We start from the raw sequence: 71,208 nt of genomic DNA, 5'->3' as shown, positions 1-71,208 counted from the left end.
TAAAAAGAAAAGCATAATTTACAGGCCAAAAAATAGAAAATTAATATTTATAATGAGTTGCAGACAGTTCATAGCTTATGATCGAGGCCCCATTTTGGCAGACAGTTCTCCCATATCTAATTTGTTGCAAAGTAAATTTCAGGTTTCAGTTTTTATTCAAGCCCATCTAATCACCAAGTTTCTTAATAATACTAATCAGTCATTTTGGAAGAGTAAATATGCTTATTGGAAAATGAACAACTGTTAAAATTTCAAGCACATTATTAGATGAAAGAAACCTCCATGGTACATAGTATTGAGAGTAAAAGTAGGATACGTAAACCAATATTGAAATATTTCTATAAGGAAAGGTGAAAAGGGGCTTACTGGGAAAGAGGAGCAGATCTCTGACATGGCAATTCCTACAAACCAGGTGAAAAACGATACTACCACCCATCCCCAAACAAGGCTTGCAGGACCTCCATATGAAAGGCTCGAACCATACAAGGGAGTGATTCCAGTGAAAAGTGTCATGGTTGAGAATGATATTGCAAGAGTTTTGAACAAAGTCTGAAACAAATTAAGCATCCAATATTCAGCCAAGCTCAAGCTAATTGATATAAACAATACATAACATAGAATTAACAACATACATGTAATCATGGAAGAACAATAAAACATATATACATATATATATATATATATGTCTAGGACATGAAATTAATTACCATCTCTCTTCTGAGTTCTTGCTTGTAACCAAGCTCATTGAGGCGTTTTTCCCCTGAATCCATCTCTTGGATTTGTGATGCATCTACTTGGTTGTGTACCATTATTGAATCAAGATTTCACTTGCTGAATAAAGCTCAAGAGAAAACAATTAGCAGCTTATATGCAACTGGGTTTTTCTTTTCTTCCTCTTTATGGGTATATATATATTTCTGGATCTTCTTTGAACTATTAATTAAAAATCTGGATAGAGAGAGAGAGAGAGAGAGAGAGAGAGAGAGAGACTCAATCAAGCAGGATAAATCTTGTATTGAAATTGAATATCCTTTGCTTAAAGGTTTTTCCAAGACTTTAGGCGGTGTTGCAGGTCAAAGTCAAACTCAAAATGTTGCCATGTTTGAATTGTCGTTAATCCCCTCCAAGTCAACATGGACAATAACGGCCAAATTTTATATTCTCTCTCTCTCTCTCTCTCTCTCTCTCTCTCTCTCTCTCTCTCTCTCTCTCTCTCTCTCTCCTTTACATATCTTGTACAACTTGAGCTAGTTAAGGTATGTTGAATTTCACATTTTGGGGAAATGTTTTCTGATGATGTTATTCTCTCTTCTTTAAGGTTTATAAAGAAATTACAAAGTAGAATTTCACCAACATCTACCTGCAATCCCACTAGCTAGATAGTGGCAAATTAAGTATAGGTAAGTGGTTGTAGACTCACTCTTCAACAAGGTACATCAGCATTCTGGATTTGTTTGTGGCATACTTTTTAAATAGAGTGGTACTAGAAGAAAAGAAATTAGTTGACTACATCTGAACAAGACATATACCTGCCCAAAAATTTTAAATTTCTCATGCTCCCCCTTTCCCACTTTGGCTTTCACATTTCTCTCTCTCTCTCTCTCTCTCTCTCCCCCCCCCCCCCCTCTCTCTCTCCTTTACATATCTTGTACCACTTAAGCTAGTTAAGGACCTAAGGTACATCAGCATTTGGCCGGGTTTGTTTGTGGCATACTGTTTAAATGGAGTGGTACTAGAAGAAATTAGTTGACTACATCTGAACAAGATCCCTGCCCAACATTTACTTTCCTAATTCTGAAGTTTTTCTTTATCCAAATAAAAACAAACAAGGAGAAAGGTTCAATGGAGTGTATGGAGAATATTAGATACTTTTCCAAGTAAGACTGAGAAATATTTAAGTAAAATGGGGATCCAACATCCATGTACTACTTTATAATATATTTCTTTACAGAGTAGACTTCGGAATTTTCTACGTAGAAAAAACTAAAAAGTTGTACACGCAATGGCTATTAAACATTTTTATTCAATTGCATTGCATGGTTTGCTACTTTGCTTCCATGTCACCGAATTCAACGCTTAGATAGAGGTGTATAATGGGCCGGGCCAGCCCGAATTTGGCACGGGCCTGGCCCATTTAAAGTAGGCCCGATCCGTTAATAAGTGGGCCAGGTTGAGCTCGGCACATACGTATGGACCGGGCTGGGCTAATGTTTTCTATCCAGTTGGGCCGGCTCCGCTAAGCCCGTTTTGTGTTGGGCCAGCCCAAGCCCGTTATGGGTTTAGGCTGGCCCGTTTATATTAGTATTTTTTATTTTTTTTTTAATTTACTATTAATCTTGTTTCAATTTTTAATTTTGATTTTGATGGCGAAATTAGATAGAAAATAGAATGAAAGCAGTAGAAAATTCAAAAATTTGATAGAAAATGAAATGACATCAAAGACTATTTGATTTATTAAAAAATAATAAAAACTTAAAAAGATTAAAATAATTAATCGGGCTGGCCCGGCCCAGCACTAGCCTGGTACGACTCATTATTGGGTGGGCCATGAGCTGGACTTAAGGTTTAAAATAATTTGGCCGGTCCGGCCCAACCTGATTATTAAATGAACCGCCCCAAGCACGGCACGAAGCACGAATTGACCGACTTTAAATAGGCCGGCCAAGCCAGCCCATTGTACACCCTACTATAACACGGTTGTTCTCCACCTCAAAAATTGGATAGATTAATAATCTATCCATCTATATAAAATTGCATTAATAATATAACTCTTTATTCAACTCCTTATGATGTGATTATGTTTTTCTTCTTTAAAAATGTTAAACATCCAGAGGCAGAGCCCCCATCATCTCCCCTTTCTCATTACTCATCTTTTGGTAGTCTAAGCAGGCTTAAAATTTGCTTTGGCTGTTGACTTCTTTCCCCGTTAACAAATCTGATGCTTGGTATTTTCGATTAAGCATTTGAAAAATATCCGTCAACAGTTACCTATAACACAGTTGGTTGTTCTCCACCTCAATGACGAAGTTAAGACTAAGGAAGATTACAAATAAAATGAATGCATATTACTTTCAATGTAGTTTCAAAATACCACTTTAATCTCTTTCAATGTAAGTTGATGACGAGATCATATTACTTGGATCTAGAAGGCTCAAGCAGAGGCAAAAAGAGAAGGTTGTCATGATATTATGTCAAAGGTGCTGCATCAAAGGAATGAAGAACTTGTTCCAGCATCATTCTTGTATGGGAGCTAAGAGGACTCTCTGATTTGTCCGAGTGAGTAATATTTAGGAGGTAGAGCTTCTTTGAGGCCACAAATGCAGCTGAAAAGATCCTCTTCAACCCTCCCCTTGTGCTATCAACCTTATACTCAAACTCATATACTTGCAGGCCACCCTGGCCTGATCTCTCTGCAACTCCAATAACCTCAGCATCTTTTGTACTTTCCTGTATGAACATTGATCGTACATGTAAGAAAACAGTTTTAATCTTTACTTCAGAAACACGAGAGATGATGCCAAAATAAAAAAAGTCACTGTAAGCTCAATCCAGGACCATTCAGCCAAACTCGTGATGACACAATGAAATCTATGAGCACTTTTATATTGAGGTTGCACATGCATAACTTATATTGTTCCTTCAACTATACAACTTCCATCAATATGTTCAAACCCTCAATTAGCCTTTCTGTCTCAAGAGATAGCAGCAGCAAGTAGCCAGCAACCAATACTCTAGGGTCATAGCAAAATGGTCATCCAAGTGACAAGTACATGTGCCTTACACCCATTTTTTTATTTTTATAAGAAACATACTTTTATTAATAGAAAATAGAAGGTACAACATAGTGGATAACATATCCACTTATTGCAAAAGCTAAAAAATACTTACAGTACAGAACATAAACCATCAAGAATCTCAAGAATCGAAAACACTACAGCCTTCAAATCCAGCATAATGAAAGAAAGAGAATATAGTCTATAAACTCCAAATAAACCAAAGCCCAAAGGGCAGCCCAGAATCAGACTATCTTTACAATTTGTTATGCAAGACAAATTACAAAGATAGTCGGTGATGCATTTCAGAATGGAAAAGTAAAACTTCAGCCATCAGTGACTTTATTGAACTTATTTACTTTGATATAAGTCCACAGATTTTTCTATTTTTGTTTTAAGAAAGTAGTATAAAGCAATACACTGTTCTTAGGCTAACAAAGATTCAAAGACACAAACAGGGCTTACTGAAAAACCTAACTTTATGAGTCGCACTGAACAAATTTCCATGTCAAATGTGCATCCCTTTATATAGTCAAACCATTTCTGCTCCATAGGCTATTTTACTAAGAAAAAGAAAGACATTCTGCGCATGAAGCAAGCATAAAATGCAAAAGGAATTCTTATCCTTAAAAGAAAGGCTGGTGTTTAATCCAATTAAGAGAAAAAAAAAAAAATACAAAACAAAACGCTAGTGTGCTCTTCTATCCTTCCACCTTCCAACATACTACAGCTGCCATGATTCATAAGAGTTTCCATTCACAGTTTTTTTAAGATATAATCAAATTAATACAGAAATTTTTTTTTTTTTTTTATGCAAATTTTCCTTGATGTAAAATCCCATACTGATAAAAGTTGAACTTAGAAGCTAACTTACTACAAACACCATCATCCATCAGCAACAAAGAGATAAAGATGAAATCCAGCACCCATTCCAAGGAAACAATTACCTTGCGCCTTTCGGCTTCTATAAGCTTATCAGCTACAGATTGAGGATTGCCAAACTCTCCAAGGCTTGTAAGGCGAACCGGGTTCACCACAACACCAACATTGTTGCTTCCATTATTTGCCTCTTCAAACAGAACAGTTGCCCCTGCTTTATCAACCTAGCCATCCATAACTAACCAAATTCATCCACACAAAATCCAATTATAGACTGAAAGCAATACAACAAAGAAAACATATATATATATATATATTCATACAGGGAGCAAACCACAGATAAGCTTGAACACCTTTATCCAAGAGGAGGGCCGGAGGAGAGTGAAACCCTCCTTGGAATCTGTGTACCTCTGAAGCTCCAATTCTACAGCGAAAAGAGGCTCAGGCAGGTTGGGCAAAACCCCATTTAAGAAAACGGCAACAAGTGAAAGGCTGAGGTTTCTCTTGGTCAAACAAGGTGATGTAAGTGTTTCACTGTTGGGCATTGAATTTGAGAAGAAGGGTTTTGGAGGAGAGAGTATTGGAGCGTGGTTTCGTTTGAAAAGATTGTGGTTTGAGAGGGCAAAGCAATTGCACATATGCAAAGCCATCGCTTCAAGTGGATGAGGAAGATGGGCTTAACTTAACAAACTGCATTTTCTCAACAGCCGGCATTTTTACCCAAAAAAACGACCAATGCAACTGACCCGACCCGGTAGGAGCAGTTTGGTCCGGCTTCTCTATTAATTTTGCAAATAAATATTTGTCCCTTAAATATCAGTTATTTATTTATTTATTTATTTACATATATATATATATATATACAGACTCTTCTATTGAGGTATACCTCAACTTATTTATGTTAAGGTATACCCTCTTAGGGCCACAAGAGTCGTTTTGTGTCGATCCGAACCGTTCATTTTTTACATCTTCATTGATAACTCATCTTTGCAAAAAATTTGCCTATCTAACTTTGGTCAAATAAATGGACGAACCAAATATTTTCAATAAAACCGTCCATTTGTTTTATCAAAGTTAGATAGGCAAATGATTTCCGATTTGATTAATTTTTTGCAAGAATGATCTATCAATGAAGATGATCCTTGCGAACGGTTTGGATTGACACAAAACGACTCGTGTGGACCCTAATAAGGTATGCCTCAACATAAATAAATTGAGGTATACCTCAATAGAAGGAGCGTATATATATATAATGTATTCACAGAACAATATTTATTAAAGTACATTATTTTAAAGTTCATTTTACAGTCCTTAATGATAAATAAACTCACATAAAAGGTTGTAATGACAAATAGGTCTACTTTTTGACAAATAAACCTACATTATAGCAAGTTTCGTGTTTTTCGGCAATTATAGCCACTGTCAAACAGTGTAAATTCGTAACAATCATTTTTATATTATAACGAGGGTGAATGTGACTCCCAAAGCTTGAATTTTGTATTTTATGTTTATTTCATTAGTTTTTGACATGTTGTAAAAAAAGACATAAGTATATATAAATATTATTTTTATGCAGTTTCAAATAGCCATTGTTGCACAGTGACAATTATTGGAATCACGTCCAGGGTGAAGTGGCAATTATTGTAATTTCAAACCTAATCAATATGATGAAGATGGTCCTCCTAGGTGATACTGAATACTAGTATGTCATCCAAGTATACAATGACGAAGTCATTAATGAAGGGGCAGAGTATCTCGTTCATCAATCGCATAAAGGTAGCTGGAGCATTACATAACCTGAATTACATAACTAGCTACTCAAAAAGTCTATGCTTTGTCTTGAAAAGAGTCTTCCAAGTGTCTTGTTCATGGATGTGAACTTAGTGATAGCCAGACTTGAGATCAAGATTTGTAAAGTAACGAGCACCATGTAGCTTATCCAAAAGGTGATTAATCCTCGGTAGTAGATACCAATTCTTGATGGTTATTTTTTGAGTGCCTTATAATCAACACACATACATCATCCTCCATCTTTCTTGGGCACAAGTAAGGCTGGTGAACCACATGGTGAACAACTAGGTCGGATGACTCATTTTTCAAGAAGTCCTTGTACCTATCTTTTGATCTCTTCAGATTTTGTTAGAGAAGTGTGATACAAACCTAGGTTTGGTAGTAGTGAATCTCCTACCAAAGGAATTTCATGTTCTATAGCTCTTCGCGATGGCAATCCTTGCACATCTTGAAATAGGTCCTTGAACTCCATTTTCTAATATCAGAACAATATTATGAAGGTGATAAAGACAATACATATATTGTCATAGCTCCTGAACTATGCTCATGTGGTTGAATCATCAATAAAACAAATCGTCCAAATGAATTGACCAACCTCTTAGCTTGGGTTGCTGTCAACAAATTATCTATAGTTGGATGCTTGCAAGCGTTGATGTAGAACTCTTTCCCATCATTCATAAAGCAATTCTTGCGAAGTCTCCCTTAATGAATGGCATCACGATCGCATAAATATGGACTACCAAATATGACTTGGCATATATCCAAAGGAACCACCTCACACATCACTTAATTTATCGATGTATCGATTAGTGGTAGTGAATTTGAAGGTACATTGCTTCATGATCTGTATGTCAATGTCCTTATGAATCCACCCAAGTGAGAAAGACCTAGGAGAAGGTGTAGTTAATAAATCCACCTTTCTTATTAGAGCCTTTGAAATAAGGTTCTTCTTACTTCCATGATCAATAATAGCTTGCATAACACTTTACTTTACCTGAATATTCACATGGAAAATATCTTCAAGGTTGAGTATATGTTGGCTTAGTCATAAAGGCTAGTGTACGTAGGATCAGGTTAATTGTTTCATCTCTAAAATTAAGTTCTTCTACCTGTTACGTAATCAAGGTGGCTTATCTGTCAACTTTCCCATAGTTTCTTCTATTGTGTTTTAGTGGCAACTCAAGGTAAAGTATCATCACTTTGCTTTCACATGCCCGCTCTGTTTCCCTTTACTCTTCCAATCATATTTGTTACTAGATTTATCATCCTTCTTGTTAGTTTTTTTTTCCCCGCCTCAATGGCGATGGTCTTCTCAGTAGCATCTTTTGCTGATGTCAAGTTCGAGAAGCATTTCTTTTCTCGAAGTGTTGTATGTGTCGTTTCACTGTCTACCAAACAAACATCTCCATCATTAGTCAAGCCATTAAATCTCTCCATGGCTATAGAAAGATCTTAAATATAAAAAAAATATATAATATAATATAATTTATTTATTATATTATAATTAAATTATTTGAAACCACTAATAACTAATGGTTTAAGAGAATTTGTTCTAGACTATTAAAATTTAAAGGTTTATATTAGTTAAAGAATTTAAACCATTCGTGCTTTATGCTTTAAATTCATTTTATATTTTTAGTTTAGTTATGCTATAAAATTATCTTTCAATAAAATGAACAAGTCATTCAAAGCATCCTCCTTTGTTTCTTATTCTTTCATAAGCTACCTCTCGATAAGGAAGTTTGCTTCCAATGAGAACTAACGACTCTTTATTCCTATTGATAGGAATTTATTGTTCTATCATCTCTTGATAAGTGGTATCAAAGCACTACATCTAAGAGGGTGATGGTGGGGTGATAGTGGTTTATGGTTCTAACTTGCAGCCGACGTAAAGCTAATGAAGATCTTGTAGGTCATTTGCTTGTCCATAAAAGGCCTAAGTCTAAGAGAGGGGCTATGACCGGAGAAAACCCAAAGGAAACACCAAGTGGTGATGGTGATCGAATCACCAAGCTTAAACAATAAGTTGAAAATCTATCAGTACCAACTTCTAAGCTTGTGGATAGTTTAGAGGAAATTGCACCATTGGTCCATTTATTTTTCCCTTAGTTTCATATTAATCCACGTTCTTTTTTTCGTTCCTTATTGGTCCACTAACTTTGTGACGTGCTTCATTGAGATCTAATTAGCACAAATGGCCGTCTATTTTAGTCACGTGCCACGCACTTGGGGCACTGTTGTTGACCAATATGGAATTAAGTGAAGAATTAGTGAACTACAATAGTGCCTCATGTTCGTAGAACATTACTAAAATATATGGTCAATCGTTTGTGCTAATTTGATGGTTTGGATCATAATGGGAAACATCACAAAGTGGACCAATATGAAATGAAAAAAAGATTGTAAACCAATATGAAACTTTCTAAAGAAAATGTAGACCAATAGTGCAATTTCCTCGGATAGCTTAAATGCCAAAAAATTGTGTGCATCCACTTTAAAGGATAAAAATTTCAAGAATATTGACGAAGAGAGCAAAGAAGATGATGAGGCAAATTATAAAATAGAGAACAACAAATATGAAATAGGTAAGAACAAAAATCATGTAAAGACCTTGAAAATTTATTTTAAGGTTGATGTCCTTATTTATAGAGGTGATGTTGATGCTGAAAAAGTTGGACAACTAGATTGATACATTGAAAACTTACTACACAACGTATAAGTACAGTAATTCTCAAAAAATGAAATTTGCAACCTTGAAACTTTCAAGTTATGCACTTGCCAGGTGGAAGTCCTACCAAAGACACCACAATGTATCAGACTTAAATTGGAAGAAATTCAAGACGCTTTAAGGTGAAAAAAAATATCTAGTTAATTATGAAGAAGAAAGATTGTATAATTGGGTAGCAATACTTCAAACAAAGATTCTGGAAAACATTACAATAGTATACCACTGAATTTCATAACCAAGCTATGATTTTGTTGGTGACTATGATGTGTTAATGAAGTATACTGGAGATCTTGTTGACTATATATGGAACGATATGAAATTGTTCATTGTAGAATCTATTGAAAATGCTAATGTGAAGATCATTGCCATTGAGGCGGAAAAGAAAAGAACAAGGAAGTATGAAAATCAGGAATCTAGTAGTAAATTAATCTAGTTGGAAGAATAAAGGGAAAAAAAAAAAAAACAAGGATGATTTGATGCAGAATAATTATTTTAATTACTATCAAACCAGCAAACATGTTAAAGAAAAGTATTGGATATTTCACTTCGAGTTGCAACCGAAGCACAAAAAAAAAAAGGGTAGATATGACAAAAAAGTCATCTTGACTACGCAACAGGTTGATGCTACACTTGCCCTTATGATTGAAGCAATAAATACTGCATATGCTTACAACTATGAAGAGTTTTTCCATGAGAACATTTAAGTAAAGCAAAGTGTTGTGCAGTCTATTATTTATCCTATAAGTTAGAAGAACCTAAATTTAGAGGCTCTAGCAAAAAAATGGGTTTAGAAATTACATTTCAGCCTAAGCCTTATCCACTTAGGTCGATTAAAAAAGATGTAAACATGTAGATCACAAAGTAATGTCGCTTCAAATTCGCCATCAGTAATTGATATATCGACGACGTGATGTGCGAGGTAGTTTTTTAATTTGGATGTACATCCATCATATTTGGTAGTTAATATTTATAGGAGCATGACGTTATTCACTGTAGCAAACTTTGCAGTATTGCTTGTGAATGATTTGTTTTGACTTATATATATATATATAATAATGCTCTAAAACTAACTAGTTAGTAAGTTAATACAAAGCTAACCACCATGTTGGGCCCACCACACAATGTAATCTCAAAACTCGAACCGTCTATTTTTTAAGCCATACTTCAAAGATCATCCCTGTAAAAAATCTTCAAATTCAGAAATCATTTAGTTATTTGATTATAACAACTATTTATATGTTTTTATCGAAAACACTAATCGTCTATTTATTTGATCTCAATTAGATGACTAAATGATTTCCAATTTAGTTGATTTTTTGTAATGATGATTTTTGAAGTATGACCTAGATAATTGACGGTTCGGATTATAAGATTATTATGTAGTGGTCTCAAAAGCATGGTTAGCTTCATATTAACTTGCTAACTAGTTAGTTTTAGAGCACTCCTCTATATATATATATATATATCTATATGTTGATCAGTAAACCTTAACCATAGATATCTTAATTTAATCTATATGTTGATCAGTAAACCTTAACCATAGATATCTTAATTTAGTGACGAAAACAAGTTTAATGTTTAGCTATATTATTTTCATTATATATAGAATGAGTTTTTTTCTTGTTTTTTGAAGAATGTTGAGTTATATTGTGTCTTGACTTAAAATTTAAACAAAATTGTTACTTTTCTGAGAAGGTATAGCTATGAAAACCAAAACTCAAATAAATAAATAAAACAAACATTATTACGGCATACCCGCTTCCCTACTATAAGCGTACATGTTTCACATAGTATTTCTTCGTCTTATTCATATTTCCTCTTTTTAACCCTTTCATCTTCTTCATAAGCAGAGCTAGCTATGTATTGCAACAACAATGGAAATGTATCTTGTAGCAAATGGAGTTAGGGTAAATGCTAGAATTATAAGTTTCTTCTTACCTCACCGTTGTTTTTGTTGTTTATTTGGGGTCAACTCATTAACTTACTAAGGAAATTATTTTAGCTAAACAGTTAGTTAAGGATCTAGAAACAGAAAACAAATTTTGGTTTAATAAAATTTTACAACTTCTTGATGAGCTTACAAGTACTATAGAATGGTGTTAGGTAGTTGTTGTGGTGGGTTCGTTGTATGAGACACGGATTATAAGAAATATAATCTTGGTATATTGGAGCTCAAAAACAGTTATAATCGGTAATATTATAGACACTACCCCATATTTAATATGATTGATAGGAAAAGCTATGGGAAATCAAAGACAAAAACAATCGTGAAGAGGGAAACGATCAAGATACCGCTTGTAGTTGTTGTGTTGGTCTTCATTGGTATCTTTATTTTTAGAGTTGTAACAATTTATCTTCATGATTATAATGAAAAAGAAAAAGCTCGAAATTAAAAGAACTTCAATTCGGTTACTTTTCTGTGCTATCTTTATGTTATTTTTTAAAGGAGCGACGACAGGATTCCACTATACACTGCATGTGAGTCCCTTCTAGTGAGTAAAGATAATATAACTTTACTCACTTTTCAGTTTGAAATTATTTTTATTTTACATTTTTAGTGCTGTTTGATTTTGAGTCTATGAGTCTGGGATGTTTCTTGGGCTTCATTTTCTTTAGATTTAGTGACTTTATTTTCTTATTCTATAAAAGTAAATAAAAGAGACAAGAATAGAATTTAAATAACTAAATACAATAACATTAAATAGAAATGTACTACATTAAATAAAAAGAAGGCTTTTTTACATTTTACCCACCTGAACTTTGGGCTCAAGCTCACTTCACCACCTAAAAAAAAAAAAAAATTGTGTCAATTTACTACCTGAATTAAAAATTTGTTGCAATGTACCACCTATGGTTAATTTTGTCTATACTTTTGTTAAAAATAAGAGTGTTTTTGTCTTTTTCAAGTTCTTATTATTAAAAAAAAAATTGTTTTTTATATTTTACCTGCTTTAACACAATAAAAAATCTTTAACAGTGTGTTTGGATAGAGAAATTTAACTCGGTATTTCATTAAAAGTCAGAATTTGAGAAATGAAAATCTCAAATTCCCTTGTTTGGCCTCATTAACACAAAAATCTTAGAATTCTACGTGAGAAAAATTATGGAATTTGAGAGTCATAAATTCTGACTTTAAATTCCATCTAAATAGATGTCATTTTCAAATTTCATGACATTTGAGATTTTAAGAAAAAAGACCCACCCACCACAACCACCATCCATACTTGGATCCTTTGCCAGTTTTCTTCCTACTAGGCTATACCTGACTTTTGATCTCAGCCCTTTAATAATCATTTGTGACTTAGATCTTGCCACATCTACAAACTTTTTTTCCCACAAATAATATTAAGAAATTAAAAGGTTAGAAAAACAAAAAATCATAAAGCCCACTGCCCACCCATCTCCACCCTTCCCTCCCTCCAACCACCCTCATAACCTTCTCCCCTTTCTTTTTCTCTCTTATTTCTCTCTCTAAACTCTCTCTCACTTCCCTCCATCGGTAGCCGTTGCAGCCTTGCCATTTTTTTTATTTTTATTTTTTGTAACAGTTACGATTGTGATTGGAATATGTTGGGCTAATCTTTGTTTGGTCTGCCATTTGGGATCCCATCAATCTAATCCCAACTTGATTTCCAAGTTTATTCTAAGAAGATGCAATTAATGGAGATGCTTTTTTTGTCTTTGGTTGCTGGGCTCTTGGAATTGGAGAAAAAAAAAAATCAATCTTGTGAATGAATTTTAATATGTAGAGAAGAGATGATGAGTATATAGAGAGAAGAGAGAATGAAAGAGAGAGACGAGTGTGGTTGGAGACTCAGAGAGAGGGGAAGGTGGTGGCGTGGGTGGGTAGTCGGTGGGACTAGATTAATTAAAATTTGTAATTCATGTCATTTACAAAATTCTATATACATATATCCAAACAATAAAAAATGAAATTTATAAAAATTTAAATAACGGAGCTTTAAATTCCATCATTTTTGAATTTCTGTGAAAATTAAAATTACTTCATCCAAACACATTGTAAAAGACCAAAACATTTTTATTTTTAACAAAAATTTAGGCAAAAAGAGTCAGAGGTGGTAAATTACAATAAATTTTTAATTCAGGTGACAAATTGACACAATTTTTTTTTTTTTTTAAGATGGTGAAGTGAGATTGAGCTCAAACTTCAGGTGAATAAAGCATAATAAAGCCTAAAAAAGAAAGAAACCAGAAATAAGAAAGAAACTATCCTAAAATCCTAATCTACTGTGCGGCTCACAAGGCCTCAAAGGAGGCGTGAAGAACAAAAGGAATGAAGACTTCCTTAAATAGGCTAAAGAAAGGGCACAGAATGCAGGCTAGAGCAAGGCTGGACACAGCTGCTTCGTGATACGCCATGTGTCGCGCGACAATTGGAGCATGGATTGGTTAATCAAATGAAGGGCTTGACTTGGCTTGGTGGCTGAAGTCGGCACGAAAGGCAGAAGGAAAGAAGAAGCTTGCGGCTGGCTTGGCTCACATGAGTGGGTGACATGCGGAAGGAAAGAAAGAGAGAAGGAAGCAGCAAGGAAGCTTCGTTCTCCTTGTGACAGTTCGCCTCCCCCTAGCTGGGTTGGGTTTCGTTTTGGGCTCTTCCTCATTTTTTCTTCTCTTCTTGTTTTTTTTTTTTTTTGGGCTTTAGCTTCATTTATTTCTTTGGGCCAACTCTTTTCTTCTCATATTTTGTTTTTGGGCTTTTTATTTTATTAACCTACAAAAATCAAAATAAAATAAAACTAATTAAAAGCAAAAATAAAATAAACTAGAAAAATAATTACAACCAACTAAGATTTAAGAAATAAGAAAAAAAAAATCCACTAAGTAGCTAAATAATTATAACAAGAAGTAAAGCATTAAAAATGCTAAAAAATTTGAACAAAAATGTATGATTTAAGAATATAAAATATATATATAAATTGAGCTCAATAAAAACCTGAGACTAAAATAACAAAACCATCAATACATGTTTTAAGAAATTAATTAATGTATATATGTTTTTACTATATTACAGACATCTTCGATCACTCGAATATCAATGATTACTTATTATTTAGAAAAGCTATGCTTATGGATCCAATTGAGGTTGACTTACTTTAAAAAGGTGTGACAAAATCTATATTGACTAGCACATACCTATGTACTTGGACCTATGTAACGTCATCTAGGAGTGTTTTAACTTCTTTACTTAATAGGACGACTAAAGTCACTACCACGATCATCATTTCGAGATGGTGATTAAATTTTATTTCCACTTCATTCAAGTATCTTGCGAGAAAATTCATGTATTCTTTCATTAAGTACTCCTTAGCAATTGAAGCATCAGGATGTGCACTATTACACGCATGAAGTTTAAGCATTAATAGATACCTACAAGTAATATAATTAAAATAATAAGAATATAAGTTTGTATTTGCACACCTCTAAATGGTATAAATCCATCGAAATTGTACAGCTCCAACAATTACTTCTTTCTCAGCTAGATGTATAGGCAAGTGTTCCATTACATCAAAGAAGAACATTGGAAAATTTTCTCGAGATATCAAAGTGTAAGCACAATTCGATCTTGAATATTTTAAGAATCAGATGACATGTTCACTTTGAGCACAGTTGTCTAAAGAAATGGTTAATTCAATCAATGGTTACTATTCTTATTCATAATAAAACATGTATGAGGTAAGTATGCCTAATTAGGACCCCCTTGTTGAGTGTTTAATGGTTCTCTAATGCCTAATTTTTTTAAGTCACGTTAAGCCTTAAAATTATCCTTAATTTTTTCAGAAACATTTAATGGTGTTTAAATTATCAAAATAATTCTTTTTAATGTGCATGACATCGAGATTATGCTTCCAATATGGTAACTAAAAAAAATACTTCGGTTTTTCTGCCAAAAGGATTTATTATTTGTCTAATTGGTTTCATTATTTTTCTTCAATGTTTCATCTATTTTCCTTTTGCAAATGTCTTCCTTATTTTACTTTGTAAGTATGCCCTCCAATTGTCTTTTCACATCAGTCATAGAAAATTAGTTAGAGCTCGTCCCCATTCTCATTTGCCATCATAAGAAAATCTGTCTTTACAAAATCTATGATTTCTAATTAAAAATTGATGGTAACCCCTGTAACAATACTTTCTCACCTCTAGTTCTCCAACCAACAAGTTCCCATATGTAGGAAAGTCATTAATAGTCATAATAATACAGCATATGATTTAAACATTTGATTACTCGAGGCATCATAAGTAAGTACACATTCATGCCATAATTTTTTTAACTCATCATTCTTATTAGGGATTACTACCATTTTGCTCCCCAGACTATTACACTTGTATCAGTTTGCTCCCCAGACTTCTAATTTGGAAAATTAAGGACTCTGACTTTTTCAATTTTGCCAATTGAGGTTCTTTTGTCAATTTACACATTTTTTATCCAAATCTTTGAGGGCAAAATGGTCCCTTCCAATTAGATCTTATCATTTTTTCCTCATGCATCATTTTTTCTCTTTTATTTCTTGCTAAATTTTGCTTGATCATCTCGAAATTTTAGATGAAAAATGTATAAATTGACGGAATAACCTTAATTGGCAAAATTGAAAAAGTCAGGGTCCTTAATTTTCCAAATTAAAAGTCTGGGGAGCAAACTGATACATGTGTAATAGTCTGGGGAGCAAAATGACATTAATCCCTTCTTATTATTATGTCCTTGGGGCCATCGATGAACACATACAAAATAAAAAATGGCTGCCTTATGCACATCCACAATGACAAGTTATATGACATTAGATCAACATGTTATGTACTGTACATAAGCTATGGGCATTGTTCTAAATGGATTAAAACCATCTACTGCTATCCCAAACCTTATATTACGAGTGGAACTGGATCCCCTGCCTTGCTTCCCTGCAAGGCAGGTACCATGCTCAAATATGTCTTTCAAAGGCTCAGATTGAACCTGGTACCTGCCTTGCAGGGAAGCAAGGCAGAGGATCCAGGTCCATTACGAGTATCATTAGCAAAATCTGTATTTTTTTTTTATCAAATTTTATCATAAGTGAAGAAGTTTTTGATGACGTAGACAATTTCTACAATCTTAGTTTTGAAATAAGTAAAATGCTATCTACATTTCCCTCCAACTTGCTCATACATTTTGTGACATCATATAATGGTGGATCTTAATTTCATGGTGGCTCCACCCAAGAGTGGAACATGGCGTGGTTGTTCTACCCAAAAAAAAAAAATTGAAAACATCATACAATTTGAATTTTTTTTGCTTACCTTTGCATTAGGAGAGTTCTCTCCAATGTTCAATTGATTGTTTAGTACCCAAAAACAATATAATCAAAAGATTAATAATATGAGAAAATGAGAGAAGAAGATTATAGGGTTTTTGAAGTTTAAGTTGTTATAATGAGGTGAGTGAATATAGGTTATTTTACAAAAGGATAAATTTATTATTTCATTTTCATTAAAATGTGGGTGTGAAAATTAGATAGTTGGGTTTTCCTCCAACTTTCCCATACATTCTATGGCACGTGGATTCTACGTTGACTTAAAATTATATATTTAAGGCTTATTCATACCATTGCCCCCTGTAAGATACACTTTTTTTCACTTTGTCTCTTGAAACTTAAATCCTCTCAATTTGCCACTTGAACTTCAAACAGTTGTTGCAAAAAACCCTATGCCGTCAACTCTGTCAATTTTTCCGTTAAAAAAGATGACGTGACACCTATATGGCATAGGTGGGACCCTTTTCTAGTTATGTAACATCCATACAGACACTAAAAATTATAAAAAATTGACATTAAGCTCGAAATTTGCAACGTCCCCTACTCATATAATCATATTTTTTATAATTTTTAGTGTCTGCATGGATGTTACATAACTAGAAAAGGGTTCCACCCATGTCATATAGGTGCCACATCAGCTTTTTTAACAGAAAAATTGACAGAGTTGACGGTATAGGGTTTTTTGCAACAATTGTTTGAAGTTCAGGTGGCAAACTGAGAGAATTTAAGTTTCAGGGGGCAAAGTGAAAAAAAGTGTATCTTACAGGGGGCAATGGTATGAATAAGCCTATATTTAATGTGTTAAAAAACTAATCATTCTCTTTCTATGTTTACCCTTATCAATTATAGCTAATTGTTTTTATCAACTTTATATCCTCATTCAAATAAAAAATTCATTATTTATTATTATTATTATTTTTTCATGCTAATTAAGCATTACAATTTGTTCTAAATGAATTTCTTTGTGTTTTTGTTTTCAAATTCCACACAGGAAAATTGACATAAACTGACTGGATCACGTGCCACGCATGTGGTGGGTTTTGACTAAAATTGGGCCTTTATTGATGAAATGGACCAAAGTGAGGACACATGAAACATGACCCTAAAATTTGAAAAATGAATTGGAGACACATATTGAGAATGGGGGAAAAGTTTAAGGACAGTTGCTATAACAAAACCAAAGAAAATTAGATTGAAGTGTCTATCACATTGCTATAGGGCATGAAGTTTGGGTGACAAGTAGTAATTATTTTGTTTATTTTGGTGGTAATTTTGCATATACCCAATAAATTGGGTGGTACTGCGGTATTGATGCAATTTTCTGAAAGTTTGGAGGGGCCTCACGTGGCTCTGCCACCCTTAGATCTTCTACAATGTAGCCTGAATTTAATCTTCAAACTCGTTTTTTGAGTATAAAATAGATATAGTCTAACCACAATGAGTTGGAATGTGATCTCCATAATTTTTTGAGACCCAAAAGCTATTCTCAGTTTTGGGTATAGATTATACCCAAAACTAAATTAAATGACTAACCCATTAACAAATAAAAGCTATTTAATGGCTAGTCCACCAACAAATAAATGAGTTAAATATTAATATTCTCATATTTAGGTTTCAATACCATTGTGTTGGTGATTTCTAAAATTTATATTTTTATACTTTTTAATACTAAAAATTGATTTGGGTATTAGATATTTGAGAATAACCGTTGTAGAAGGCCTTAGTCGAGGTTCATGCAGTAACATCTGAACTAGACAAAATTATATCCGATGTGAGATAGTTGGCCCGGGACAAAAACTGCTCCCTACACACCTGTTTGTACCCTCCCCTCACATGTAAAAAAAAAAAAAAAAAACTAAAAAATAAGAACTGTTATTTTGTGGTCAAGGCTTAATAATGGTGTACGAGTGAGCAACGTGGAGAAAACAGGCGAAGCTATGAAGAGAGACGATGACCGATGAGTCCAATGCCAGACAGAAAAAAAAAGAAAAAAGAAAAAAACCCATAAAACCTCTTTCCTCTTCGTTTATCGAAGAGCAGAAAGAGAGAAGGAACTAAAAATAAAAAAATAAAAAGAATAAAAGATGGCCATGCTTGTGCGCTTGCCTTCCCACCTTCCCTTCTTTTCCGTGAGTTTCTTTGCCTTCTTTTCATTTTCTCTCATTACTTGCATTTGATATATTTTGGATTTGCACATTTCTGGGTTTTCTCTAATTCACTCTGTTGTTTAGAATTATGATTAGAGGTGGCCATCAAAAGGAAAAGGAATGAATATCCCGGAAAAGTTGAAAATCATAGGGAATATAGTCATGTTGGGTATCCAAGAAAATTTGAAAACCATATAAAAATGAAGTTGAGACTCAATTTTTGTTCAAATGGCAGATATCTTGAATGAATATACATCTTGTGGTTGTCCTAGTAATGGGTGACAACCCCTATTCCTGTATTACTGTAAAATAATTTCCCTTAATATCCCAACTTGAAGAAGTTACCAGCACATGGATAAATTCTGAAAATTGAAACCAACAGAACACATATTTATTTTATATTTTCATTTTAGGAATTTTTTGATGGAATCGATACTCTTTACTACTTCTTAACGCAGACGTTTGGCTTTTTGCTTAGCATTTTGTTCAGCTTCTGCTGGATTTTTGAAACCAAATTGTTTACTTTAAATTTGCAGAGTTCCAGAACTGCTAGAGAACTTTTGGGGAGTTTCATGACAGGCAAGTCTGCTCGTGTTATTTACTGAATTTTGCATTTTCCATAACCTTGTTTTAGGTACTCTTCACGTATTGTATACATGACTGATATGTCCTTGAAATCTCTTTTTTATATGTACAGATATTATTCAATCAAGTAGCACAAATTGTAGACTACCAAGCAATAAAAGAAGAATAATTTCTTTCCCGGGGTACCTGAAGTATGTCCAAACTTTATGCCGAATCTCTCCTCCAGGTGTCTCATCAACGAGGGAAGAAAAAGTGCCTTCAAGCTTCTTGAGGGAAAAGAAGTTGGTTCCTGATTCAGATGCTCCTAGCATGCAAGATGTCAACCTTTTGTATCAGTTTATTGATCAAAGGTCAATATCACATACCGTAGTATATGTAGTTTGAATTTTATGTTCTTCTTTGCATATGAGGTTTTCTTCTGTGCTGGAAAATATTTAAATTTTTTACTACATAAGTTTCATAGTTATCTTTACTAGTTTTTCTTTTATCTGTTTTTTGCTATCATGCAGTACCAAACTCGTGGTATTAACTGGAGCCGGAATTAGCACAGAATGTGGAATTCCAGACTACAGAAGGTTCTGTCTCTTCTTTAACATTGTTGATTAAGCTTATGAGGTCCTTAGAACCTTTTTTTTGCAGCCTCTTTCCAAGCAAAAATGTGCAACTAAGCATAAAAATAACTTCGAAAATTGAATTTTATTGTGCTTCTTCAGGATGCTAATTTTCCATTATTAACCAACAAGGATTTCTAACCACTTTTGCATCTATCTTTGTGAGACCTATTATTTCCTGTTGAATTGACTATTACTGGTTTACCTGATGAAAATAGTCACTCTGCCAGTAATATGTTGATGATTTTCAGTAATGTTTGACTACTTACCAGTTGCAATTTTAAATTGTTCAGTCAACATTTTCTGATGGCTTTTAAAAGTCTGCCTAGCAGAAATGAAAAGTCAATTTTTGGTTCTTAGTCTTTTTCTGTCAGTTGGAACTATTTAATATACTAATAAGTGATGTATGTTTAATTACGCTATTTTTGCATATACAACACAAAATCTATCATCACTTTGTTTAAAGCTGATATTTTGTTCAAAGTATTTATGCTCTCAATGGGTGTCTCACTATATATAAAAAGCATAATTTGTTTCAGTTGATATTACTAGGGAGCCTTAGCATGTTCTGAAATCATGATATTTCTACTTTATGGTTGATGTTGCTACATTTATTTTGTGATCATACACTGTATGCCATATATGATTTTCTCTCATTTATCTTGTGTTGCAGCCCAAATGGAGCTTATAGTTCTGGTTTCAGACCAATTACCCATCAGGTAATCTGGAGGCATGGCTACTATAGTATATGATCTAATTTACGAGCTAAATTAGAGTATAATTAAAATAGAACAGTAAAGAGCAAAGGGGAAGGCTCCCGTGGGTCATATAGTAATGATATAATTGAGATATTGATGAGTGGTGGCGGTACATGTAATCTCCTGATCTTAGTTAATATACTAATTATATGAGTGGTGGCAATACATGTAATCTGTGTATTCCAGTGGTTTAAATAGTTCAGTATATTTTGATCATTGGAAAATGATTGGTGCTGATAATTGATTTCAAATCCTTGATCATCTATGGTTGCTCTGTATGCATCAGATCTGGAATAAAAGTTAACTCTTTCATTCATAAATGCATTTGTGACTTGGCATAATGGACTAGCATAACCCTCCTGTGGTATAGAAGCATGTACACATCTTTCGGTTATAAAAAATAATGAAAGAAAGGAAAGAGAGGCATCTTTTCCTGTGCTTTTTCTTCCAACCAAAGAGAATTGCTGAGTTTAGTATTATTTAGTAATTAATTTCAATAAGGAATGGAGTTTAGTATTATTTAGTTATTAATTTCAATGAGGAATGAAGTTTAGTATTACGAGGTTTTCAAGATATGATAATTGATGTCTTACATTTCTCATTCTGTCAAACAAGGAATCAGAGATTTCAGAAGCAAAGTATGTCTTCATACTGGCTGTAGATGTTTATAGTCACCATATGACTTAGGCCTTGACTCTATTCCTGCTTATACATGTCTTTAGGTGATTCAGTTTTAAAGGAACTACACAGATGGAAAGTGCATCTTTAACAAAATTTTACATTTGTTTGCTAATATTAACAAAAATGGCATCATGGTTAATTTTTTATATAAACTTTTTCCAAATAGACTTCATTAACTACTGCTGTTTATGTTTTATAATATTAATCTCAAAATACTACATTCAACTTCTATTTTTGTGGAATTTTATGAACAGGAGTTTCTCCGTTCTATCCGGGCCCGCAGGCGATATTGGGCAAGGAGTTATGCTGGGTGGAGACGGTTTACTGCTGCACAGCCTGGTGCAGCACATATGGCTTTAGCATCTCTAGAAAAAGCTGGCCGGATAAATTTGATGATTACACAAAATGTTGATAGGTCTGTAGCTATCTGTCTCTTAACTTCTGTTTATTATATAGAATAGTGAGAAAAAAAAAAACTAGATTATGGAATTATGTTTTCCACATGTTTGTTTGATCTTAACTCATTAAAACCTTGCAAAATAATCATCTACATTATAGAACATATAGTAAACTTAAATTGTAGATATTGATTTGGAAAGATAATTTTAACGATCATAAATAGAAACTCGCAAAAATTTCAAAATATCAGACTATAAATGATTTAATTGTCAATATTTCTTTCCCCTTCCAAACTATTCCAACAAAACCAAAAGTTACCAAACAAATTGCAAATTCGAAAAACAAACAATTTTCACTTCCAACTTTTTTCCTAACAGAATTTCAATTCTAAAAATATTTTCCATCGAAAAAAATATAGGTTTCTTTTGGAAAGTGCAGATGTTAATCAGAAATTCTAGTGCGACTAATTTCTCAATGTCGTGTTTCAGATTGCATCACTGTGCTGGTAGTAACCCAATCGAATTACATGGAACTGTATATTCTGTGGTTTGTATAGACTGCGGTTTTTCCTTATGCCGGAATCTATTTCAGGACCAAGTTAAGGCCCTTAATCCAAAGGTTAGTCTTGTGCTTATTCTCAAGGACTAATGGCTGTTTAAACCTCTCGTGTGATGCAATTAGTTGATTTTTAATAATGAGTTACACTTGATTTATAGTTAGTGAAATCATTTTAAGGTTGTTCTTTTGAGCTTCGGAGTTCAATATTATTCAATCACATGTCAGAGTTAACTTTGCGTGTCATGAGAGATTTGGATTTGGACCACTGAAAAATGAATTGTTTTAGTTAAAGCTGGGCAAACTAACAAAGTGTTACCAGCATAAGATGTCACATGTATAAACTTTGCCTACAAAACCCAGATATTTCACATGCATGCTTTACTCTTTAAATTAAGGCTGATACAAACCAAAAGCAAAAATAAAACGGCAGCATAGTAGACCCAAAAATACTAATATATAATAGAAGGTTAATAAAGGACGTCCTGCAAAGAAAAAGACTAATATATAATATTGTCTCTTTAGCAATTAAACTTTTTTTTTTTTCGTTATTCCATGAATGTTAGAAGTTAGAACTGAAGTTTGGTCTGGTTGGAAATTTGTGTTTTCATTCTGGTGTGTTAATCTGGATGGTGGCCTGATGAGCAAGTAAATTTATTTATTTATTTATTTATTTATTTTTTAAACTTCAGTGGGCAGAGGCAATTGAAAGTTTGGACTTTGGAAACCCTGGATCAGAAAAAAGCTTTGGCATGAAGCAAAGGCCTGATGGTGACATTGAGATTGATGAAAAATTTTGGGAGCAGGACTTTCACATCCCTATGTGCCAAAAGTGCAATGGAGTGGTGAAACCTGATGTAAGACATTTGCCTATTGAGTTTTAAATTTTAGTGACTGACAGGATGCTAGTTTCTATTTCTTCATATCAGGAATGATGATGCAAATCAGTTAGTTCATTTTTTTTGTTTTTTAAAGCTCACTGGATAGATGTGCAGGCATATCATATGCAATCTTGAATAACACTGTAGAAACACCAATATTACTCTCACACGCATATAATTCTAAGAGCCTGGAAAAGGTGCCATGAGTCCATGACACAAACAACTATCAGAGAATTCATTTGATATATTTTTGATAGTGGTACTGGTCTATTGAATGAACCTGGCCTAGAGGCACTTTAAAGATCTAGAAGCATCTCAGGAAAAAGGACAAAAGTTTTCATAATAGGAAACAGAAAATTTTTATTGTTTTGTTCCCCAACTTTTAATAGATATCTGAACACATTTCCTTTCCTCTTTACTTTTTAGTTTCAAAGGTTCTTGTAGATGCAAGAATACATGCATGGAATTACACACAGATTATAGTAAAAAAAGTTTTAAGGTTAATGAACTCTAAACCTAGAGGGGAGTGAATAGATTGTCTTTATATTTTTTTTCACTCAGCAATCTTAAATTCTCATGCAAATTATTAATTGCAAAAATGTTCATACATGCAGTATACTGTAGTATATGATTCCTTGAGTTAATTAACAAATCCAACAACATCAATATAAAGAAAACACAAAACCATAGGTAGCACATACACATAGAATAAATTTTAAATAGATAGAAAACACAACTGTTGTAGGCTATGAGTTTACTAATAACCAAGATCAACTTCATAATTAATCTAAGCTTTGAAACTCATTGAGCATGCACACCCCATCCACACATTAGGAAATTGGAAGTACAAATCAGCATGAAACAAGTTTATTTTAATTCCTGCAATAGGTTGTTCAAAAAAAGAAAAAAGAAAAAAAAAAGAGGTGGATTCAATGACTGAGCAGACTCCTCTATTTTTGGGTTCATTTAAATTTTAATAAAAGTCTATAGTCCCTTTATATACTGCTGTGCATAGAGATTGCCAAACAATAAATAATAAACTATGTGTAGGATTCAAACTCAGGTTTAGTGATAAAAGAAAACAATGTAGGATGGCTGTAAATTTCAGAATGACATGAACATAAGAAAATATGTTTATCAAGGAACGGTCGGTAAGCTAATGGCAGATTGAGAAAACAGAAAAATTTAACCTCTTAAAAAGATTATGATAGACACTGGATTACTCTAGGGGGGCTTCACAACTAAAATTGGCTTCACATCAAAGTTTTCCATCACAGGAAAGTTGGATACCAGAAAATTTTCTGATAACAATTTTTATTCTTAATGCCCAACAAGAAGCGCCCCTTTAGACTAGCATTATAGGTTTCCAATTCCAAAAGACTTTCTAATTTTCTAATAATACCTGATGCATATATAGCCTTATAAATGTGTGATGCATGTACTTCCTTAATAATGTCTGAATTAAACTTTGCAAGCTCCAAACTTTATTAGAAGTGAAATTGATGTGTGCACTAATACTTTGTTCCTTGAACTTTGAAAAGACGCTACTTGGACTGTTGGGAAAATGCCATAAAATCTGCTCCAAAGCTGTAGAAGTTTAATAATAGTGTGCACTTAATCCAACCACAAAGATAGAGCTGAATTACGTGATCGTTTCTTCCATCTCCTTCGCCCATAAACCCTAAATGGTTTGCAGCGTTGTTCTCATCAACAGCACCTTAATTCATCGAAAGGGGGCCCTTTGATATCATCCATAGTTTGTGATATCTGTTGGAAATTCATTTTAGCATGTGTTGTTTGATGTTATGATGAATTTTCTTTAATCTTTTATTAGGGTTTGATCTTTAGAGGTATTTTTGTCACATTTGTGTAAATATTCTACTATAGTTGGTTTTGGGTATTGTGTGTCTTTATTGTTTGATGGAGAGAGAGAGAGAGAGAGAGAGAGAGAGAGAGAGAGAGAGAGAGAGAGAGAGAGAGAGAGAGAGAGAGAGAGAGAGAGAGAGAGAGAGCTACACATCTTAATCTAAAGAAAAAAATCACCCAAACCACCCACGTCCCCTCTCTCTCTCCATCAACCACCACCATACCTACCCACCTCATTTCTCCCACCTTAATCTTTTTATTGTATGTATTGAATCAAATACGAACTTATATTGCCATTACTCGTTAGAGCTGTGATCTTTGAGATTATATGCTTACTTTAAATTAGTGATGTCATACAAGTTCATAACTCAAAATTTCATTGCTAAAAATGACACAATGATCCTACACCACTGCAGTCTGCCTACTTTGCATAGAATGGCGAGACCGTACAGCAGTACAAGCAGTGCCCTGAGAAAGGTGGAAATAGGGAGGTGGGTAGGTGTGGTGGAGGGAGACTGAGGGAGGAGATATAGGGGAGGGAAAGAGATCAAGGGAGGATAGAGAAAGAAAGAGTTTTGGCAAAAGAAAAAAAAAAAAAAAACTAAGTAGAAAGTTTGTAACTTATTAAATGATTTGCATGTCCGGGCACTCATTAGCTAAGTATCAGTTTTTGGGAGCGCCACATCATCATCAACTGACAGGCACATGACTTCTCGTGTAGTTTTGATGGTCCAAGCTGATGGAAGGGGCTATTAATAAAACAATCTCAAAGTTCAGGAGGGACATTAATTAATTTAAACTGAAGTGAGACATTAGAACTCGTGTGAAAGTTGAGGGATTATATTTGATATTTACCCTGTAGGCTTTATTTGTTTATAAAACTTAAACTTACATTATTACATTATCACCCCTCAGTTAACAATACTCTCTTAATAGGTCTAATTGGTGATGTGTGCTATGTGCACAAGTTTTCATCCCCCTCTTTATAATGTGTACTGATATAAGCTCTACAAATATTCTGTGGGACAAGACTAAATAAATTCCTTTGTATGTTAAAGATTTCCTGCATTTTAGAAAGAGAAGGCAGAAAAATGATGGTATAGACTTGATTATCATTTACTTTCCAATGTGAAGGTATCTCGATTTTCTAATAGTTTTATTATTCCAAGAAAGCACAAGTGTTTTAGAACATGGAACATTCCTATTAGTATCTATACAATGTGATAACATCACCAGAAATGAGTTGGTTATTTATTGCCTTGTCTTGCATGTATTATTCAGCTCTTTTTCAAGAATTTTCACCCTTGTCTTGTATGTCTTGCATCCATTTTCACTCAACAATTGTGAACACATCCTATATTTTTTACAAGTACATTGGAAAAAATAATATCTTAGGCACTTGTTGCATGATGATGTTGAAGGTCGTCTTCTTTGGTGATAATGTCCCCAAGGACAGATCTGATAAGGCAATCCAAGCTGCGAAGGATTGTGAAGCTTTTCTTGTACTAGGATCATCTGTAATGACCATGTCTGCTTATCGGCTTGTCAGGTGCATATCAATTTTCATTTTATTTATTTTAGTTTTTGATGTAGTCAGCTGCATATCTTGTTTTGTTCATTTCTTGTACATTAAAGGGACAAAAAAACTCCTGGCAAAAAAAAAAAAAGGACAAAAAACTTTACGAACTTGAAAAAGAAAAATTGAGAAAATGGGATTTTAATCAAGGGTTCTTTCTTAAATGAAACTGGACATCATTTGTAGTTGAGTGACAATTTTCTCAGGTTGACTACTGTCAATAATATTGACTACATTTTCTTTAGAATAAGTATAATTCTTTGCCAGTTACAATTGTATCATTGCAAGAACTGTGTCAGTTGAAAATTTATTAAGTGAAGTACACCAACCCCCAAGGATTTAGTGATAATTTAGTCTCGTCCTCCTATTTTTATACATGGCTCCCCTTTCATAGGGGATTTAGGAAAAACAATTTATGCTGGATATTGGGTTTCAAATTGCAAGAAATTTTAATAAAGGTTCTCTTATATATTAGATAGAGAAATTTCAGTTTTATGATAAGGTTTGAGTGTAGTGATGGTTACAATATTGACACAACCTGATTCAACCCGATGAAGTCAACTAGGAATCGGGTTTGTGTTTTCTGAACCAGAAAAACCTAAATCAAACTGACATAGAATATCAAAAGTTCAGGTTAACTATACTGTACTCCGCAGAAGTATGATTGAAAGTTCACTTTGCACTCCAAACTTTTTTTTTTTTTTATCTTTTTTTTTGTTTGAGCACTCTGAACTTCAAAACATTTCAATATTAAACCTTGAGTTTGGATAACATTGCAATATCAGTCCAATTGCAATCGTCCGTTAGTCGGACCATAGTTCATTCGTTTTATGCTTACGTTGCGTGCATGGGACCCATTTTTTGTTAAGATGGGCATCAAGTTTGTGCCATGCGGAAAATATAAAATTAAAAATTGAAAAAGAATCATGTGTCTTTTAGAAGTATTAAAATACAAAAGGAAAGCATATAACTGAAATAAATTAGAAAAAAAATTAAAATAAGAAAAGCTTCTCACTCCGTTCCCCCATCACCGTAGGGTCATTCCAGCGGCTTTGCTCCAACTGCTCCCTGAAGAACCACCCAGGCCTCTTCTGCTTAATCTGTCTCGACATCTTAGATCACTTTCCTCCCCCATGTGAATGTGTCATGTGCTTCAAATTTCCCTCCATCTTCCACATTGCTTGCAGCGCTGCCAATTCCTCTTTTCATGACTTTCAGTGCCCTCCTTGTTCCCTCCCCCCACCTTCACCTTCTTCAACCTCAATCACGACAATAACAACACCTCCACCAAGACACTCCCGTCAACAAGGACTTTGCCAAGGTGCTGGTTGCTATTGCTTCCATGACCAAAGCCGCATAACTAACGATAGCATTCCATGCCCTAGCCCCTTTTTTGTTGGTCAAATGCTCTATCCCCTTAAGTCCTGCAACTTGATCAAACTCACCGCCCACATTATCTTTCCCACACCCAAAACCCAATTCTAGGAATAAAAACCTTGTTGTTGCCAGAGTCGTTTGTTCCAAATGTGAAAGTTTTGGTTGCGAGTATGCCATCCGTTGAAGAATAATTACCATATGCATAGTAATACTATCATTTTTATTGCATGTTGGTGAGGGTAGTGCAGCACCTCCTCGTAAGGCTCACACTGAGTCCACATTAGATCACTCCACGTGTCCACGATTGCAGGGAGCCTCTCTGCAAGGAAGCCAAAGGGGAGAGGGGATTTGAACTTTGCCCTTGATTGTAGGGGTAAGGGTAAATGCTCTCAGCTATTAGTGTTGCAATCCCCCACAGCAAGTAAAGCTTTCTCATTGAACAATAAGTGTAAAAGAAAAGAAGTCCCAATGCTTATTCTTTATTTATTTATTTATTTATCTACCTGCTGAGGCCTTGATTTCTTTCTTTTTTCGATTCTGACACGTAGGTTTAATTTTCCACTTTACAGAGCTGCACATGAGGCAGGTGCTGCAACTGCAATTGTAAATGTAGGAGTGACTCGAGCTGATGATTTTGTACCTTTGAAAATCAATGCTCGATTGGGAGAGGTATGACTTTTTATTTTAGCAGCTGGCTCTACAAAATGGCTGTTGGCTTAGTACACTCCTAACATGCTTCATATTGTGACAGATTCTACCGAGAGTGCTTCACATAGGATCCCTCAGCGTCCCTGCCCTCGGTTGATGTTACTTGGTAAGGGGTATTTGATCTATAAAAGCCTGCTTCAAGTTTATATGAGCAGCTTTAAGAGCACAAGAAAATGAGATGATTTTAATGCCAAATTCTTTTTCTTTTTATCAATATATCAATAACTATATTATTTTCTCAATGGCTTCTTTGCAAACATGGAGATGCAATTCAATTTTTGAAGAGTCCAAACTAGTCGAAGGACGGAATTCTTTTTTGGTGGGACGAGAAAGAGAACAAAAAGAAATTGAATAAACCAAAAGAAACCACGATGTTTGTTGTATATATGTAATTGGAAACCCTTAACAAGCTTAATTGACTTTTTAGTTGATTAATTGCATTTGTAATAGATTATTCACATTGTATTATGCAGAATTGGATGTGTGTAATTGGTGTTTTCTTTTGGGCTTACCCCATCATACCCAAAAAAAAAAATTAATAATAATAATTGCACTGGGCATTTAAAACTAAAAAGCATATATAAAGTCAAACCAACCCATATCCAAACAAACAAGAAAGCTTCATATATAATAGATATATAAAATAAATAGAAAATTAAAATTAAATATCAAATCTCAATAATTTTTTGGTATAGCATGAAGATCATATAATATTTCAATTGAACTATTAAATTTAAATGTAGTTTTTTAGATTATGTCACAAATATGTTGGCTCCTTTGATTTGAGCCTTTTTCATTTGACATTTTTATCCTTTGGCCCACATATGATGGGTGTTAGTTAAAATTTATAAAGTTTTGACAAAATTACCCTTAAAGCTTTTATATTATCTTGAAAATTTGCTAATGTAGTCTTAACTTCATATTTAGTTGTGACTGAACGACAGTCACATTTAAGTTGTGAGACAATTACAGTTAAGTTGTGACTTAATTGAATTATTTTTAGAGAAATTATATTATAATATAGTAAAATATAGGTCAAAATAATACTTTTACTCAAAATAATACATAGTATAGTGGTGTGAGTTGTCTCTTTCAATTTACCAAGATAGTCACAGTTAAGTTGTGACTAGATTGATTTTTTTTTTTTAATACAATATAGTATAAATTAATGTAATATTTGTGATGTAATATTATTATTTTTTTATTGTAGTGGCATGTGATGTAATATTTGTAAATTTTAATACTTTTTACTTTATTATTTTGTTTGACTTTTCAACTATTACTTAATTTAAAGGGTTTTTTTTTTTAAAGTCCATTTTTTAAAATTCCTATTCATCCGGCCCAAGCGCTACAGTAAAATACTGTAGCGGCCCACTTTTTAAAAAACCGGTGCTACAGTAACAGCGCTACAGTGACGCCGTTACTGTAGCGCGCTACAGTGTTTTTAAAATGCCATTTTTCCCTTTTTTTTTTTTTTTTTTTTTTTTTTTTTTTTCCATTTTAGTACCAATTGGTACATAAACTACCAAAAAAAAATAAATAATAATTTATGTATTTTCATGTCATAAACCATGTTAAATAATAACCAATATAAAATACAAAAAATCAAGATGAGGCATCCATAATCTTTTACGTTTTAATAGTAAATATAATTGTTACTATCGAATAGTAACAATCATCTATTGCTACTGTCGGGCAGTGACAATCAAGTATTATCATTGTTTGATAATAACAATCACTTATTGCTACTGTCTGGCAGTAACAATCAGAAATTGATACTGTCTTACAGTAACAATCACCTGTTGAAGATAACTAATATATCTTGTTATCGTCATACAATAACAATCACCAAAATTCAAATCATAGAAAATTACAAAATTCAGAGAGTAACAATCACCTGATTGCTACTGTCACACAGTAACAATCACTTGATTGCTACTGTCACACAGTAATCTTTTATGTTTTAATAATAAATATAATTGTTATTATCGAATAGTAACAATCACCTATTGCTACTGTCTGACAGTAATAATCACATATTGCCACTGCCTGACAGTAATAATCACCTACTGCTAATAACAATCACATATTGCTACTGCCCGGCAGTAACAATCACATATTGCTAGCAATCACCTATTGCTACTGTCCGGCAGTAACAATCACCTATTGCTACTGCCCGGCAGTAACAATCACATATTGCTACTGTCCGGCAGTAACAATCACCTATTGCTATTGCCCGACAGTAGCAATCACCTATTGTTACTGCACAGCAGTGGCAATTAAGTATTGTTATTGTTTGATAACAACAATAACAATAAATTAGATAATATAATTTAAACTTAATACAATCACTGTGAAAGCATAAATAACTAAATGAATTATAAACTTATGACACAATTACAACAAACTAAAACATAATCACAATTCCGTTGAAAAAGAAAAATAACTTGAAACTTCCAGACTGCCAAACAATAGCAATAACAACCATAGAGGCTGACAGAAACTTCGCACGAGACAAATAACTAGCAAGATAAGCAACATCAATCATCCTGCACAAAACCCAAAAGAGAAATCAGTACTATATATGATGCCCCTAAACATCTAAAAGTTGAAACTAATAATCTGCAAAAATGTCCTCTTTTGTGACTATAATTACAGATGAACTCAAGAACAAAAGGAGAGGAAAATAGATGCATGAATTCAATTTCCCTTTTTTTAGGTAAGCCAATAAATTATTAATTCAATTTGAGATAAATGAGTTATAAAATGAACCTCACAAATGTATCATTCAGCTACCAACTACTTGAAGCCTAAGTGCAAGCCAATTTTTCAGATATCAACAACAATATAGCAGGCATTTGTTTAGGCCCCTATACCTACTAGCTTGAACCTTCACACTTCTTTGTTTCTTCTTCTATGTACAAAATAGACAATGGAAATCTAAACATCAAAATGCAATGCGTGATGATGATGATGATGATAAATTAGATGGAGGATAAAAGCATGGCGTCACAGGGAAAGCTATTAATATTGATGACCTATCTGAGATCAATGTCAACCCACTCTGGGTTTCCCCTTTCAGTCTGGTTGGCAACAAGCTCAATGCCCAGCTGCCCTTTGTCTCCAGCCCCAAATGCATATAGCTTCCCTGATTCAGTGAGTGCAAAAGTATGCGCGTTCCAGTATATGGAATTGGTGAGACTGATCTATACAACCCGCTCATTCACTTGCTTTAGCGATGACACAAGCTCTGGCGTTAACACATTTGTATGCCTGTTTCCCTGTAAAATACACCACACATAAAGTATGATTGAGCAACTTGGTGAGATCAGAAGGCCATTTATCCCATGAAAACCCCAACGCCCTCCAAATCGGTGCGCACAAATAACTGTCAGAAAACTACAATTGTTCAACAATGAGCTCCGACAATGAGGTGCATAGCCACCAAGTATCGCATCACATTGCCACAGCAGTGTCACTAGACCTATAACTGTAATGTACAGTGAGAATTCAAAATTGTAATGCAATATACAGATATTTAAAATTGCAATAAGAGCCCAAGAGGTTTAGTGACTTCAAGCAACCAGTACCAGGCACTTGAAGAGGCGTTTTCAATGTGGCCAAGTTGAATCCTCCGCCGAGAAGACTCGAAGCCAACTTTCCAGAGCGGCTGCATCAAATACAACGAACCTCCTCCATCGTCGATTCGCCGCCATGGCTGGGTGGATGGGCGATCGGATGGTATCGTCTTGTTCAGAAAGACGAGAAGAACAAAACCCGACTGGTTCAGTGCCTCGTGGTGGCCGGAAGAAGCAGATTTCCACCGAAGTTGACTCTCAGGTTTCGCGTCGTTTTGTCACCGTCGGTGACTAGATGGACGATCGAAGGCCATGGGAAGGAAGAGGAGGAAGAGGCGAGCACGGGGAGGTCGGTCTCGCTGCAATCCATGGCCGAATGACGATACATCGAGGAGAGAGAGAGAGAGAGAGAGAGAGAGAGAGAGAGAATAATGCTGACTTTGAAATAAAAGAAATGACAGAAGGAGTGGGAGATAGACGGAGAAAGAAACGGAGAAGGAAAAAAGGACCGGTTTGGTATAAACTGGACCTCTTTTAAAAATAAAAAAAGGACCTGGGTCTTAAAAGTAGTGAGAGCTCAAAATTGGACTTTATAATCATTTACTTTAATTTAAAATGCTATTTAATTTTGGTACTTAAATTAAAAGGTTATTAAAATTTAGTAATTAAAATCAATGGACCTTTTAATAAAGGGAGCTTCCCTTCTAATAAAATTATTTGAAAGATCCTTTATAGGGTAACTATATATTGTATTTTAATGATCAGAATTGTCTAACTTTTTAAAAGTCTTTATTGAAGGATCATCTTTGTAAAAAATAAATCAATTGAAAATTATTTAATCATTTGATTAAATGGTTATTATTTCAAATGGTTAATGAAAATAATTTTTTAAATTTGAGGATGGACAAAATTTTATATCTTAGGGATTTTCAATTTGTCTAAATAGATAATCTTTGAATAAAACCTAAAGGGTAATTCACAGTTTAGTCCATTTTATAGGTTATTTTTAAACAAAAACTATAATGGTGTATAAAAATTGACTGAGGTCCAAAAATATTGTCTAGACATTTATATTTCAAAAATTCCCTACTATTATCTTAAAATTAAATCCTAATATTATCGTAATATTATTATATATTATTATAACATCATCTTAATATTATATATTATCCTAAAACCCTAAACCTTAAACCATATACCCTAAACTTAAAACCCTAACCCTAATACCCTAAAAGAAAAATTAGAGTTTAATCCTTCTAACATTTCTTATTTAGAAAAAAACCTTATGATTTTTTTTTTCTCAAATAAAGTCCTTATTTTTTCTAAATAAAGCCATTTGACCATTGTCTTGTCAAATAAATATGTCATTATTTTTTTATTTTTTGAAGGTATAGGGTACGAGTTCACCTCATACCTCCCTAGGGTATAGAATGAAGTTTGTGGATGCTGCATGTTAGGTTCGCTCAAAATCTCAGAGTTAAAACCTAATATAAAGCCGACAAATCAGGGCTTGAGAAAAAATAAAAATGCACTGCCGAACACTCGAAAATGACCGCCAAGGGCTTGGCACCTGATATGTGTGAAAAAATTGAAACTAATAGACCAATATTATGTAATATAAAATGGTTACAATATTATTGGACTTTAGTTAGATTTTCAAAAGTCATAAGGCTTTATTCAGTAAATTGTTAAATTAAAGGACAAATGAAAGTTTCCCTACCCTAAATCTCATACGTGCACATGTTTTTGTTGCCTTTGTGTTAGGATTTAACTCTGAGAGCCTCCACAAGCCACATTCAAATGTACCAATTGTACCATATCATTTTTTTGAGTGTTGGTTTGTAACATTGTTATAATGTACCAAATATATCTTAGGGTTTGATCATACAAATATTTAAGTGAATCACATAATAAAGGCACAAAATATTTAAATTAATTCATATTAATTACCTAAACGAATATTATTTTTAATAATTTTAAATTAAAAGATATATAAAAAATATATATATTGAATAATTTTTTAATTAAAAAATCTAAAATTAAAGATGTCCTAACTAATATTATCTTCCATAATTTTTAAAATTAATTCATGTTAATTATTTTAATTTTAAAAGATAATATGAGCCAAAATTCAAAAACTACGTGAGGGTCCATTTTTTGGACATTATCCTAAAAAGCTGAATTTGAGTACAAATTTAAAAATCTATATGGTTTTAGTTCAAATGACACTCCATAATTGAACCTACGTCTAATATTTTTCAACATAAAAAATAAACGGTTCGAATCGTTGAAATACAATATGGAACGGATCCTACAATAAATCCCTTAAATAATTTTATTTAAAATATCCCTTAAAAATGACCAAATAATTTCATAAAAAACAAATTGAATCATTATAATTGAAGTGGTAGTGAACTATTTAAATGCTTTGCATACTACTCCACTTTTCGAGTGCACATTTAAAAATAATCTCCAATGTCTCAGTGGTAGCTACCACTTATGCATTGCATTGTACCACTCCTTGGTTGGATGTGTCGTTGGAAATGTATGAGTTAAGGTAGCATATACCACTCACGCGATCGCATCTACATTTCATACAACCACATGATACACCATGCGATTACCTAAAACACTTTAGTGGTATTTCCCACAAATCCCAACAATGCATGGGAGGTACCCTATGTAAGTATTTTGAAGCCTTTGGATGGTACTTTGTGTCTAAGTAGTAAATTATTTGTGAATCACCACTAGATCAGTTCCAAAGAATGCAATCACTTGTGAATGACCATTGAATCGGTTGCGAATCACCATTGTAGTGGCATATTAGTGGTAAGTGAAAGAAAAGAGAAAGATCCCACATTAAAAATGTGAGGCCTTGTATAATATTTTATAAGGGTTTGAACTATTCCTCCTATTGCCAATTGGTAGGTCTAAGTGTTGGAATATGCACTTATGAAAATTGTTTTAATAAACGTATTGTGTATATTTCTAAACATGACCAACATAACGAATACTTGTTATGGAGTATTACACACACGTTAACAGGAATTTGTTAAGTCTTGATAATACAATTGATCTCTAGACTTGAGACGTCACAGTTGTCCTGTGTGTTCCGTTGTTATGCTTTAACTGTATCATAAGGCTAAATTTCTAGAATAGGATTATGCTAGGGTTGACGGAATTGCATAACCTACCATAATTCAGGAACATAGGATGAGGCTGTATTGTATTATAATCGAAGACGAAATAGATTCTTCTCTCTTCTGGTTAATCCGAGTAGTCATGACACTCTGCTAGGCGTCGTTAATCTTGACTTGTGGAGACCTAAGGATTTTACCCAAATTATGTTATTTTGGGAACGTGTCTCAATCCATTTTATAATTCAATTGGAACCTAAGAGGTCACACGTCAATATGTGTCATCGTATTAGAAAGAGTTAATTAGAAATAAGTCTAATTTTGGAGGGTCATTCAGACTAAAACCATATAGGAATTTAGATTATACTTAAATCCAATTTTTAAGACTAAGGTCCAAAAAATGGACTTTTTAAAAATTTTGACTCATATTATCTTTTAAAATTAAGATAATTAATATGAATTAGTTTTAAAAATTATGAAAGTAATATCCGTTAGGACATTTTTAATTTTACATTTTTTAATTAAAACATTCAAGATTATCTAGTTTTTATGTTTTATAATTTAAAATAATAAAAGATAATATCCATTTCAATTATACAAATATATAAAAAAAATGCATTAACCCACAAAATCGAAAATAATCAAACAAGTAAGAAAAAAAGTATATATAAGTACATTTCTATTGTACTAATACCTAAGTTTATATATATATTTGATTAGGTGCACACCAACGAACATACGCACCTGATTCGATCTCTCGGCCATGTTGGTTCATTTCCCGAGTTTTGAGGGTAAATTTCAATCTTTTCACCTCATCCCCTCCTAAGGTATAGAATAGGCTTAGTGGAGGCGTTATATTAGGGTTTAGCTCCGAAATTTTGGGTTTCGCCGACAAACCATCAATCAATTGGTACAATTGAAATGTCCTTATAAAGAATTTTTTTCCTTGTTTGATTATTTTCTATTTAATTTGTGAGCTTGTAACGCCCCGATCCTATGGCCCAAAAATACACTGAAACTTTGTCCTTTAAACCTCTTTTCAAAGAATGAGCCATGCACTTAACATAATAATTAAATACATTTGGTAAATAAGAGTGTGAGCCCAAAACATTTATGTAAAATTTACTGTATAAAATCAATTAAATCAAATTAAAATGGGTCCCACTGCCTCGTCTTCTCCTCACTGCCTCCTCAGCCTGCTTAACCTGCAAAACACCAATAACCACACTGTACCATATCCATGGTACACCGGGTCATTCAAATAAACAACCCGGTAAGCTCACTAGAGCTCGTATGAGTGAAATGACTTAAACTATAATCCTCAAATAATCCTTCAATATCCATGCTCAAAAATAATCCACAAGAGTATCCATAATTACTCAATCACATCACAAATTCATCAACAAATCATCCAAGCATCAAAATAAACATAATTTCTCAAATTCACATCTTAAATCCCATCAATAAATAATAATCATCATTCTGGCAAATCAATTACCTAAATGTCAACTATTAACCTCAATCTCGAATCATTCACATCCTAACTCATAATCTCAATGCATAATCCATTCATCAATTCCATCCTCAAGGTTCAAGCCTAGACTTACCCAGTCCTAGTCAAATCAAGTCCTAGCAAACAAATGCACACAAGAAATCCAGCAAACAGTTAAACTAACTAATTTCACTCACTGTTTAACCACGTAAAATGACGAAAATGCCCTTCTTGGCTCCTTTGCTCGGATCTCAAATCCGGCAGCATAACAGCATCGAGAATGAGATTTCCCGAGCCCGTGTACCTGTTAAGACCAGACAACCAAATAAATACACACAGAAACACAATTGGGCCACTGAACGACCGAAACGGGCGGCCGCCACCACACACGGTGGCTGCCCCGCCCTAAACAACACACAAAAATCACCGAAAACTCACCACAAGCTCCGGGTGACTGGCCAGAGGCCAAAAATCAACAATTCCAGCCATCGGTGTGGCCAAACGCGACGGGACCCGCGGTGGTCCGTGGTGGTCAACCTGCACGATTTTCAAAACTCAAAATCAACGTAAACGAATCATACAGCCACGACGGAGACGTCGAGAGGATCAACCTTTATACCTGGGTCGACGGCCAATTCTCGCCGGAAATGCTCAAAACTGGCCGGAGAAGTCGCCGGCCATCTCAGCCTTGATCCGCCGTCGGGGAGCGTTGGGTGGACGATCAGAGCACACCACCGTGCTCGGCTCGACGAGTAGAAGAAGATGAGGGTGGTCGCCGGCCTCGAACTCGCCGGAAAAGTCACGTTGACGCCGGAGCTCCACGGATCGGCCTTGAACTGGGTCTCGGGCATTTCTGGGCTGCGCCGCCATCAGGGGAAGGAAGAGGGGAGGGAGACGACCTCGTCTGGGCTTCGACCTCCGGCAGCCGTCGCCGGACGCGCCCTCACGCGCCGGTGATGGTGGCGGCTGCACTGTGCAGCGAGGGAGAGAGAATCGCGCGAAGAGAGAGAGAGAGAGAGAGAGAGAGAGAGAGAGAGAGAGAGAGAGAGAGAGAGAGAGATCTGACTTTTTGGGTATTTAAAACCCACCTTTATAAAAATTACAAGTTTGCCACTCGCTTCAAAAGCCCGTATGTTTCAAACCGTAGCTCCGATTGACGCGTGCCACGTGTCTACGAACTCGTGGGTTCGAGACCTACCTAACGAGTCCAAAGTCAAAATCAAAAGCCCATTTATTTTGAAAGTCAACTTTTGGGTCAAGCCCAATTTAAAACAAAAATTAAAAATTAAACCAAAACCCTTTTTATTTTCCAAATAAATCCCAAAATTGTTAAAATAAATTTGCAAAATATTTAAAATAACTCCTTGAAAAATACGGGGTCTTACAGAGCTAATGCATTTTTATGAGATATATAATTTAAATCCCACAATTAATTTTAGGATAATATGATAATATTAGGATATTATAATATTAAGATAATATTAAACTAGGATAATATTATGATAACACTAGGATAATATTAATATTTAAATACCATTAATTTTAGGATAATATTAGAAATTTTTTAAATTAAAAACATCTGGACAATATTTTTGGACCTCAGTACAAAATAAAAAAACATTAAGTTATTAGTCTAAGAGATAAGAGAAAATTGGACTGGCATGTGAATCACTCTGTTAGAAATGAGCTTGGACAAAATTAATCAATGGGTTAATTAATTGAGCCTAAAAATAATCAAAAGGAAATTAAAGTGATGGGCTTTTGGGCTTATTAATTAAGAGTTAATTAATTAATTGAACTCAAATAGTTAATTACCTAGTTAAGTGGACCAACAAACTTGGTCCACAAGACTAGATGGCCAGCCCCCTTTAGTGGAATAATGGTTTCCACTCAAGTCTATATATATGGGCTTTTAGTTAAGTTGTCTGACTAAGTGAAACTTCTGAGAAATCACTTTACGTTCCTTCTATCAAAAGGCCACTCTTGAGAAAGAGAGCTAGCACTCCCATTCTCTAGAGAGTTCAATCCCTTCATCTCCTCCTAGCGTGGACTAATTAGAGGTCATACATCTTTGTGTGACTGAAAGGACCAACTAATGGAGAGCTTATGGATTCGCACTTTGGTAGGCTTCCAATCAAAAGAACAATGTATGAATCATATTTTGTAAATCATAGAAATTATTGTATCATATCTCAATCCGAAACATGATCGTACAAAATTTATTTTCCACAGCGTTTATATAATCATTTCTAACACTAAGCATGACATGTTATTTAATCTAATCATGGAAACAGAAGCAATAACATAAAAAAACCTAGCTTATATAAGATCATATGAGTTGTAAACATGTAAATTATGGCATTTAAAACATAACTCAAGAATGATAAAGGTATAACTCCTTGTCTTGCAAGTAGTCCTACCCAAGAGTTCCACCAAATTAATCCTATCTTGCTCCACTTTGTAAGCTCTCATACAATAACCTAAAGAGATGGGCACTCTATGTTTATCCACAAAACATAGAGAGGCTAAAAGAAAATGGTTTAGAGGAATGTTAGCTAAAACACCTTGAGTTCTCTAAGTGTTTGAGAAATGGTAGCTAGAACACAAGAGAGAAAAGATAGCGAGATGAGAGAGACCTAGAGGGTGCGGCAATTCTTGTATCCCTAGGGTATTGGAACTTTTCCTTTTATGTCTTTTCTCATCTCAATCCTAGACCATTAAATAATGAAATTGTGGAGAGCCATTTAAGCAACAACGATTAAGCAGGAAACCAATGATCATTCCCTAGCTTGTTTCTCATTGTATTTCAATCAAATACTTTCCTTGTTCAATTTGATTTTGAACTCATGCTCTTGTTTCCCACACAATCATAGAAACCCCCATATTTTGGTTAGGCTAAGTCATAATCAGTCAAGGCACAATAATGAGCAAAAACCAAGAGCATTTTTTTTTCTTTGTTATATTGGAGGAATTGAACCCTGTGCCTCTCCTAGCTAAGCCTATCTTAATTCTAACTCATTAGCCCACCCATCCTATCCAAATCCTAACTCATTATCCCACTCAATCTTATCTTGAACCCCGAGCGCACTGAAATCAATTCTTTGCTTGAACTTATAGTAACTAAGTTGTGTAGTGAAACCTATTTTCAACCATAAGAACATGATCCTCAACAAGCGTTACTATTGTTGAACAAGTTTTAGTGTGAACATCTTTGTGGCACATTTGGTGGAATCGTTTTTAATAATATTCATGGAACCGTTTTTAATCCGTTAATCTTCTGTCCTAATCAGGTGAGAGTGAAAAGCGTTAGTTATTTGACCAACAATTGTTTTGTTGCATTCTTGTTGGCTGGAGGCGAGTAAGAATGGCTGGAGTGCAGAGTTTTGTTTTTGTTTTTTCTCTTAGTTGGAAGAATAGAGAAGAGGAAGAAAAAGAGACACTTGATTGCGTAAAAGATATTCACATTGTTTGAGTTTTCGGTTTAATTAACTTTTTTTATATATATAACACCATTAAATCTAATAGTTAACTCAATTAAGAAACTGCTAAATTAGTGTTAAGTGGTGGACATGTGTCAATATATAAGCCAAGGGACAAAGGAGGACAGACAAAATGGGGACAAGGGATCTCGACTCAACTATGACTTCAATATAATATTGGGATAGGAAATACAAAATATATTTTTTGATTCGATTATAAGAATAGCATTTGCCACCACATAATTACATGTTTATCAATCACCTATAGGATTTTTAACAAAATAAAATAAAAAATAAAATAAAGGATGATGTTAGGCCTTCCACAATGGTGAGTTTGAGCTTGAAAGTGAGAGTGTGTGAAAGTGAGAGGTAACTCTCATTTTGTTTACAATAGGCCGGAGGTATGAGAGTGAGGGTGAGTGAGAGTGAGAGTGAGAGTTGAGAGCTAGGGGAGGGTCCGGCTGAGAGCGAGAGTGTGTGAGTTTTTAATTTAAGTGGGCCCCACCAAATTTGAAAAGACCATGAAGGACTTATTTGAAATCTAAAAAGGTGAAGCATTGTCCGGAAATGTGAAAGAAGTCAGGGGCAAATCAGTCTGTGCGGAGGGAAGGAATAAATGGCTGACAAGCCACTATTCACCACAGCAGCTATCGGCCACTTGCTGGGACGCGCGCTTGACACACACGGATGGCCATGATCTTGTGACCATTGCAGATCAATGGTCACCAATTAAAAAAAAAAAAATTGTTCCCCTAGCAACACGTGGCAGCATTTGGAGGCTCAGTTTAATGTATCCGTTGCAAATCAACTGCTACAATTAATTGACCGTTATAATGCAATTAAAAATACAAAAGAAAAACAAACAAAAAATACGAAAAAATATTTAAAACTTTTAAAAAATTTATAACGGCTATTTCATCACTTTTCCTATAAATTGAGCATTCACACTTCATTTTTTCACACATCTATCTATCCAATTCATTTATTTTATCAATCTAGCCAAATCACCTCACTTTTCCTAGAAAATTTTTTCTTTCCAATCATGAAAAATGCAAAGAGAAATAATTGGTCCAATGAAAAAAAGGTAGCGATTGTTGAAGCTTGGATGAAAAATTCGGAAGATTGTGAAATAGGATCCAATCAGAGAAACATGGAATTTTGGAATAAAGTGTATGATCAATTTATTCGGAGATATCCTCTCGCCGTGAGGAATGGACGACAAATTGGGGCGGTCATGGCTCACTTCAAGAAAATAGGGCAAGCCACCTTAAAATATCATAAATGTATCTTGGCGGCCGAACAGTCACGCATTAGCGGGTAAAATCAAATTGATATGGTGAGTTTTGTTGATTAAACTCAACATATATGCCTCATTTACTTAATTGTTGCTAGTTAAACTCAAATATTTTTGTTAATTAAATTAACATATTTTTGTTTAATCAATATGTGTGTACTCTATTTCAAATTGTGTGTACTTTATTTTTGCTAGTTAAACTCAAATATTTTTGTTAATTAAATTTACATATTTTTGTTTGATCAATATGTGTGTACTCTATTTCAAATTGTCTGTACTTTATTTTTGTTAATTGAACTCAAATATTTTTGTTAATTAAATTCAAATATTTGAGTATCATTTATAATTCATTAATTTGTTTTTATATTACTAGGTGAGCTTTGCCAATGCACGATACCAAGCAACAAACTCGCGAAATCGTTCGTTTGCTTGACACCATTATTTTGCTAAGATGCAATACTTTGTGAAGTGGCAACATGCACAAACCGACACCCCCACCGAGGCCGACACCCCTATTGATGCCGATACTAAAGTTTAAGCGGTTCAACTGAGCGCGGATGAGGATGCTCCGGCCTTTCAACCACTTAGCGGTAGTCGCTCGAGGCCACCTGGCATAAACAACTCCAAAAGGACCAAACAAGTTGATACTAACGGAGATGACATTGCCGATAGTATCAGGTTTCTTTGCCAAGGGCAGAAGGACATAGCTGCTTCACACGACCGATTGATCAAAGAGCACACCGATTTCAAACAAAAGCAGCAAGATTACGAGGTCATGGGCAAAGACCCCACCACCATGCACGAAGAACAACGAGCGTTTTGGGAGGTATGACAGCGTGAAATTTTGGCGAGGTGGAATGCAAGTGCTGCTAACGAGGCCAATCAGGGCACGTCAAGCTCAGAAGGGTACTTCTCCAATGCTGACTTTTCACAATATGATAGATGTGTCATTGTTTTTCAAACTATGTCTGTCGTCTACTTTATGTTTCCAACTATGTGTGTGGTCTACTTTATTTTTCCAACTATGTGTGTCGTCTACTTTATGTTTGTGTGCACTTTATTATAATCAGAATCATCAATATGTATGCACTGTATTATAAATTGAAATAAAATACCCTATTATATAATATGTATCGGATTCCTTTACTTTTTCAATATGATAAGATTCTGATTCGTTTAACTTTTCAAGATAATAATATTCTGATTCGTTTAACTTTCCAAGATGATAAGATTCTGATCCATTTAACTTTCTAAGATGATAAGATTCTGATTTGTTTACATTACATCATACCTAGTCTATAAATTTCAGGATGTCTAACTTTACCAATTCACCATGTTTAATAATCTCAGAAAATTTGTTTACACTCTGCTTCAGGATGTCTACCACCAACGATTATGATTCAGATGAATAGATGTTTCAAGCGCAACTAGACATATACGATGACCAGCTCGCAAATATGACGGCGTGTGCCATGATTGCTTACCGACGACATATATAGCTCAGTCAAAGAAGGCCAATACATAGAGGCACATCCCGACCACGACGATATATCCCTCGAGATCGACAACTAGGCCATGGTTTTATCATGAGCAACTATTTCAACCCTGAAGCAAGATATACTGAAGAGATGTTTCGACGGTGCTATCGGATGAAGAAATCATTGTTCCTAAAGATGATGCAAGATGTGTGCAACAAAGATATCTACTTCCAACAAAGACAAGACGTTGCTGGAAGATGGGGCAGCACGCCGGAGCAAAAGCTTACTTCAGTCATGAGAATGCTCTTCGCTGGATACTCGGCTGATGTCCCAGATGAGGGCTTTCAAATTGCCCAAACCACAGTGCTGGAGTCATTCAAGAAGTTCATAAGAGTTATTCTGGAGGTGTATGGAGTGAAATACCTTCATACACCAACAATGACTGATCTCCAACGGCTGGTGCGTAAGGCCAAAAAAAGAGAATTCCCAGGTTTGCTAGGGAGTCTAGATTGCATGCATTGGGAATAGAAAAATTGCCTAGTATGACAACAAGGGGCATATCAAGGCCATTATCACACCCCAACTGTGATATTATAAGCAGTTGTCAGGTACGACACGTGGATTTGGCATGCCAACTTTGGTTTTCCAAGGAGCAACAATGACATCAACGTATTGGATGGCTCACACCTTTTTGATGATGAGGAGCAGATGTGAAACTATCAGATCAAGTATAAGATTAATGGCAATGACTACACAATGAAGTATTATCTAGTAGACCGGATCTACCCCAAATGGGCCATGCTTATACAAACAATAACTAATCGCCAATGATCTGAGGGCCAGATGAGAGATTCTAAAAAAGCTCGCCAGATGATGAAAAGCCAATGATCTGGGCTATATTATGAAGACATGCATAATTTTGCACAACATGATCATTGAGGACGAGCATCCAGAGAACGAGGACGATGAATTGAACAATGACATTGACCACGTTCAGGAAAAGATCTCCCAGACTATGGCACGGTATGACACTGAACTATATGATGGAGGCCAAAGTTATCAGCCAATTCTTTTAGAGCAACGGCTCTCCCAAGTTAGGTTGATACGATCAACAGCACTCAACCAGCAACTGAAAAAGGATTTGGTCAAGCACCTTTGGCCGCAAGAAAGAAGTCGCGACGAAGCATGACGCCGACACCGGCTATGAACGCCGACATGTTGAAGATGTCTCCAATACCATTGTGTGTTTGTTTGTGGCTGTCGTTTTGTATTTGTATTTTTTATTTGTTTTTGTTTATTTGTGTTTGTTTGTGTTTGTCTTAAATTTTCTTGTTTTATATTGGTGAAATGAAATAAAGGTATTGGATTCGAATATCAGAATTGACATGATACAACCATGACAATGACAAGACCATACACTGACTCCACACTTCATCCCATTGAAATATCACTATTCATTCACATGCGAGATTCGAGTATCTATGAAACCATCAAGGTATCCAATGGACGAACCATGCTTTTTTCCCCTATAAATACTAAGGTTTAATTTGTAGGCCAGCACCCCGACATCACTATCGTTAGAAATGGCTTCCTCCTCTAGGCAAACCCTCTATCAGAGCTCCAGGTGACCCACTGATGACCTAATGAGTGACTCGATGTGTAAGTGCAATAGTCCCGACGATTATAATTCAGATTGTGAGGTTTGTATAGCATGATTTCAAAACTAACCAATAATGCAATATTGTATGTACGATACTGAAGGAAAAAGATCATTGTATCACTATTGTATCAAGCAGGACCTTAAACTCCCAATATCCAAAGACCTTGGTCAAGTTACATGCATTTGCGGGAAGGGCATTCAACTATGTCCCGATTATGAGGCCAAATCAGATATCTCATTTTGGGGAGGATATAAGAATGTTTACGTGAACCCTCCGTGATTCGCTCGAGGCCACTCCAAGGAACCAATGAAGCTTGTGTTTGTCGTTTCATCATCATTTATTTGTTGTTGGGTGTTGTTGTTGTATTTTTATGTACTCGTTATAGTCTTTAGTTCTTTTAGTGTGATTTCCTTTATATGTTTATCGTCGTTAATTTTATGTACTCGTTCTAGTCTTTACAATGAATTGTATTGTGTTTACCATTTTAATGCATTTCAAATGGTAAAAAAATAGCAAACTTGAAAGACCATTGGTGGAGACAAAATATAGAATTTATAATTTAGGTAATAAAATTATAAATCCAAATATAGTCAATATTAACCTTATATTAAAGATCTCTTTAAAATAAAACCAATGGTATAATTTTTATAAATATTTAAGCTATAAATTATAACTTAACTATAACCAAGGAATGAAATTTCAAAAATTTCAGCGAAATTTTCATTTTTTTGAGGTCCCGAAATTTTATCACGTATCTATTATTTTTTGGTATTATTTCGGCGAAATTTTGCCCGAAATTTGTGTTTTTGTAAAATTTCTCCAAATTTCGTTGAAATTTTCCCAAAATTTCGCCCAAATCTGCTGTGACTAACACTAGTAGTCACAAACTCAGATCTCTCCCCCAAACTCAGATCTTTTTCTCACTTGGGAGTTGAGGCCGTGGAGGGAGGAAGAAAAGAAGGGAGGAAGAGGGTTTTCGGTGGGTTTCGGCAGTGGGGAGCGGCGACAGGGGCGAGATGAGGGTGATGGTGGGTTGGTGATGGAGATGCCTATATATATATATATATATATATATAGAGAGAGAGAGAGAGAGAGAGAGAGAAGCACGGGGTGGAGTCTGTGGAGAGAAAGGAAAAGAAGAAAGGGGTGGAGTTTGTGGAGAGAAAGGAAAAGAAAAAAAAAAAGAAAAAAAAAGGGAAATGGGAAATGGGGAATGGGGGAGCTGAAGTAGTTTTACACTTTTACAAGTCATACAACTTTTTTATTTTTTTTCGATACACATAAAGTTTTTTGTTTTATATATTAAGGGGAGGGAAGGAATTTGTCTAGGGCCTTGTCCAATGTTTAGATACCCATCAAACGCTTATTTGAAGGTTCACTCATTTTCCCTGGCCCAAAAAAAGAGAAGGCTCACTCATTTTTTGTTAAAAAAAAAAAAAAAACAATTGTACATGACAATTACACAATTGTGACTATATGCCAATTACAACTTACTTTTGATAATACTTGAGTTCTATTTACAACATAGTCTTTAGACTTTAAGCATAAATGTTAAGCTCTAAATTAACCATTATAAATATTTATAAACTTTATAAAAAAATATATAATTATTGAATGGTCACATAGTTGCCACAATCATAGATGTGGTCAACCCTTATCTACGGCTGCCATATTCCGACTTTTTGGGAAAAAGATGAGAAATAGAAACTTAGTAAGAGAAGTAAGAAATTCAGAACCACGTGTCCTTCTTTATATTAATTAATGTGACTTATTACACAGATGGGTTGGGCATGTTTATTGTTGGAGCGTTGGAGTTTTTTTTTAGGGGGATTGAATCCTCTGTTTATATTTATTGTTTTTTTTTTTCTATAATGGTTCCCAATAAACTTCCTCCTGACTATTAAGTATTAACATAGCAATGTGAGTGATATTGTCCTTCTTCTTTTTTTTGGTAAAAGATATTGCCATTCTTTAATTTTAAGTATAAAATAAAAACAAATAATTTGGAAAACAAATAAAAAGGAAAGAAAAAAAAAAAGGTTTAGGGTTGATTGAGATTTGAGGACTTTGGGCAATTGGAAAGAAAAAAAAAAAGTTTTCGATTTCGTTTGGCCGTTTTAGTGTTTCGTTTAGCTGTTTTTAAACCCTAATATATTTATATATAAAAAATAATTAACAATATTCTAAAGAGCCTAAACACTAATATCCTATATCATATCCTAAACAATATAGATTATAGATTATAGAGTATATAGGGTTTAGTCTATAAATTATAGAGTATAAGAGTATTAAGGTATATAGAGTATATAGGGTTAGTATTAGGATTTAGTCTATAGATTATAGAGTATAAAGAATATACTAATTTCATTTATTCATTATACTAATTTTATTTAATAGTATTTGCCTAGCGCGCATTATATTTATCTTATATCATATGAAACCTATTATATAATTTGGTTTCTTCAATATTTTTTATAAATGCAGTACATAATATGTTAAATAAACATATGATCAAGTTTCATTTAAAATTTCTGTATTTTGATAGCAATTTCTGTCGTTTTTGTCTAATTTTATTGAAATCGAAATTTTAATCGAAATTTCCACGAAAATTTCCTCGAAACCGAAATTTTACTCCTTGACTATAACTTAATCTAACTTATGCTTAATTTAATTAGATACAACTGCATTACTCTCAGCACCACTGCAGCTTCAGTACATCTCACTCTCATTTTCAGGACAAAATCACTTTTCAGGCAAAAAAATCACTTTTCAAGACATGTCTTACTCTCACAACTGTGGATGACCTTATTGGCACTCCAAAAAAGTCATTTTGTACTCAAATTTTTATAAAATGTAAGAGAAATTTTGTACACGAGTGTAGGATGACCTTTTTGGAGTACCATTAATAGCACCCAAAACAAAAGTTATATAAGAAATTTGGCCCAACAAACAAAAAAAGGCCCATATATATCACCATAACAAGTCCGAAAGAAAGTGTGATAAGGAAGTTGGGTTTAGCCCAAAAACACACCAATTCTCTCATTTCCAAATCCACCTACCAACCCACTTGCACACCCAGAACGACACCGTATCCACCTTTTCCATGGCGCTCATCTGAATGAACCTCACCTCAAAAACTGAGAGAGAGAGAGAGAGAGAGAGAGAGAGAGAGAGAGAGAGAGAATTGAGTGACAGCCATGGAGAGCAGACTCTCAGCTTCTCTAGGCCTCCCCTCACCCAATCCAAACCACCACCACCACCCCAATGAAATCTCCAATGACTTCCACAACCTCTTCACTCTCTTGACCACCACCCAAAATCCCCAAACTACTCTCACCGCAACCCAAAACTACATCCCACCACTGTTTGCCTCCACCACCACCTCCACAAATTGGGTCTCCAAAACCCGACCCAAGACCCAAACCTTAATGAAGCAACTGACGGTCCTCGAGCGGGCCCTCATCGGTGCCGGTGGCGGCGGCATAGCCGGAGCCTTCACCTACTTCTGCCTCCACCCTCTCGACACCATCAAAACCAAACTCCAAACCAAAGGCGCCTCCGACATTTACGCAAACACCCTCGACGCGGTCCTCAAGACCTTCCAGAGCAAGGGCATTTTGGGGTTTTACAGCGGCATCTCCGCCGTCATCGTGGGCTCCACCGCCTCCTCCGCCGTCTACTTCGGCACATGCGAGATGGGCAAATCGGTTTTATCAAAATTAGACCAGTTTCCTGCGGTTCTGGTCCCGCCGACTGCCGGGGCCATGGGCAACATCGTGTCGTCGGCGATTATGGTGCCCAAGGAGCTCATCACGCAGCGAATGCAGGCCGGGGCCAAAGGGCGGTCATGGCAGGTGTTGGCGAGCATCGTCGAAAAAGATGGCCTCCTGGGTCTTTACGCAGGTTACTCCGCAACATTACTAAGGAATTTGCCTGCTGGGGTGTTGAGCTATTCTTCATTCGAGTACTTGAAATCGGCGGTTTTGAACAAGACGAAGCAAACCCACTTGGAGCCGATTCAGAGCGTGATTTGTGGCGCATTGGCCGGGGCCATATCGGCTTCCATTACGACGCCGCTTGATGTGGTGAAGACGAGGCTGATGACTCAGGGCGTGGTGAATAAGGCGGTGGTGGGTGTTATGCAGAGTGGGGTTTCGGATACGGTGAAGCAGATTCTCAAGGAAGAAGGGTGGGTGGGATTCACGAGAGGAATGGGGCCGAGGGTGCTTCACAGTGCTTGCTTTTCGGCATTGGGGTACTTTGCTTTCGAGACGGCCAGGCTTGCCATTCTGAATCAGTACATTAAGAGGAAGGAGTTGCAAGAAATGGGTGTGGCTAATGCTCCCACACCCACTTGATGATGATGATGATGATGTATCTTCCTTCCTTCCATCCCTTTTCCTTTTCAAATTTCATGCTCATCAAATTCATTCTGCTGCTCACATTTCATTCGTAGTAATAGTAAATTCTTGTTGCAATTTTTGCATCCTATAAATTAATTACTTGTCTAAGAGTAACGGGTACTATGTACATGTTCCTTCTTTCTCAAAATAATAATGTTTATACCTATCAAGATGATTACATAAAGTACTCTGTATATTCATCTTATGCAAGTTTCTGGCACATAACTAACAAGTGTTGGTTTCCTCATTTCAATTAGTAAGATGTTCATGATGATATTAGTTGGTAATCTGTTATTTGGTTTTTTCATTGATTTTTGCAAATTTGTGATTTACTTAAATGGATGGTAGCATAAAACGCTTTAAATACTATTTTTGCCGGTTAAGACTTGAGACATTGCCGGTGTATGACTATTTCTGTCCTGCCAATTAAATTTGATGTCTCATTTTTCAAGTGACAAAAAAAAATCTTCAATAGTTTGAATTGTTTGGATTGAAACAAGTATTTCTCTTTTGCTTGAAATATACAGACATCTGAGATTCGTGTGATCTACATGTCAAAATTATGTAGTATTATTACACTTTTATAATTGTACAGACCTTCAGATTGCACTTTATTAAACAACCTTGTGAATATTAGGGACTGATTATACCATGTGTACAGACTTTCTCCGTACTGCATTGATTATTCATCATCCTTCCTGAGAGGTTCAAGCAGAACAGGAGCGCACTTATATGCAGCTTTCATTTTACTTTCTTTTGATCATTGGTAATCTTTCTCTTAATAGAGTTTGTATTTTTAACTTCTATGTGACTGTAGCAAGAAAATAGTAGGAAGTAAGTGTTCTCTCATATCTGTCTGATAGTTTTTAGCTCTTAATGTTTGTGTTAATTATGTTGTTGGTTGATTTCATTTTGAGATGTTTGTGGAAATATAATGCAGAAATAAAAAGAAAATGGTTATAGGAAGCTAAGTTGCTTTCTTGCTTCTGTAGCATATATAATACAAATACAAATTTACATTTGAAGCAATTTATTCTTGATATAACAGTTTTATTATGCAATTGATTAATTGATTCAGAGTCGATTAACTGTGATTTTTCAGAACTTGATTCCCCATCTCTTATATGAACAGATGCTTACACTGGTTGATGGACTCAACCAGCTTGCTTAATTGCTTTTGGATGTGACATTGATCTGTTATGGACAGTTGGGAACTCAAGTTGGTTAAGCTATATTTGTTATGATGATGCTTGATGTTATATTCTGGATCCCGAAAACAGAATTCCATGCAGGCTGTTTGAATCTAGGGTTATCATTTGAATTTGTTCTAGTTCTATCATGTCAATGAGAGCTTTAATTGTTTGGTGAAAGGGATTTGAATCATGTGTGTATGGGTGTGCTTTACATGTTTGTTATGGCATTACAGATATCAGAATATGTTGCATCATCTGAAGGCAATATTGCAGAAGAAGTCAAATCTTACTTAGCTTAGTTGCAAGTTGTAACAGTTTAGTCTTGAAGAATGTAAATTTGTTGCATACCAATTGACTCGTATTGTTTTGCGTGAATATGCTTTTTTCTATTGGTTAGAGGATGATCATCCGTGGTTAACAGATTGTGCCAGAATATGTTGCATCATCTGCTGACTACACCAAATGGTGATTTATAGCTTTCAGATGATAGTTCTTGGTATAGTGATGATGCTTGTGATATGTTTGCTGCCTGTATTGTTCAGAAATGTTTGAGTATGCTTCAACTTATATTTGAACTTTTACTCAAAACCTTGCATGTGTGATTACATTATGATAGTTTATTTATTTAATTTTTGTACATACCCCGGCCAAAAAAAAAAATTTGTACATAAGAATAGATGGACCATTGATCCATCTTAATTCTAATTCTTATTTTGTTCTCTTTATTTTTAAAGGCTGTTCATTGATGCTCTTTATTGAAAGGAAATTGCAGTGGAAGTTTGTCAATTATAGAATGTTGCAGATTCCTGACAATGTGTTACAATGCTATAGGCCATTTTGTTCTAAGAAATATCGAGTATGCAGAGTTTTCTGGGAAAAAAATTCATATATGGTACGAACAAAATATATGTTCCATTTGTTCCGTATGCATACGATTTGATATATTTAAATATTAGTTGAAAATAATTTTGGTATATTTATTTGAAAATACGATAAAAACTTAGCCACACAATACGGAGTTCCTTTCCATACTTCCTTGATATTTTGTTCAGTCCTTGCCTTGCATCTCATATTCCCTATAATCTTAGGACGGCATGTTTGAGTCCAAGGGGAGTTCAAGGACGGCTAGCTTCCTCATCCTCCCAATAATCCTATGTCTTTTTATTTTGTGTTAATTAAGTAAATTCACAAATTAAGTGGAGGGTGTGTAGTGAGAGGAAATGGGGTGTGCAAATGGCAGTTCTGAAAAAAAAAAAAAAAATGGCTGCTATTTGCACATCCTTTTGTAAAAATAAAAATAAAAAATCAAAGGAAAAGACACATCTCTCCTTCTCACACCCAAAAACTAACTCCATTTTTTCTCTTTTGCACATCCCATCAACAGACAAAAAAAAAAACACACACCTAGTCACACACACCCCCCCTTCATCTCCCTCACCCGACCACACCCACTCACGCAGCCCTTTCGTCACCTGACCCACCTACCCACCCAGCCCCCTCCCTCCCTCACCCGACCACCACAAGCAGCACCCGACCTCACCCCCAACCTCCTCCTCTTCTCTCCTCCCTCCCTCCCTTTCTCTTTCTGCTTTCTCCTTCGTTCGGCACTCGTTTGCCGAAAATTTGAGTTTCCTTTGGCAGCCACCCACCGAACACCCACAAACCATTCGACAGCCACCCACCGAACACCCACAAACCATTCAACAGCCACCCGTCGAACACCCACAAACCATTTGGCATATATTCGCCGAACCTAGAGGGAGGTGGGTCGGGTGGGTCAAGGCTAAAGGGAGGGTGTGACGGGGTTGGGTGGGAGGGGGTGCGATGGGGCCGGGTCTGGGTAGAGGAGAGGGAGGAGGTCGGGCTGGGTGGAGGGGAAAGAGGTGGGCTGGGTCGGGGCTGGAGGGAGGGTGCGACAGGGCTGGGGCTTGGTGGAGGGGAGGGAGGAGGTCAGGCTGGGTGGAGGGGAAGGAGGTGGGCTGGGTCGGGGCTGGAGGGAGGGTGCGACGGGGCTGGGGCTTGGTGGAGGGGATGGAGGAGGTCAGGTGTGTTTTCTTTTTTGAGGGGTGTTTTTTTTTTTTTTTTTGTCTGAGAGTAAGGGGTGTGTTGGGTGAGGGGTAAGTGTGTCTTTTTCTTTGATCTTTAATTTTTTTTTTTTTTTTTACAAAAGGGTGTACAAAAAAGAAAAAAAAAGATGTGTAAATAACAGCCCTAAAAAAAATTGAGTTCATTTCATAATGGGATATAATGGTCCATTTATGATCAAAAATTTTGTTGGGTTTAAATAAAATTTCCCATTTAGTAACTACCTAGTATTTTTGTTTTTAGCCATTAGTAACACTTGTAAGAATCATCCATGTTCACCCTGATAATTAATGGATTTTCTAATGATCCATCAGCTATTCCTTGCATTGCGAAACAGAACCAAGAAAAAAAGGTGAATTTTGGCCAGAAAATAATAATGATTATCTGATGCCAATTTAATATTGGAACTAATTTAATGCAACATCATGTGGGATAGCTGTATTGAATGCTATTCTTATACATAATGTATTTACATAAATATAACGCCTTCTCCATAACTAGAGTTCAGCTCTGAATTCAGCTCCCAATGTGATAAGCGCAAATGATTCTAAGAATCTATTGTACATAATCTAAAGTTCCCTAAAGGCAGAGACAAATTGAGGCTTCCACTTATGCCAATTCAGTGCTATCAAAAGCATGAGCCGACTCAGAATTTACTTTTTGGTTAAAACCATCAAAGAGGATTCAGTGGATCTGCATCGACGGTCACTGCTAACTGCCAACCACATGAAAGATAGGAAATACAACTCCTATTTTGATTGCTCCTAACATCATGGCTTCGTGTTACATCTCAGACCAGCTGTTCGCAATTTAATTTATGCAATCTGCATTCCCACTCAACTCAGAGTTGATTTGCTTACTCTGTTCTGGAACTACAGATCTGATGCCTTTAACTTTCTAGGCCTTTTAGACTGCGCAGGTGATGAAGGAGCTTCTGATACCCTACCAGGTGCCTTGAGAAACACAATAGTAAAGAACCTATATCACATTCCACAGATAATGCAAAAGAGAAAAAAAATAATAATTACAGGAATTAGCATGTACCTTGCGCTTCTGGTCTCGTTTACCTGCTCTTTCCCCTAAAAAGCAATGGATATACATGAGTTCAATACTACTAGAATTGACTCATCTCAGAACAAACAAGAAAAATAAGACAGGCAAACAATTGGATACACAATGCAGGACTAGATAAAATTGCCCATAGTAACCTAATACATTACCTCCAAAACTCATTGAGTCAGGAATAAATGTGCGATCCTGATCGCCACAGCGTGAAGACCGTTAGTAGTGTCAGAAAAATCTCATTACTTTGAAAAACAAACAGGCTTACCAACTGAAAAGCCTACCACAAGGAGGAAAACTGACCTTGGGTGTGCCTGGCGCTTCATATGGACTATCACGATATGATGAGCCTTCTGCCTCCTTATATTGCAACTGATAAAAATAAAACATTAGTTATAATACATTACTTAAGCAAGATACTCTTCATTTTTCAAACTGAAGTTTAACAACCAAGTGACAAGTGAACAGAAATGAATTGCAACGGATGAAACAATGGCACAGTTGCTCAAATTTGTTCAAAAAACAGCACATAAGTAGCCATATAAGCAGTTTAATAATGGAAATTAGATTTATAGAACACACCTTAAATAAACATTTGGAGATACAAATATATGCTGGTTCTATTTATACCCTAAAAAAATGCTCATTTGACCCCTCTCAGTTGTTTTTGTTGATAAAGGTACGATTTTACCCTTGGTTATTTTTTTTTATTCCATAAATAGAAAAGGAAAAACCATGGCATGGCCATGGCAGCGCCACAGCCCAGCCACTTTGAGGTGACACCTCTCTTGGTTTAGGGAGTGCCGGTTGAAGCCCTGGCTTGTCCCTGAAGAGGAGGTGCGGTTGGAGTTGGGGTGGGTAGATGTTCAAGGAAAAAGAGAGGGAGAGGGTCCCTCAGACAGGCAATGATCCGAGAGGAAGGAGAGCAGCTAAGAATCCAATGCCAGGAAAGCCGCACCAGTTTTTTGAGATCAGAAGCTACACCAAGACGCCAGTTGTCAGATGGGCTTGAAAACTTCCTGTCGCCAACTCTGCAAAAGGGGGTGGGGTTGGGGGTTGGGAGGGGAGGGAGATGAAAGGGCTTTTTTATTTTTCCCTTTCACCTTTTCCTTGAGAGTAAAAGTGGATTTAAATTTTTACAAAAAAAAAAAAAAAGGGGGTTGAGTGAGCAGTTTTGGGGATTCAAATAGGACCATCCAAATATATATCATTGATACATCATACATGTGAATGGAATATTTGACACTATAAATGACATATGAATATGAACAGTCCTTACAACAGAAAAAAAAATATTAGCTAAGGATTACCTGTTTCTGAAGATTCAGTAGAGTCAGTATTTCTTTTCTTAATTCAAGATGCTCTGAACAAACGGCTTTGGTTGGAACTCTTGGTTTTAAATTAACCTGTACAGATGAATGCACAATTTTTAAGCTCTTTTTAAAGGTAATCTAAGTGAGAGAAAGGAAGATAATCATGGGGCTTGTTGCTCATATAAACAAGTACTTAGCAATTTAACATAGAAATATTCATCATAATCAAAGACCAAAAGATCCAGTAGAGATTAATTTTTTATTTTTGTAATAAAGAAAAACTAAAGGAAAAGACAACCATAAATGAGCAGAAATGATTCTGACTTTCAAATAAGATATAAAATAATACACCAAAAACTATATAGCTTGTCTGTTCAGTGGAAATTTTAAAAGTTTTTAAAACCAGAAGCAATTGTCCAGAAACTAGTACAGATCTGTGATAAGACAAATATTCCACTGAAACTAAATTTCCTAGTGATCTTAGCATGTATCATGATAAGGTAAGAAAAATTTAAGCAAAGGTGAAATTAATGGAAAATTAGGAAACAAACATAGCAGGGGCTAGGGGATCTGAAAAACAGCTGCGCAAGACAAAGATATACTTCCAAGTGTGACATGGAAATTAGCATATATACTAGGTCAATAGTTTAAGAAGCATGGACAGACCCCAAGTTCTTGTAGACTTTGCTCAACCCGCTTGATAGTCCTAAGTCCTGCAGATGAGCTTGCAGCTTGGATTCTTTGTTCAAGTGCATATGTCCTAAGATACACCCGAAGCTGAAATTTTTTAAAACCAGTCAGACAATAGTCTCAAGAAAAGGATATATTTTCTTACATATTTCAAAGAAAGTAATACAAATTTCTCTAGATATTCATAGGAGAAGTCATTTTGGTGCGAACCAAGAAGCAATTCACAATTTTCCTTCAATATAAAGAAAAAAAATGTTTACAAGCAGAAGACCTAAAACAAACTCATAGAGTAGCTTTTATTGGAGCAGGGAAGGGATAGAACGATATTTCCAAACCAACTAAATGTTGTGTTTGGCTCATAAAAAATCTGGAAAGTAGCAGTTTGGGTTATTCCTAGTGGGGTACAGTTTTTAGGAATGCTGAGAGGACTTGCGCAAGGTCTTCCTAGTTAAGGAAGGAGTTTTGAGTATTTCTAATTGTACAAGGAATTAGAATTAGCCAATTAGGCCAATTACCTAGTTCTATTAGGATTAGGAATCCCAGCTGAAACATAAGTGTTAGCTGCAACCTATGAGTTATAAATAGGTTGCAGCAGCCCTAGGTTTATGGGAATATCTTCGACACAAGCACCAGCAAAGAGAGAGCCGAGTGATTGAGAGTTTTTCAGGGTATTCTGCAGAGGGGATTTAGATTCTAGGGTTCCAAAAAGTCCTTGTAATCTCTGAATTTATTCCATAGTGCAGTGAATCTCTCAGGAGATATCACAACTGGACGTAGGCACAAGTTTATTGCCGAACCAGTATAAATCTCTTGTGTTTGTGTGTGCTGCATGTGATTGATTATTTTCTGTTTTCAATTGTCGAAAGTCATCTCTAGTTCTAGGTCTAATTTACATCAAAGAACAAAGATCTCAAGGGCTTAAATTCAACACTAAACATACCATGCGAAGAGATGCTAGAGTAGAGGCATTCTCTGTCACCAAAGTTGAAGGTGCAACTGTTGCAGAGGGAGGCTGAGTGTTGGATGAAGGTAATACAGTCTCACCAGGAACAATAGCCCTATCATTATTTTCAGGACCAGCATTCAATGTGACAGGCAACTGCCGCAACTGCCGCAACTCCAACTCTTTAGCACTCTAAAACAGCCAAAAAACAAGGTATAGGAATATGTAGAACACTCAGATGCATGCATAAAACTGTAATCAAAATTGGGAAAGCAGGGTTTACTAAGACATGGAGTCATGCGAAATCCATCTAAAAATAAAAGATCTCAAAATCACATAGAATCTAATTCTACATAGCATAAAAATATGTCTATCTATAATGAATTAATGATAATATTAAAGATCTCTAAATAATTAATACATTTAGCTAACAAATCCCAGCCACATTTTAATCCTTCCAATGATCATTTAATTAATGTTAAAAAATTATTGTGATTAGTTATAGAAGCAAAGATAACTTTTACAATCTTTGTACTAATTCTGCTAGAACCAAAAACCAAAAGAAACGGGACATTAATAGTGTAATACGAAGCATAGTATTTTGGGAAAGCATGGTGCTTCATTCTCCTCACACACTATAAGAGCTCCTAGCAACTACAATTTCCTAAATGATTGTGAACTCACCAGTAAATATAAAGAGAGCATAGTAGCATATCTACCTGCAAACTTACCCTTGCAGCCATGCGTGCCTCAGCTATTCGTTTGGCTTCAGCAAGAACCTGAAAATTTAAAATGGATTAAACAAGTTACTGAATATATTCATTTGAAAAATCAAACTTCAGATTATTGTCAGAAGGGCCACATATACGATCACTGGTAGATTTGAAGACGAAATTTAGACCTCAGCATCTTTTCGCTCTTGCTGCTTTGTTTGGGAGAGGACCATGGACAATGCTCGCTTGCGCTCTCTCTCTTGTGTAACTTTGTAGGGTTCCTAAATCAAGGAGAAAATAAGAGCAACCAAAACAGAGCAATAATGTAGTACATGCGGGTAAAAACACTTGAGGTCGACAAAAAGAACTGTAACTGAAACATTCATAAAGGGGAAGTTCACTAGACGAGGCTGCCACCAGTGCAGGGTCTAGAGAGGGAAAGACATATGCAGCTATATCCGTGTTTCCAGAGAGACCATTTCCACAAGCCAAAGAAATTAATATTCAACTGAAAATTAATTGATAAAGCCACCACACCTTAACAAGAGGATGCCCTGAAACATCTGCAGGTGATGGCGCTTTAGCAATTAATATAGCTCGAGATACTGCAACAAATAGTGGGGTAATCATCATCAGCAAGAGCCAAGTTCAATAATCATTCTCAGACAGTGAATCAATTAAAGGCTCAAAGAGAAATAAGACCATAATCTGACCATCATGAAAGTGAACCAAACAGTGATCGACACATGCAAGTCAAGCAAAAAGACAAACAAATACCACTGTAATATCGATCCTTCAATTCCTCCACACTACGAGATGATGGGAACCTGTCTGCTATCACAACGAAGCGGAGATCAAACCGTTGACACAAGTCAAACAATTGATCTGTCTCCTCCTTTGTCCACATCTATTGACGATGAAATATAATAACAGAGAATGAGGCAATGAATCCATGATTCAATGATGCACAATGAGAAGCATTCTCACAATTAAGCAAACAAGATCATAAAGATAAAATCTTGATTTGGTACCTACAGGATCAGTCAAGTACTTCTCATACTCCTCATCTGTGTATTGGACAACATCCACAGACTGCGAAGAATTTAAAAAGAAAAATAGACATCAACTTACATGATGAAACAAGGTAAAATTATAAGTCAATAAGAGGAGGGGCAATCATTTCCATGCATGTTTAAGGATAGTTACCTTGTTATACTTGGCAAAGGAGTAGTCACCTGTGGGTGGGACACCATTTACAACTCTAACCTGCAAAGTACAAGTGACCAAAGACATCTTCAAAGTCCAACACTGACAACAAATGGAAGTGGCATAACTCGTAAGGCATGTTTCATAAGGTACGAAAACTTACCCAGTGGTAAAGCAGTAAATTATCTTTCCGAGCCGAATTTGTAAAAGGAAGCCACTGCCAAGTGATCTGAAAGCAGAATGACAGACTGTGAATAACACTGTAGAAAATCCAAAACCGCCTACAACTACAAGTAATTCAATTCCATAGTGACGCATCTAAATCCTAGTATATTTTACACTTTTGGTGATCCTACAAAATGTGGGTAAATAAAATAAACTAGTGAAAAACTGAATAACCTTCTCATCTGTGGGAGGCCTTTTTTTCAGCTGCGACGGCTCGAGTGCAGGCATAAGAGGTGGCACACCACCAATGAGCGCATACACCTACAATTCGAAAGCACAAAACCTGAGAAACCCCGAAATGCATTATAATCGAAATTAGCTAAATTAGAGCGAAATTCGACAAACCCTAAATACAAACGAACATACCTCGCGCGAAATGCCATCTGGTTTTCGCTGAGACTCCTTCTGGGGCCGAGACTTCTTCTCCTGGGATATGGGATGCGTGGTCTTGGGCAAGCCCAAGATATCCTTGGCATCCATAGTGATTTCCCCAAGAACTAGGGTGGCGAGAGGGCGCCGAGAGGACGCGACGGCGGCGAGAGAGAGAGAGAGAGAGAGAGAGAGAGAGAGAACTGAGGGGTGAGGGTGTGAATTATCTGATGTGAAATGGATAGTTTTGTTCCAGAAAGTCAATTCCTTAAGTACAAAACTGTTGGGTAAAATTATCCGGTTTTACTCGAGGAACAAAATGAAACACAGACTAACATAAAATTTAAAAAAAATTTGTGGATCAAAATAAAATTTAGCAAATAATAAGTAGACAATTTCTGTAATTTCTTTAGGAAACTTATCATACTTTCTAATACCGACTTAATAGTCTGAGATTGCTGTATTTTTTTTTAAAATTGTTTATGTTGTACTGTGAGAATAATTAGTTGTGAAGTAGTGTTTAATAAATTATGTTATTAAAAGTGCTGAGTGTAAAAAGTATCATCAAGAGTGTTTGATAAATTTTAATATAAAAATATTGTAGCTGTATATAATGACTAAAATAAATATGATGCTGAAAGTGTTTTTTATTTATTTGTTTGTTAAAAAAAGTACTTCTCTTGCTTTTTTTTTCTTTTTTTGCATAACCTTTATTTTTCAAAAAAAGAAAACTACCTATAAATATGCATATTATTTTTTAGAATTAAATTATCAATAATATATTTAAAACATAACTAACATAATATTGATACTTCAATGGTACAAATAATGTACCATAATTAATTATGAAAATTTAACTAATATTAGACATCTTTTAATAATGAGATTAGTACTTGTATTATAATGTAATATGTCTTTCGGTACTACCAACTGACAAGCTTTAAAGATTCTATCTATAGTGATTCATGTTCCTATGAGAACACTCAATTTTACAGGTTTATCCAAAAGTTCAGAGCTTAATCCTAAAGCTCTAGCAAACCAAACAGATATAAAGGAGTGTGATGCACCAGTATCAAACAAAATCTTAACTTCAATATTGAATAAAAGAATTGTATCGTCAAGTGTAGCTTTCCCACTGCTTTCACCCAAAGCAAAACCTCTGCCACTACTCTTAGCTTGCTGGGGTCGTCCTCTACCTTGACTTCCTTGACTAGATGCTTGTGGTTGTTGTTGAGGTCTAGCAGATGATGTTTGTGGTTGCTGTTGCTGCGAAGCCAAAGATTGTCCAGTAGTTCCCCTCTTAGGACATTGGTTTCTGAAATGTCCTTCCTCTTGCTGATAAGTTTTCAGATGAGATAAGAGAGAAAACTCAGCTTCAAAGATTTTTTGGAAGCTTAAATTACATATCTGATTTCTATGAGAATCTAGCCAAAGATAGTAAAATACTATACCAAAGGCTAAAAAAGAATCCTTCTCCTTGGACCATAGAACATACTAAAGCAGTAAAAATGCTTAAAGTCAAAGCTAAAGAGCTTCCATGTTTAGCAATTTCAATCCCATAAGCTTTTAAGATTGTTGAAATAGATGCCTCTGAACAAAGATATGGAGGTATCCTTAAACAAAAAATTGAGGAAAAAGAACAGTTAGTTCATTATACTTCTGGAGCTTGGAAACCAGCCCAACAAAAGTATTCAACCATTAAAAAGGAAAGTTTGGCAATAGTACTTTGTATCACTAAATTTGAAAGTGATCTCCTAAATCAAGAGTTTTTAATCAGGGTCAATTGCAAAGCTACTAAAAGTGTTTTAACTAAAGATGTTAAAAATATTGCTTCCAAACAGATTTTTGCTAGATGACAAGCTATTCTTTTTGCTTTTGACTTTACAATTGAACATATTAAAGGAGAAGCTAACTCTTTGTCTGATTTCCTAACCAGAGAATTTTTACAGGGCAAAAATGAGGAGAACAGCATACAGACTGCCACTCTGCAACAAGGAACTGAAAGGTTCCATGGAAGCAAAGGATAAGCAAATCCTAAAAGAAGAGGCTCTTAAAAGAACCCCTTATGTTCCATCTATGAAACTTTCTCTCTGTCCTATTGACGATGAACACCTGGATACTCCTCCTAAAGAAATTGCCAGGTTATACCTAATAGGTCATCTACACCATAAATTTGAGGGTAAAAACCAGTTTTTCTTTGAGTCTATCCTTCTGGAAACAGGCTCAGTAAGAATCACACATAATTACAGGAATGATTCTAAAAGAATCATTGGATTTTCGCAATTGCATATCTTAAAGGTATATTCCTTAAAGGAATGGGGAGGAAATCCCATGGCTAAAAGCCGTTTCAGAAATTCAAAAATTTTTCCTAACTCTTATAATTATTATGATTATAAGCATGCCTGAGAAAATGTTTTATGTGTTCAAAATGAGATATTTTATCACTCCTGATTTTTCCAGATTCATCTAAAGAAAAGGGCAATCTTCCCAATTGGTTTAAAGCTTGGTTTCTCATATGGGGCCCTTCCATCGACATTCTTCCTTTCGAACTTAAAGATTCTTTCTTTAGGTTTAGAACTGTTAATTTCTCCCTAGAAGAATACTGGGAAGCTTTGTTATGGTTCTTCTATCTTTATGGTTTGGCTTGGATTTTAAAATGGGTCTATATAGTCTCTCCCCCTGATGAAGATGAAGGAAATTACATTCCTGTCTTAAGAAGAAACATTTCTGTTAAATGGTGGGATAGGTTTAATTTTAACCATCTTTTCCCTCAAAGGTTTAAAATAAAAAATGTTCAGGAAATTCTTAATCCCTCTGAAGCAGCCTCAACCTCCCAACCTTCACAGGAAGAAAATACTCCCAAACTAGAAGGTTTGGTTAGTCAGATTAAAGCAGCTAATTCATCTTTGTCGGCCACTGACTTAAAGCAGCAATTATTAGAAGCATTTGAAGAAATTGATAAGATGTCGATAGAAACAGACAATGACAACCAGTTCAATAATGAAGATGACTGTAGAGGAATCTTTTCTAGCCTACAGTAAAAGCTTGTCGCTTTGTTTAAATAGAAGGTCCTGCTCCATACTAACAAGGACACGTACCTCTAAAAGAAATGTTGATAAGATTCTCCTGTCTAAAAAAAAAAAAATCTTATCCGTTATCCTGTTTATTGCTTTTCAGAGTCTATTTAATCGAACCTCAATTGTATTAAGAGGCATTCGAAGTGTGAGCTTAGTTTGAAATTTTAAAAGTTTTAGATTTGCCGTGGAGTCAAGAGTTAGAAACTCTGCCTCTCTTTCTTTCTTTAGTTTTGCTTATGTTGTTTGGAGGTCTCCTGTTCCGACAGTAATTCTGTAAGTCTTATGTTTTCTTTAATTTTGTTTGTAATTTCAGTTTGGAAGAATCCAATAATATATGTGTGTATTTTTCAATTCTTGTTGATTTTCTTATTAAGTTTTTATCTGTCATCACTTCTTGTTTATAAATTCACCAAAGATTAGATCTTGGGTTTACGGTATCAGAGCCAAGTTACTGTTGGTAATCATAGTCTCTGTGACACCGGAACGGTCCAATTCCCCCGGTTATAAACATTGATCGACAACAGTCTTGCTCTTTGTTATAGATTGATTGCTTTACTTACTAGTCGCAGTGGATCGAAGTTCGTTTAGCCGAAGGATAGGCGTTGAGGACGAAGTAGACTGTTGTTCCTGTTGACATTCTGTAGCACAATCAATCTTCTCAAATGGCAAGCTTGTTTAGATCACTGTCTAGGAGATTGGATGGATCTGGATCTAGCGATGTTATGAGAATAAACAACACAGAAGAAGTAGTGATGCGAGATTATGAGAAACAATTACAGAACTGGAAGGTTCCAAAGGTTCCAGTAAGTGATATTTACATAAAAGGGTATTTTCTTTTAAAAGTGACTACGTGATCAAAACTTGTGAAAAGACTGTATCAATAGTTGATTCTCACGAGAATTTCCAGCTATTTTCTTCAGAAATGCTAAAGGAGCATAAAAAAAAATATTACAAGTATCTGCATATAGGGTTAGTACAAGTTGCAGTAAAACTCTTAACCAAAACATGATTAAAAACCTCAGTTCTTATTTGTGTAAGAGATTGTAGACATAATATGTTTACAAATTCTTTGTTAGGCGTAGTTGAGTCATCTTTAACTGTTTTCCAAATTTCTCAATTGCCCTTTCAGATGAATGAGCCTTAAAGGCGTTAACCCTTAATATCTAGACTCAAGGGTTTGATTTGATTGCTGGAACACAAAATATGGTTGTAGTATATCGTATATACTATAAGGCTATGAATACTTTGTGCCCAGATGCACAAAAGTTGGAGTCTAGAGGAAAGACCACCTTGTTTCAAGCTAATTTATGAAAGGCCAACGTAGTAGTACCAAAAACCATTATGTGGGATCAGATCTCACTTCCTGAACAATGGATTTTACATAATCAAGTTCCAGTTAGACCTTTAGAAAACCAAGAGGTAGAACAAATAGTTCAACATCAGGACAGAAATGTGGAAATTAGATTTTTTTTCCACTAGGTCCACCAGAATTAGTAGAACAGCTATTGGGTCAAGCTCTAGACATTCTAATGCCAGAACATCTTATGTTGCTACTCGGGATGTAGAAATGAACATGATAAAATTATCATAGGTGGAGTAACCCAAACGACAAATCAGGTAAATCAACCTTGGTATAGGGTTGAGACTCCAGAAACTCATATGAGAATAAGGAGACCAGAATCTCTTACTCTTTCTGACATTGAAGAAGATCTCTATGTCCAGGTTTAACAACAGGAATAAACCTTTCAGATTGATCATGAACTCTTAAGTCGAGAATTTATGAGTCGTTGGAATACAAGAAAAAAAATTTGGTTTGAAAACTCTTTTGATGAAAATCAAAAAAAAGTTTTACATCAATCTTATAATTCTTGCATATTGAGAAACAAAAAGCATATACCTTTTTTCACATGATTTGAGCAGTTTGCTAAAAGAAACAAATTAAAAGAGTATGAAATAATAATTAATACTCTTGAAAGTCCTTTTAAAAATTATATGGCTAAAGATGAGAAAATTGTGAAAGCAATTCATCCTCCAGCTATTCCTTTGGAAATGAGGGGAGCACAAGCCTCACCTTTAAAGAAAACAGTCAATTGACTAAATTGGATAAAGTAACCGCAGAACACATAGGTGGACTAGTGTCTCAAGGAAATTATACCAACTTGTTCCTTCAATCTTTAGGATCACAAACTACTAGGATAGAAGAATCCTTAAGGGAGATAAGTCCTAAAGAAATAACTTCTAAAAAGATTAGTCCTAAAATTGCTAATCAAAAAGTAATGTTCAAACCTCCACCAAGGTTAGGAAACATTAAACTTAAAGGATCAATGCAACAGAACGAAGAAGTTATGGATGAAATAATTAGTAGAATTTCAAAACTCAATATTGCAGGTACCAGTAATAGAGTTGTCAATGTCTTGTCCAAGAAGGACTCAGATACAGAAGACTTAGAAGAAGTGTTCATAGAAGACCCAAGTGAAGAGAGTCCAATTGACCACTTAAATAGAATTGACCAGGTAAATAAAATTTCTTGGAAAAAGAATGTGGTTCCAATGGCTCTAACTAGAAATTATTATCACAGACCCACTCCTGTTGTTATGGGTTATGAGGACAGTTTTTACTTTGATACTGTTAGGTTTGATGGCAATTCTATAATGGAATGGAACATTGATGGAAATACAGAGTACCAAATAGTAGATACTCTAAGACAAATGATGATGTATGCAGTAACAATTGGGTTGTAGGATATACAGATAGTCAGGCTGCAGGGTCAATTGTTACAGGATTCTCTAGTCAACTCAGAGGATAGTGAGATTTCTTAGGAGATGACACTAAAGCAACAGTGCTTCAAGCAGCAAAAAGGATCATCATGAGAGAAAATGGTATAGATACAGAGGTAAATGAAAGTGATGTGGTAAATACTCTAATCTATACTATCACTTTGCATTTTGTAGGAAACGTATCTTCACAACAAGACAGATCGAGAGAGGTTCTAATGAATCTAAAATGCTCTACCCTATCTCAATTTAGATGGTACAAAGATGTTTTCCTGGCACAGGTCTTCACAAGGTCAGATTGTCATGAAGATTTTTGGAAGGAAAAGTTTATTTCCGGATTACCCCCTTTGTTTGCTGAAAAGGTAAATAGACTTAAATCTAAATATGGAGGACAAATTCCTTACAAAAGTTACGTTGTACTTATGAGGAATTGACTTCTGAAATTTGTGCAGAAGGTCTAGCTTTATGTATTGATATAAAGCTAAAAAGACAATTAGAAAATGAAAGAAGCTCAAGAGGGAAAGAAATGATAGATTTCTGTGAGCAGTTTGGTTTTTCTAGTATTCCTAGAACTACCAAAAAGAAATATAGTGAAAAACCTTATATATCTAAGAGACGAATAGGTTTTAAGAAAGATCAAGATTATAAGCCATACTCTAAAAAAGATCACAAGAAGGCTTTTAGATACTCAAGGAAGAAATCCTCTGAAAAAAGGATTCAAGGTAAGAAACCTCCTACTTGTTATAAGTGTGGAAAGACAAGACACTACAAGAATGAGTGCCGAATGACAGAAAAAATTAATGCACTACAAATAGAAGACAAGCTTAAAGAAAGCTTGTATGAACTTCTTTTAACCTCTGATGATTCTTTAGAAGAAGAAATATTAGGTTTAGAAGATGATAGTTTTACAGAAGATAGCAGTGGTTTTGAGAACAATTGCTTATGTAAAGGAATTAGAAGTTTATATCTAAATGTTCTAACTACCCAAGAAAACTTAATTTTAGATCTTATTGATAAAGTTGAAAATCCTGTTAAAAAAAAGACTCTTTTTAGAACAGTACTTAGAAACTGTTAAAGAAAAAGAAACACAAAGAAACCTTAGAACCTTCTTACCTAAGGAACCAGAGATATACAATTGCCAGACTATCCTAAATAGATCAGTAGTACTAAAAAAGAAGAATCTCTACAAGAACCATCAGTCTCAGAACTCAAAGCAAAAGTGAATCAGGTGAAGGAAGAAATTAAAGATCTAAAAAATAGGGTCAATACTTTAGAATTATCTCATTTTACTGATCAGTTTAAGGATCAGGAACCTCAAAATGAAAATGATTTTATGGTAGAACCTTTAGATCCTACAAAGTCGGAAGAAGGAAAAGAAGAAGAGATTAATAACTTCAAATTTATTAATCAGTTAGATCGAGTATATGCTCAAAGGTGGTTTGTAAGGGTAACTATCATAGTTGACCAAGGCTATAGTTTTTCAACTACAGCTTTGATGGATTCAGGAGCAGACTTAAACTGTCTCAGTGAAGGTTTAGTCCCTACTGATTGTCCAATACCGACCACCAAACCGTAGTTGGCAGAATGCCACAAAATTAAGTCGCCACTATACCTCCAGAAGTCGGTTATCGACGAATCGGAGTAGGGTTAGCTTCGGTCGTTGGTAGTCGAAATTCAAAAGAGAGAGAAAGAGAGGAACATAGAGAAAGAAGAAGAGAAAAAGGGCTGGGTTGGTAGGAGAGAGAAAAATGACGGCAATGGGTGGAGGTGGTGCCATGGTAGGGCTGGTTTCTGGGTTGAGTGGTGCTGGGTTGGTGGTCGATGGTGGTGGAGGAAGTGGAGGTTGAAGGAGATGATAGTGGTTTCTGAAAATTGAAGGAGAGAAAAAGAGAGGGACGAAGATGATGGTGGTAGCACACACCAAGCAAGGGAAGTCGACGAAGAAGAAAAGGGCTTTGGTGGAGTCCCTATCAACGAGAACGATCTTTGCTTCTTGAGGTCTTGTAGAGGTGTTAGATTTGCGGGGAAGCTGACGAGCAAGTCGGTGTAGATATTGGTGTCGGAATTTCGATGGGTTGTGATATCCAAGCCAGATTTTGACACCGATATAGGCAGTGCAGTTCAGTTATTCATCGAAATAGAAATTGTAGAGATCACCACCGAGCCGTCAGAGTCAGAGCGGTCGTCGGTATTTTCGGTATATCAATGAAAAAACCCAGCCCTGGGTGTAGAGACTTAGCTTGAGCCTCACCCAAAACTCAAGCACGCTCAAGGTTGTGAATTTGGAAACTGCTCCCATAAGTGGGTCAATTATGGTGACTCTCAAGGATGGTTCATGGGAGAGACAGTGTAATATGATAGATGTTCCCTTATATGACTTTGATGTCATACTTGGAATTGAGTTATTTGTCCAAGCAAATGTTTCCATGATGCCTTACCTTGAAGGCCTATTGATTGTAGAAGGAAACTCGTCATACTTTGTCCCTGAAATCAATATGAGTGGGAAAAAGAAGGCGGTGCAGCAGAAGCATGGTGTGCAATCTGCTATGCAAGTAGAGAAGAGGTTGAAGAAGAATGAGGTGAAATACTTGGCTGCCTTGGTGGAGATCAAGACGAACAAAGTTGTTGATGTTCCAGATTGTGTGGTTGAAGTGTTGGATGAATTTTCAAATGTGATGCCCTCGGAGCTTCCTAAACAACTTCCACCTCTTCCATTGATCACATGATAGAGTTAGTCCCTGGTGTTAGACCCCCTGTGTAAGTTCTTTACAGAATAGCCCCCTTTAGAATTGGTGGAGCTTAGAAGGCAATTGAATGAGTAGTTGGATTGTGGTCTCCTTGAACCCTCAAAAGCTCCCTCAGATGGATCCATGAGGATGTGTGTAGACTACCGTGCATTGAACAAGGTTACAATAAAAAACAAGTATCCAGTTCCGGATGTGTCGGACTTGTTTGATCGGTTGTCCAAAACCTCTTACTTCACGAAGTTGAATCTGCGTTCGGGCTATTGGCTAGTGCACATCGCTGAAGGAGATGAGCTAAGACTGCTTTGTATTACGAGGTACGGCTCGTATGAGTTCCATGTGATGCCGTTTGGGCTAACCAACGCCTCGGCTACTTTTTGCAATCTAATGAACGATGTCTTTTATGAGTATTTGGATTCGTTTGTTGTGGTTTACTTGGATGACACAATCATCTATAGTGATTGCTTGGAGATCACTTAAAGCATCTTCGGTTGGTTTTCTTGCAATTTAGAGATTATCAACTCTATGTGAAGAAGGAGAAGTACGAGTTTTGCTACCAAAAGATCATGTTCTTGGGGCATTGGATTAGCAAAGTCAAGATACAAATGGATGAGAGAAAGGTGAAGGCAATCATTGACTGGCCTAAACCTACTAAAGTACCAAATTTGAGATCTTTTCTTGGCTTGGCAAATTACTATCGTTGGTTTATCAAAGATTATTCAAGGAAGGTTAACGTACCTTTTGACAGATTTGCTTCGAAAAGACAACAAATGGTGCTGGACAGAGAAGTTTGAGAAGGTGAATTAAGCAGTGGCTTCAAAACCTATCCTTAGACTACCTGACTTTGAATTGCCCTTCGAAGTTCACACGGATACTTCAGATCGAGCACTTGCAGGGGTGCTGGTCCAAGAAGGTCATCTTATTGCCTTTGAAAGCCAGAAGTTGAAAAATGCTGAACAGCGATATTCAACTTATGAAAAGGAGATGGCTGCAGTTATGCATTGTTTAGAAGTATGGAGACAATACTTGTTGGGTACTCATTTCACAATGGTGACAGATAATGTTGCCAACACCTATTTCAAGACTCAAAAGAAGTTGTCTCCTAAGAAAGCACGATAACAAGAATTTATGGCTAATGATGGTGACAGATAATGTTGTTAAGACCTATTTCAAGACTAAAGAGAAGTTGTCTCCTAAGCAAGCACGATGACAATAATTTCTGGCTGAATTTTTTTGTGTGTGGGTGCACAAACCTGGGATGGAGGAAGACATTGAAGCTTATGTCAAGACATGTCTAGTTTGTCAGCAAGATAAGTTTGAGAGGAATAAAGAGGCGGGTTTACTACAACCACAGTCCATATCAGAGAGACCTTAGCAGTCCGTGTCTATGGACTTCATTACTAACCTGCCTAAGGTTTAGGAAATGCGATCTATTCTAGTGGTGGTTGATCGATTCTCGAAGTATGCTAGTTGTGTTCATAGCAACTCCATATGCTTGTCCTGTGATGTAACAACGATGTTGTTCTGCAAGAATGTGGTGAAGTACTTCGGTTTGTCTGAATATATCATAAGTGATCGGGATACAAGGTCCACTGGCAGATTCTGGACTGCCTTGTTCAATATGATGGGGTTCGAGCAGAAGTTCTCTACAGCCAACCATCCTCAAATGGATTGACAAACGGAGATGATGAATAAGTTGTTGGAAGAGTATCTCAAACATTATGTGACAAAAAGTCGAAAAAATTGGGTGGAGCTCTTGGAATTTACACAATTTTTCTATAACCTTCATCGATCTTCGGCTGCGAGATGAGTCCTTTTGAGTTGACTATGGGCCAACAGCCTCGCACTCCTTAAGAAGTTGTTGCACAACAAATGGGAAGCAAGTGTCCAGCAGCATGCTGGTTTGCTCGCTCCAATCAAGAGTTGCTAGATGAAGCACAAGATAGTTTATCTAAAGCAATCCGAAGAATGAAGAAATAAGTTGACCAAGGGAGAAGGCCTTTGGAATTCCAGGTTGGGGATAAGGTTTTCCTTAAGCTTACTCCCCAAATTTAGAAGCAGATAAGTAGCAAGGCAGTGCATAGATGACTGATTCCTAGATATGATGGTCCCTTTGAGATAATAAAAAAGGTTGGGAATCTTGCCTACCGGTTGAAGCTACCAGATCGCTTGAAGATATATCCTACTTTTCATGTAAGCTTCCTTAAGCCATTCCATGAACATGCTGAGGATCTTGCTTGAAGTCAAGCAAGGAGAGCCCCTCCGGTTATTCGAAAACAGTTTGACAAAAAAGTCGAGAAGATACTTGTTCACAGGACCGAAGGTCAAAGCAAGAAGAATCAGAGGACTGATTATTAGTCCAATGGAAGGGAGGCAACGACTCAGAGTTTAGCTGGGAAAGAGATGTAACTTTGTGGCAGTTTGAGAAACAAATACGAGAGTATTTAAACTCAAATTCGACGAGGATGTCGGGCTCATCTAGTGGGGGTGGTTTGTAAGACCCTTACAAGGTCCTAGGGATCTTGGCCTCGACATAGGGTGAATGTCAATGGCACAGTGCCCTTGTGACAAGCACACGTACTAACACGGTTGCACGGAAGATGGCATGCACAGGACATGCTTGGCTTGGTCGTGTTGTTAGGTCAAAGGAGGTGGGCTAATGCAAAAAGGCAGCATACTGCTTATGCAGGCAGCACTTTCTGGTGACTTGAAGCACACAACAACATTGAGGGACTTAAGGCATGCAGCTCATACAAGCAGCTCATGCAGGTAGCTCAAGCAGGCAGTAGCCTTTGGGATTTGCTAAAAGCCAAGAGGCAAATGCCTTTTCAGACATTAAAGCAAGAAGCCAACAGACAATGTGAACGCAAGCAAGCTGCTCATGCAGGCAGCTCAAGCAGGCAACAGCTTTTGGGGACTTCCAAAAAGCAACCTTTGGAGATTGCAAAAAGCCATCAAGCAGTGACCTTTGACCCTTGGGCGTTTAAACAAGCAAGCAACAACTTTTGGAAGTTGCTGGAGTAAGGAGGCAATAACCTTTTAGGGAGCAAGTGGTAGGCAACCACTTGAGCATGTTGGCAAGTTGCTGGCAGCAAGCTTGCCATAACCCTCTATAAAAGCTTGATGAGATGCAAGCTAAACCCAAGTAGTTCTGGGTTTGTGAACTGATTGTAAGTAAGAGAGCACAATTTTGTGAGTGTGTAATCTTTAATCCTTTGTGAGCAATAAAGGTTAGGATAGAGTTCTTGTAAACTGAGTTGTGCATGCTTTACATTGTATTGTTCCACTTATAATTGTTTGAGATTGTCTAAGAGTGTGAGTGTTGTTGTGGTTTTGTCTCGTCGGAAATTGCTGGAGGAAGCTACAGTTATGGCCAAGAGCAGTAGGGAGACTGGGCAGTGGGGTAGTTTGTTGTTTTCCTAGTGGGGTACGATTTTGGAAGACAAATAGGACTTGCACAAGACTTTCCTAGTGTGGGAAGGAGTTCTAAAGGGTTTTCCTTGTGTACAAGGGAATAGAATTAGCTAATAAGTAGATTACCTAATTCTATTAGGATTAGGAATCCATATTGTAAGAGGTAAGTCTATGCTCTATAAATAGGCTGCTGCAAGTCTCATAAAAAAAAAATATATAGCTAGAGACTTCTAGGGAAGAAACTCAAAGGGAGACTCGG

The 71,208-nt window shown here is 35.6% G+C and overlaps 6 protein-coding genes across 11 annotated transcripts in view; 3 read left to right on the top strand and 3 right to left on the bottom strand.

The window, feature by feature from the left end:
• LOC147283658 (amino-acid permease BAT1 homolog) overlaps positions 1-979 on the bottom strand; it is a 5,468-nt gene extending 4,489 nt beyond the window's left edge. Inside the window, exons 1-2 of the mRNA XM_086243172.1 lie at positions 708-979; positions 367-549 (exon numbers count right to left, since the gene is read on the bottom strand). Coding sequence (XP_086099298.1) covers positions 367-549; positions 708-809 — 285 coding nt within the window. The 5' untranslated portion in view covers positions 810-979. The remainder of the gene's footprint in view (positions 1-366; positions 550-707) is intronic.
• A 1,947-nt stretch (positions 980-2,926) lies between these two features.
• On the bottom strand, positions 2,927-5,317 carry LOC147283657 (Photosystem II reaction center PsbP family protein). 2 transcript variants are annotated; one of them, XM_086245180.1, is made up of 3 exons: positions 4,976-5,317; positions 4,721-4,876; positions 2,927-3,447 (listed from the first exon to the last, which is right to left on the bottom strand). In XM_086245180.1, the coding sequence occupies exons 1-3, from the start codon at positions 5,300-5,302 to the stop codon at positions 3,187-3,189; spliced, it is 744 nt and encodes a 247-aa protein (XP_086101306.1). In that variant the 5' UTR covers positions 5,303-5,317; the 3' UTR covers positions 2,927-3,186. The 2 variants fall into 2 exon arrangements, with proteins under 2 accessions (XP_086101306.1, XP_086101307.1); XM_086245181.1 differs by having other exon boundaries at positions 5,006-5,317.
• A 13,063-nt stretch (positions 5,318-18,380) lies between these two features.
• SRT2 (sirtuin 2) lies at positions 18,381-29,117 on the top strand. Its single transcript, XM_086244290.1, has 12 exons — positions 18,381-18,604; positions 19,159-19,201; positions 19,320-19,557; positions 19,717-19,782; positions 20,492-20,537; positions 21,512-21,672; positions 22,145-22,274; positions 22,904-23,068; positions 26,380-26,507; positions 28,481-28,580; positions 28,663-28,725; positions 28,884-29,117. The coding sequence occupies exons 1-11, from the start codon at positions 18,560-18,562 to the stop codon at positions 28,714-28,716; spliced, it is 1,176 nt and encodes a 391-aa protein (XP_086100416.1). The 5' UTR covers positions 18,381-18,559; the 3' UTR covers positions 28,717-28,725; positions 28,884-29,117.
• Positions 29,118-43,185: 14,068 nt separating this feature from the next.
• LOC147283655 (uncharacterized) lies at positions 43,186-43,791 on the top strand. Its single transcript, XM_086245558.1, has 2 exons — positions 43,186-43,567; positions 43,679-43,791. The coding sequence occupies exons 1-2, from the start codon at positions 43,186-43,188 to the stop codon at positions 43,789-43,791; spliced, it is 495 nt and encodes a 164-aa protein (XP_086101684.1).
• Positions 43,792-47,900: 4,109 nt separating this feature from the next.
• On the top strand, positions 47,901-50,551 carry MFL1 (Mitochondrial substrate carrier family protein). 3 transcript variants are annotated; one of them, XR_015122335.1, is made up of 3 exons: positions 47,901-49,112; positions 49,803-49,907; positions 50,274-50,551. XR_015122335.1 is itself a non-coding variant. In XM_086244288.1 (2 exons), exon 1 carries the CDS (start codon positions 47,936-47,938, stop codon positions 49,094-49,096), a length of 1,161 nt encoding a protein of 386 aa, XP_086100414.1. In that variant the 5' UTR covers positions 47,901-47,935; the 3' UTR covers positions 49,097-49,112; positions 50,274-50,551. The 3 variants fall into 3 exon arrangements, 1 of the variants encoding a protein (XP_086100414.1); XR_015122336.1 differs by having other exon boundaries at positions 49,779-49,907; XM_086244288.1 differs by lacking the exon at positions 49,803-49,907.
• A 2,237-nt stretch (positions 50,552-52,788) lies between these two features.
• On the bottom strand, positions 52,789-59,166 carry LOC147283653 (SWR1-complex protein 4-like). 3 transcript variants are annotated; one of them, XM_086243679.1, is made up of 16 exons: positions 58,938-59,166; positions 58,746-58,832; positions 58,510-58,575; positions 58,347-58,406; positions 58,176-58,232; positions 57,918-58,047; positions 57,678-57,745; positions 57,329-57,421; positions 57,147-57,206; positions 56,425-56,619; positions 55,461-55,571; positions 54,792-54,887; positions 53,785-53,853; positions 53,640-53,676; positions 53,464-53,498; positions 52,789-53,372 (listed from the first exon to the last, which is right to left on the bottom strand). In XM_086243679.1, exons 1-16 carry the CDS (start codon positions 59,049-59,051, stop codon positions 53,292-53,294), a joined length of 1,359 nt encoding a protein of 452 aa, XP_086099805.1. In that variant the 5' UTR covers positions 59,052-59,166; the 3' UTR covers positions 52,789-53,291. The 3 variants fall into 3 exon arrangements, with proteins under 3 accessions (XP_086099805.1, XP_086099806.1, XP_086099807.1); XM_086243680.1 differs by having other exon boundaries at positions 57,159-57,206; XM_086243681.1 differs by having other exon boundaries at positions 58,746-58,854; positions 58,938-59,037.
• Positions 59,167-71,208: the final 12,042 nt, after the last annotated feature.

The sequence above is a fragment of the Dryas octopetala genome, chromosome 5 (assembly GCF_963921425.1).
Source record: "Dryas octopetala chromosome 5, drDryOcto1.1, whole genome shotgun sequence".
NCBI lineage: Eukaryota > Viridiplantae > Streptophyta > Magnoliopsida > Rosales > Rosaceae > Dryas > Dryas octopetala.
The sequence above is the reverse complement of the archived record's forward strand: the minus strand, read 5'-3'. Positions and strand labels throughout refer to the sequence as shown.

Bases quoted from the DNA above. Each gene is read 5' to 3' on its own strand.
- LOC147283657 (XM_086245180.1), bottom strand. From the start codon at position 5,302: ATGGCTTTGCATATGTGCAATTGCTTTGCCCTCTCAAACCACAATCTT. The intron at 4,877-4,975 runs GTATGAATATAT...ATGGATGGCTAG, and splicing joins TTATCTGTGGTTTGCTCCCT to GTTGATAAAGCAGGGGCAAC. The intron at 3,448-4,720 runs GTAATTGTTTCC...ATGTTCATACAG, and splicing joins TAGAAGCCGAAAGGCGCAAG to GAAAGTACAAAAGATGCTGA.
- SRT2 (XM_086244290.1), top strand. From the start codon at position 18,560: ATGGCCATGCTTGTGCGCTTGCCTTCCCACCTTCCCTTCTTTTCC. The intron at 19,558-19,716 runs GTCAATATCACA...GCTATCATGCAG, and splicing joins TATCAGTTTATTGATCAAAG to TACCAAACTCGTGGTATTAA. The intron at 21,673-22,144 runs GTCTGTAGCTAT...GTCGTGTTTCAG, and splicing joins ATTACACAAAATGTTGATAG to ATTGCATCACTGTGCTGGTA.
- LOC147283655 (XM_086245558.1), top strand. From the start codon at position 43,186: ATGAGCAACTATTTCAACCCTGAAGCAAGATATACTGAAGAGATGTTT. The intron at 43,568-43,678 runs GTTTGCTAGGGA...TATTATAAGCAG, and splicing joins CAAAAAAAGAGAATTCCCAG to TTGTCAGGTACGACACGTGG.
- MFL1 (XM_086244288.1), top strand. From the start codon at position 47,936: ATGGAGAGCAGACTCTCAGCTTCTCTAGGCCTCCCCTCACCCAATCCA.
- LOC147283653 (XM_086243679.1), bottom strand. From the start codon at position 59,051: ATGGATGCCAAGGATATCTTGGGCTTGCCCAAGACCACGCATCCCATA. The intron at 58,833-58,937 runs GTATGTTCGTTT...TTCGAATTGTAG, and splicing joins CAGATGGCATTTCGCGCGAG to GTGTATGCGCTCATTGGTGG. The intron at 58,048-58,175 runs GTAGGTACCAAA...CATCGTCAATAG, and splicing joins AGAAGTACTTGACTGATCCT to ATGTGGACAAAGGAGGAGAC.